We start from the raw sequence: 72,089 nt of genomic DNA, 5'->3' as shown, positions 1-72,089 counted from the left end.
TTTCCCTAATCAGTCGGGAAACTAGTTCCCACCGGGCTACAGAGCCACAGTCCGGTTGAGGGTATGTATGGCTCCCGTGTTTTACCCAAGGGCGTATCAGTGCCTCGTTTAGTCTCCTCATGTCCACATCTCGTTGTTATTATAGGGGGTGTCTCAGTACCCTGTTTAATCGATACTGGTTCCATGGTGTCGACCATTACAGAGAGCTGTTTTAGGTCACAGTTTGAACCATGGGGCCAGGATCGTCTGCAGTCATGTCGTTGGTTGCAGCTCAGAGCAGCCAATGGATTGGAAATCCCGTACATCGGGTACATAGAACTAGACGTTGAACTGTGTGGTCGCATGGTATCCGAGTGTGGAATACTGATGGTTCGTGATCCTCCTGGTGGTAGCCCTAGTACTCCTGGCATTCTGGGAATGAACGTTCTTAGTCGCTGCTACCGGGAGCTTTTCGGTCAGTATGGGTCCACCTTATTCGAGCTACCACTCGTGACGCAGGAGGCGGAATTGTCTCAGGCCTTTCAAACCTGTCAAAGGGTGAATGGTGTCCTTACGTGCGGAGGTAATGTAAGAGTCCGTGGGCGTCGAGCCCTTCGGGCTGTGCAATGCACCAGGCACCTTCCAACGTCTGATGGAGCGGCTCTTTGGCGACACCAGTCTGTCTTATTGTATCTGGACGACATTATTGTGTATTCCTCTTCGGTGCAACACCATCTCCAGAGACTGAGGATGGTGCTGGGTCGCCTACAAGCCGCTGGTCTCAAGGTGAAGTTGGAAAAGTGCACATTCTTTAGGGAGAAGGTGCAGTACCTGGAACACGTAATATCTTCCCAGGGGGTGGCTACAGACCCGGGTAAGGTCGAGACCGTAGCCCAGTGGCCATGTCCTAAGACTGTGTCGGAGCTGCGGACTTTCCTGGGCTTTGTTAGCTACTACAGGCGTTTTGTAGAAGGGTTTGCCCAGATAGCAGCTCCGTTACATCAGTTGGTGACCAAGGCAGGTGGTGGGAAAGTGAGCAGCCAGAGACAAGAATTGGCTGCGCTGTGGTCTGAACAGTGCGAACAAGCATTTCGTGTCCTGAAGCAGAAACTCACTACGGCGCCGGTCCTCGCATATGCTGACTGTAAGCTTCCATTTATCTTGGAAATCGATGCCAGCCATGTAGGGCTAGGGGCAGTGCTCTCCTAAGAGATTGATGGCAAAATGAGGCCAGTGGCTTATGCTAGCCGAGGTCTTCGGCCGGCGGAGCGTAATACTGCCACACATAATTCCATGCGGTTTGAGTTTTTAGCCTTAAAATGGGCCATGGCCGAAAAATTTCGCGAGTACCTGCTGGGACATCGCTGCATTGTACGCACAGATAATAATCCACTGAGTCATCTGGCTACTGCAAAATTGGGCGCCACGGAACAGCGTTGGGCTGCCGAATTAGCAACCTTTGACGTGCAGTATCGGTCCGGCAGGTCTAACCAGAATGCGGATGCATTGTCACGTTTGCCATCTGGGGGAAAGTCCAGGGAGGTGAATGGTCAGTCGGGAACAGTCGTCCCTGAGCTACTGAGGCGTGTGCCTGTGGGAGATCCGATGGGACCCACCACTGTGAGAGCAGTGCAGGCCATGCCAAGTCGCTCTGGGCCAGAACTGGTGGTGCTGCAGGAGGAATATCCCATTATTGGCGCAGCTCTTAAGTATTGGGGCCAAGAGCGAGGACCTGGGCCCCACGAGCGACGATTGTTACCTAAGCTGGTGTTGGTATTGCTCCGGCAGTGGTATCGTTTGGAGAAACAGAAGGGCCTGCTATATCGAAGGGTCTGTCATTCGGATGGCGGCAAAGAGGTGCTGAGGTACTGACCCAATTACATTAGTGCCATGGGCATCAAGGCACTGAACGCACCCTGGAGTTGGTACGACAACGATGCTACTGGCCAGGGATGTCGGCCAATGTAGCCCATTGGGTACAGCAATGTGAGCGGTGCCAGCAGGCTAAGGAGGCTGCACCAGTTGCTCGGAGTTATATGGCACACCTACTGGCCTCCCGCCCAAACGAGATAGTGGCCCTTGATTTCACAGTCTTGGAGCCCTCCCACTCTGGGCAAGAAAACGTCCTAGTAATGACGGACGTATTTAGTAAATTTACAGTGGCAATCCCTACTCAGGATCAGCGGGCGGAAACTGTGGCCCGTGTCTTAGTGGAAGAGTGGTTCTATAAGCTTGGGGTCAATATCGGAAGGCCAGATATAACCAACGGGTGAGGGAGAAGCCGCTGATTGAGGGCCAATTGGTCTATCTCCGAGACCATGCATTCTTGGGACGGCATAAGATCCAGGACCTATGGAGCTCGACAATATATCACGTAGTTCGGGCTCCATGAGATAGCGTGTCAGTGTACACAGTGGCACCAGTACACGACCTCAGTAAGGTCCGTCAGGTGCACCGGACGTCCTTGAAACCCCGTATTCCAGGTGACCCGATACCAACAGAGTTTCTTGGGTATCGGGCTGAATTATCAGCACCCCTGGTAATATAGGATGAATCCGAGGTAGAGGATTTTGCCTATGTGGTGGTAGAGGCCCCACTGGTCATTCAAGGGGGTACAGAGGCAAGGGTTAGTCCCGCTTCTGGAGTTGAGGGATCAGCCGGTGGGCCTCTAGTGAGAGTAAGTGCCCTAAAGACCTGCAGTGCCCTCTGGGCATCAGGGCTCATTCCACTAGAGGCATGGCCTCCTCGTGGGCTTGGTCCAGCGGGATTTCTATTCTATACTTCTATCAGTCTAAGTCTCGATTCGACTCTAAGTCTCGATTCCCTGGTTGAGCTGCACTATAAGGGTCGATAAAATCCAGTATAGACCGGCAGTGCCGCTCTTTATATCCCCTACTGTGTGCTTATGTACATGTGCAGGCCCACTCTGTTGGCAGCCTTTTTCCCACTTATCTGAACATTGGATAGAGCCATTTTTTATATATATATATATAAGACTCTTTTACAGAGGGGATTTTTGGCCAACAGCCAAAAATAAATAATTTTTCTAAAAATGTTTAGGAATATTTTTTTTTGTAAAATCAGGGAAATTATTTATATACACACCCCTCTATATATATATAAAAAAAACTTCAGAATATAGAAAAGAATAAATCTGTAAAGTTTGGTGAATGTAAGTGCTACTGAAGTGGAGATTTCTGGGTCAATGTAGGAGGAAAAACTCATTTTGAGAAAACGCGCTTCAAAGATATTATAAACTGTAATTTAAATCTACAGATGCAAATAGACAAAGTGCTCTAAAAGATACAGTTAAAAGTTTTTTTTTCTAGTTTTTTTCCCCACAAGTCTGAAAAAACACTTTATGAAAAGCCAAAAAGCCCAAAATATAAAAATTGACAGATGCCTCAAAAAAAAAAAAAAAAAAAAAAAAAAAAAATGTGCCTCTAGTGTCTCGCCTTAAGAAGTAGAAACAGATCATTTTACACTATCTTGGCTATTTTATAATAATTTGATGACTTTGATGACTAGTCTGCTGTTTTGGCAACTAGTTAAATGAGTTAAAAGCATAATGTCTTTAACAATCAGCATTTTTATGAGAACAGAAACGGAGGGATTTGCGTGGCTTTTTTCTGTTACATCATGTCTGAAGGGTTTTGTAACCACACTCTTCTGTGGTCGCATTTAAGCCCCGGTTCTAGACAAAATGCATTAGATTACATTTTTCTTTTGCTTTTGATCTATCTGGGCTATGGCTTTAGCAGGTGAGCGTTGACCCCAAAGCAGGCCATTCATTTCAAAATCTCCCCGCATTACATTTCACAACGCAGAGATGGCGATGAATCGATGATCTCAATAACTGTCCTTTATGACTCTCAGCTGCTCCTACACTAGACAGACAGACAGAGCTGAGGTCAGCACATTTCTCCCGCAGAAAATGAGGCAGACAAAAGAGGGAGATCAGAAGGAAAGCGCAAATGACGGCAGGATCAAAAGAGGATAAATGAGGGCAGACGGAGTGCTAAAAAAGAGACGTCAAAGGGAAGCTCGCCGTGATTGAGGCAACTTTTTTACACACATGGATGGACATTTATAGAGAACAACAAAGTGCCAGCAGAGACGGGCTCATGTGCCGCTTGTGAAAAAGAAGTGCACTTAGTGAATGTGTACTTCAGATCTTCAAAGAATAATTGAAAAACATTGAAGATTATTGAAAAAAGGCCATTTAAGTCTACCAAAAAATGCCCTTTGTAACAATGTCGAATTATAAGTTTTACTTTAAAGTACATTTAAAATCATTATGTTTTAATAATTTTGGTCGTGTTCTAAAGAAGTTCACTTATTTTGATGGGTTGACTAACATCCTAAAGTAGCCTACATGTGAAGCACTTGACTATAGTTTTAACTGTAATGTGTTGTGCATTTGTTAAATGTACTAACAAATGTTTAATCATAATATTTTCAAATACATGAAATACAAGTTTCAATAGTACAGAGCCCCTAAAGGGACATGATGAAGGAAAATATGAGATGGGAGGAAAAATATTTCAATGCTTTTGCATTAACTATGCAAATTATAAGTATAAATACAAAAAAAGTATTTAACTAGTAAACTATCAGATATAAGTTCACTTGTATATTTGCAGTTCAAACAAAAAAACTCAGTTTACCCGAGTAACACTTAAAGTATACTTTTATACACTAAAACATTGGCCCAATTTATTCCCAAGCAGTATTGAAATACACTTACACGTCTAGTTCATTGATATTAGTATACTTCCGACAAAGTATACTTAAAAAATATACTTGAACTTAAGTATTCTTAATTAAATGAACTTGTATTTTTTGCGCCTAGAAATTCTGTCCATAAATATTATGAACAGAATTTCAAGGCGCAGCCAGGGGCCGGAGGGTGTCGGGTTCGGGGACCACACGATTTCGTCTCTGCTCTTTGCGGATGATGTTGTCGTGTTGGCCCCTTCAGACCAGGACCTTCAGCATGCACTAGGACGGTTTGCAGCCGAGTGTGAAGCGGCTGGGATGAGAATCAGCACCTCCAAATCCGAGGCCATGGTCCTCAGTCGGAAAAGGGTGGCTTGCTCACTTCAGGTTGGTGGAGAGTTCCTGCCTCAAGTGGAGGAGTTCAAGTATCTTGGGGTCTTGTTCACGAGTGAGGGAAGGATGGAACGGGAGATTGACAGACGGATCGGTGCAGCTTCTGCAGTAATGCGGTCGATGTATGTTGTGGTTTCAATCTTTTTATGAAATCACTTCTCAGAGATCTTTGATGCCAGAAATGTTAGACTTTATTCACAAACAAAGCCGAGCTCCCTTCTGCAGAAAAAGTCGCTCCAGACATGTGGTCAGCTTCACATATATACCCACATCACTTCCAAAAATGGTAATACCTCCTATAGATATTTTTGGGCTGAAGTTTCACACCATGTGACACACTCAAATAGAATTATCTGCTGCACCAGCAGCTTGACCTTTCTTCAAGCCCCTAAAAGTGCATCCAAAGTCACACACTCACAAAGGAAATAAATAATAGTGTCTTAATATGTAGCTAAATTACTGATCTTCTAAATAATAAAATCTTCAACATGTACCGGTCTGTCGTGGTGAAGAAAGACCGGTCAATCTACGTTCCTACTCTCACCTATGGTCATGAGCTTTGGGTCATGACAGAAAGGACAAGATCCCGGATACAGGCGGCCGAAATGAGCTTTCTCCGCAGGGTGGCTGGGCGATCCCTTAGTGATAGGGTGAGGAGCTCGGTCACTCGGGAGGAGCTCAGAGTAGAGCCGCTGCTCCTCCACATTGAGAAGGGTCAGCTGAGGTGGCTCGGGCATCTGTTCCGGATGCCTCCTGAACCCCTTCCTGGGAAGGTGTTCCGGGCGCGTCCCACCGGGAGGAGACCCCGGAGAAGACCTAGGACACGCTGGAGGGACTATGTCTTCCGGCTGGCCTGGGAACGCCTCGGTGTCCCCTCGGAAGAGCTGGAGGAAGTGTCTAGGGAGAGGGAAGTCTGGGCATCTCTGCTTAGACTGCTGCCCCCGCGATTGGGCCCCGTATAAGCGGAAGAAGATGGATGGATGGATGGATGCATTGTATTTTTGTAAGGGTTTACAGGATGGGCGTAATATACCAGAATGGATTCGGCTGCTTGGAGACGAGGGGCTGAGATATGGGGCATAATATTTTAAAATACATGAAATACAAGTTTCAATAATAGTACGGGACATGATGAAGAAAAAATATTATGGAAGGAAAATATTTAAATGCTTTTGCATTAACTATGCAAATTATAAGTATGATGTTAAGTTCACTTGCAGTAAAAAAACAACAGTAGTTTACGGAGTATATACTTTAAAGTGTACTTTCATAAACACATTTTTATTTATTTAACTAAACTATCAGATGTAAGTTCACTTGTATAGTTGCAGTACAAAAAAAACTAGTTTACTACAGTAACACTTAAGTATACTTTTATACACATTAACTATGCAAATTATAAGTATGATGTTAAGTTCACTTGCAGTAAAAAAACAACAGTAGTTTACGGAGTATATACTTTAAAGTGTACTTTCATAAACACATTTTTATTTATTTAACCAAACTATCAGATGTAAGTTCACTTGTATAGTTGCAGTACAAAAAAAAAAAACTAGTTTACTACAGTAACACTTAAAAGTATACTTTTATACACTAAAAAATTGGCCCAATTTATTCCCAAGCAGTATTGAAATAGTACACTTACAAGTATAGTACATTAATATTAGTATACTTACGACAAAGTAGACTTAAAAATATACTTGAACTTGTATTTTTTGTAAGGGTTTACAGGATTAAGAGTGGACGTAATATACCAGAATGGATTCGGCTGGTTGGAGACGAGGGGCTGAGATTTGTCATATACTCTGAACGAGATTTTGATGAAAGATTGGTGAAGAATTTTTTTTTCTTTTCCCTTTAATGTGCACCATATGTAAGTCAGGAGTGTGCATTGAGGTGGCAAATATGGTCAGCTTGTAATGCATGTTGACTTTAATAAGTGCTAGTGTTCTCTGGCATTGTGTGATCTGTCAGCACACAACCTATAAAACATATACAAGATAAAAAAGTGTGATGAAGTGGAGAGAAGCGAGTGCACCTCCTTTTCCTAGAAACTTCCTTGTTGGCTCCCCAGCATTCAGCCTGTAAATCCCACGTCACAGACAGTGACGTGAAGAGGGGAGGCTTTTAGACCTGCACCTCTGAATTGGGATTACTCTGAATAAACACACACTCTTTTATCTGGCTGTGTGAAACCCAAACCTTCTCATCTCATCCGTCCACTCTATAGACACCAAAGAGAACTTACACTGAAGCAAAACGTTTAATAGTTTATAGTTTATAGTTCACCCAAAAATGAGAATTTGCTGTTCATTTACTCACCCTCAGGCCATCCGAGAGGTGTCTTTCTTTCTTTCTTTCTTTCTTTCTTTCTTTCTTTCTTTCTTTCTTTCTTTCTCTTTCATTCTTTCTTTCTTTCTTTCTTTCTTTTTCTTTCTTTCTTTCTTTCTTTCTTTCTTTCTTTCTTTCTTTCTTTCTTTCTTTCTTTCTTTCGGCCCACTACGTCACGTCCCGCCGAAACAGGCGTGGCTTGGGCCTATAAATACAGCTCGACAGGCTGATAGACTCTGATTTTTCATCGTCGAAGCGAACTAGAGTGTGTTGCAGGCACAGCAAAGATACGCAGTACTCGTTCCCTCTCTAGAGAGAACCGAGGTTACTTTAGTAACCGAGTACGTTCTCTTACGAGAGGTCTCTCGTACTGCATAATATCTTACGCTAGGGGAACACAGTGTAAAATGCCGTGCGTGCTGAGATCCAATACCAAAGTCCCAAGGGCAGGTGCCCGGGGCTCATATAGTGCATGATCACCAGGGACTCACAGAGAGTCCGGAAAGAGGGGCGCGAACAGCATCATTCCCGTAATAAGTAGCGTCCTATAAGGAGCAAATTATATCAATAGTGTTCCACACTGTCAGGGTGAATATTATGGGTCTTACACACTGCCCATAGAGTTATTTAATCGATCAGCGAGCGGCGCTCAAGCAGCTTCAGTATTCTGAGCCGATAACCTCTAGGTTATAAAACCTTATAAATGTAGATGGGGAGGCCCAGCCTGCCGCCGTACAGATATCCTGCAAGGCAATCCCACTAGACCAAGCCCACGACGAGGCCATGCCTCTTGTGGAGTGCGCTCTGACACCTAACGGGCACTGCAGGCCCTTAGAGGTGTAAGCCAGCGCTATAGCATCAACTATCCATCTGGATAGACTCTGTTTCGATGCAGCTAGTCCCTTAGAACTTCCGCTGAACGAAACAAAGAGCTGCTTCGTCTGTCTGAAGACAATCGAGCGAGACACATAAGTCCTTAATGCCCTGACCGGACAAAAGAAGCTTGCGTTCTTTTCCTCATTAGAGACCGGTAAGGCCGACAGGGAAATCACCTGTGCCCTAAACGGTGTGCAGAGGGATTTTAGGAACGTACCCGTGCCTTGGTTTGAGTATGACTTTCGAGTCATTCGACCCAAATTCCATACACGTCGCGCTCACTGAGAGCGCTTGCAAGTCCCCTATACGCTTTACCGAAGCGAGAGCCAGAAGAAACACTGTCTTGAAAGACAAGTGTTTGATATCTATTGATTGGATTGGCTCGAATGGGGCACCTTTCATGGCTTCCAAAACCGTAGAAAGGTCCCACATGGGGACTGAGGGAGGTCTGGGAGGATTCAGCCTCTTAGCTCCTCTAAGGAAGCGGATGACCAGATCGTTCCTTCCAAGTTACTGGCCAAGCGGGTCTGGGGGTGATATGCCACGAGCTGAGCACCAGCTAGAGATATACTTGCCCCGCTCGCTGGCCTTAGCTGACTGTATGTGCGTTGGTTTCGTTACAGAAACCGTGAGACATGCAGTGTGTAGTGTTTGTGGGCACTGGGTCGTGGGCACATTCACTACATTTAATGCACAATCGACATGAGTCGATTTTATGTGTGCGAGCCCTGCAATGTGGCGGGCTGTGCTTGTGTGTAGGAATGAGCAATGGGCTGTGGTAATGTTTACTACACTCAAAGCCGTGGCCGGAATACCAGAAAATACACTCTTTATGAGATGTATCTGGGTCGCCGTAAAAACGGCGTTTGTGTGCAGGCAAACGGTCTGTCGTACCGGCTTGTTTTCTGCAAAATACACTGTCGCATTTTCTGGAACTGAACTAGCGAGAAGTTTTGGTGGAAGTCTGGCCGCAGCGGGACTTGAACACTGTCGTTTGAACACGCTTGAACAGGCCTCTCTCGATAGGCTGCTGCAGTTGCCGCAGGGCAGCCAATAGGCGCACAAGCCGTCTTGCCTATGTCTGCAACCGCGTTTTACATTATTTCAAAATTAAGGATCATTTTTGGTTTCAATATCTTGTGGAAAAGAGATTTTCCCCTAGCGTAATATATTACTCAGTACGAGAGACCTCTCGTAAGAGAACACGAGCTCCCTGATGCACGCAAATTAGGCTACATACAATAGACTGGAAAGGAGTTGAATTAGGTCGTCACACACACAGCCTCAATCAGAAGATCTGAAAGCTTATAAATCATGTACAGTAAGATCTGAAGAGACTCGTGTGAAATCATACTGGAGAAAAGCCAGTCTGTTGAGTTTGTGGCAAAACCTTTTACACTGCTTATATGCATTTGATTATTCATAAACTATTATTCAAAGTAGAAGTCAAGTCACCTACATTTATGCAGCGCTTTTAACAGAGTAACAGAGATAGTTTTGGCTTTACAGCAGCTCTAGAATCAAGTTATTCTCCAGCTAAAGTTCGTTTCGATTGATTCACTTCCGTTGCAATGATCATTAGTTATTAACGTAGGAGCCGCTAACACGACACCGTTCTAACCGTTAACGTGCTCCGGCCGCTCATTTGCACTTAACAACAGTGCCTAGCGGCTCGAGAGCGCAAACTTTGAAATAAGTTCCAAGATGCAAGCCGCGAAAACTTTATCACCTCCGTGAACTCAAATGACATTCATTACAAGCATATTAGTTAAAACATTTCAAAATGCACCGGCAGACTATTTTTACAGTGATTAATTTAGTCAATAAGGATTTCTAAAAAATATTGTGCAAACATCTCATTCTCTCCTGAACCCAATCTCGTCACATCGTTTAATAGCCTGCTGCTTCCCTTCGTGTTTTATCATCACTGAAGCCTCTTATCAGTCACAATTACTGTAAAAGCATCTTCTCATGGAAGAGAGATAAATATGTCATAACTGCAGCATTTAGGCAGTGTTTCTGCTCAGCACTTGGTGAGGCCGGTTTAAGACAGATACTCAGCAACTTCTGTGTAAATGCAAATGTGTTCCTGCACATGTCAGCTTTTTTTGTTTTATTTCTCACATCTTCTAAGATAACTGGTAAGAATCTCAGACAGGTTGAAGCAGTTTGCCGGGTCTTAAATGGAAAAACCTGCTTCAAGAGATTGTTCCTCGTTATCACAAGTCAGAGTTCTCATGAAACACGGAGAGGAAGAAAGATCTTTCTGAAATATCACATTTCCAAATACCCGTTTGCTGCTCAACAGTGGCTTTTTTTACAGTAGCCCTTTTAATCAAATGAATTTGACAGAAACTTTCCTCAATAAGCCTTTATCTGGCCGAGTTCTCTTGTGCTATAAAATAAATCACTCACAAATCGCACAGTTTGATAATTTCTATTCAGTTTTCACACATTTAGTTGTCTTCATGCCTTTTGCATAACATTGCACCATTTCATGCTTTTCTCTTTAGAGATCTTTCTTCCTCGCCATGTTTCATGAGAACTGTGACTTGCTGAATAATACGGAACAACCTCTTTAAGGGGCCGTCGTCGAAACCAGCGACCAGCTAGCTTAGGAAAGCGCCTGAGGAAGCCGGCCGTCTTCGCCACCTTCAGCCATCCGTGCCTGCTACGCTATCCGGCGTCAATATCCTTTCTATATCTTTGATATAATGTATTATCCTCTCAGTGCGTTCGCCGCTGCAGCGCACGTGTCTAAAAGACCACGAGGTGTTTGTTTCAAAATGCCTTGTTTTTCCCGGTCAGCGACGGAGACCACCATCTTCTGCGCTCTCCGCCTGGGACAAGACCACCCAGCCCTCGCTCTGTCTTCGGGAGGCTGCGTCCACTGCGAAGAACTGCCAATGTCGACCCTGCGGGCTCGACTTGCCGTGTTCGACGCTGAAGCCGTCACTCCGCCTGTCATCGGCGGGCCGCGCAACAAGAAGTGCCGCTCCCAGAGACTTCAGGAGTCCGATGTCGCCAGCGAATGCTCGCCGGAACCCTTCCCTCGAGCTTCACTCTCCCCGTCTCAGCCGCCCCACCCACCCCCTCTCGACACGCAGCTGCCGGCCTCGGCCCTCACTGCTGTCGCCTCAGGGGATGAGGTGGAGGGAGAACCATCGATGCCGGCTGTTTTGGGATACCAAATTCCCCCAGTGAAGAAGCGGTCGCAGCGCACTTCTGCCCACCATCCGCGAGATGGCGCTCAAAGTCTGCCCTCCCGCCTAAGGCCTGCAACGGACCTTCTTCGCAGCGACGACAAGGCGGCCGCCCTAGATCGCGCTCTAACAGCCGCCACAAGCCGCCTCCCCCCCGGGGACCCCGGCCCAAGATCGTGTTGAAACCAGAGCCGCGAAGTCCTCCTAGCAGCCGCACGGAGGAGAAGATGCGCGAGTCCCGCCGCAGCCGGACCGCCATCAAAGCGACCCGCTCTGCCAGTCCCCTTAGCAAAGGCTACTGCAGTAGTGTATACCGCAGCCAACGAGCCAGTTGCTCAACCCGCTCGCCTGCACACAGACGCCGTTTCCACGGCGACCCAGATAAATCTCATAAAGAGTGTAATTTCTGTTTTTCCGGCTCACGCCGACGGTGTTTTCGAGTGTAGAAGATGTGCCCACGCCACTGTGTTCCCCCCTATACACAAGCACGATCCCCCCCGGTGTCCCTCAGTCACAGAGCCCACTCACATAAGCGGGCCCACGTTACAGTGCCCAAACCTACTCACTGCCCGCTCTGTTACACAGTTATTCCAGGGGACGAAAGCTTTAAAGTATAACAGCCGTGTTGTGAACGTAAGCCCTGTGACCGCTGTCAGCGAGCCACCCTATTTAGACATCGAGAGCGTGCGCGCCTCGCTGATACTTCCGCTACAGTTTCTCGACCCCGCGCAGTGCGGCGATCGGAACGCGGAGACCATTGTATAACCAGCTGTGTTGTGAACGTAAGCCCTGTGACTGCTCACGAGCACTCACGCTTACTAACAAACGCTGTAACCCCAATGCCGCTCACGCGCCCCGCTGTTCGCGCCACAAACTGTTCTCCGTCCAAAGCGACCAAGTCATTGAATGTGAAACAGCCGGCCGCCACTGTCAGCGAGCCGCCCTATCCAAACAACGAGAGCGCGCGTGAACAGAAGCCAGAGACCATTCTGCCCCTAGCTATGCGTGCGAAAGCATGGGAAGCGATTCCGGGCGTGTCAGAATGGGTGCTGAACGTTGTAAAGCAGGGCTATGCGCTGCAGTTCGCTCTCCGCCTCCCGCGTTTCGAGCCCGGACCGTGACGAGCATGAACTCAGAAGTAGCACACCTACTTCGCGCAGAAATAGCAAAAATGCTGTGCAAAGGGGCGATAGAGCTCATCCTTCTATGAGCGAGTCAGGCTTTTACAGCCATTATTTTCTCGTACCCAAGAAGGACGGGGCTCTCAGACCCTTACTAGATCTAAGACGTTTGAACAAAGCTCTCATGAGGAGACCGTTCAAAATGCTCACGACCAGACAAATGCTCGCGCAAATTCGCCCGAGGGACTGGTTTATTTCTCTCGATCTGAAAGACGCATACTTTCAGATCCAGATCATACCCCGTCATAGGCCATTCTTGAAATTCGCCTTCGACGGTCAGGTATATCAGTACACTGTCCTACCGTTCGGCCTGTCATTAGCACCCCGTACATTTACGAAGTGCATGGACGCAGCTCTCGCTCCCCTGAGACACCAGGGTATGCGAATTTTGAACTATTTGGACGATTGGCTGATTTTAGCACAATCAGAGGCGGAATTCATGTCTCACAGAACTGTGCTACTCAGTCATCTGGAAAGCTTGGGTCTCACGGTCAATTGGGCCAAGAGCTCACTGCTGCCCCGTCAGTCAACCTCTTTTCTGGGAATAGAACTCGAACTTTTTGGCGATAACAAAAAGTTATCTCAACGGACGCCTCCAACCTAGATTGGGGCGGTCTTTTCGAGGGCAGACCGGTCTTTGGCCTCTGGTCAGACCCGGAGAAGCGCCTCCATATAAACTGTCTGGAGATGATAGCGGTCGAGAACACCTTGAAATACTTCCTCCCATTTCTGCGGGGCCACCACATACTGGTTAGCACGGACAACATGTCTGCACTGGCGGAACGCCTGCTCGTTTGGGCTAAGCACTCATTGCGCTCGCATGTGCCAGGACGCCTGAACGATAGCCCGGACAAACTGTCCAGGGACAACGTACCCCCGGGGGAATGGTCCCTGCACCCACAGTCAGTCCAATTATTGTGGCGCCGTTTCGGCAGGGCGAAAGTCGACCTATTATCGGCGAAAGACAACGCCCACTGCCCAAGGTTCTTTTCGAAGAACGAGGACGCTCTGGCACAGACATGGCCCAGATGCCCGTTATACGAGTTCCCTCTGGTCTCAATGTTACCACAGGTAATCAGGAGAATCAGGGAAACGCGTCATTTGGTGCTCCTCATAGCCCCCAATGGGAGAACCAGACATGGTTCTTTGAGTTGGTGCGGCTGTCAGACTCAGCCCCATGGCCGATCCCGGTGAGGAAGGATCTCCTTTCTCAAGCCGGCGGGTTGATTTGGCATCCTCATCCAGAGTGCTGTCTCTGCATGCATGGATAATCAACGGATACCCGTTGCTCTGCCAGAAGGGGTCGTGAACACGATCACGCAGTCTTGAGCCCCCTCTACCAGGCGGCTTTATGCGTCTAAATGGTCTGTGTTTACTAAATGGTGCACTGACAAAGGCTTATAACCACAAACTTGTGGGGTTTCGTGGGTGCTTTGCTTCCTTCAAGAGCTATTGGACATGGGCAGGTTCCCTTCCATGCTCAAAGTTGTCCCGGCCATCGCAGCGTTCGCCGAGTCAACGCGCGGCCAGGCGATAGGAAGGAACGAGCTCATCATCCGCTTCCTTAGAGGAGCCAGGAGGATGAATCCCCCCGCGGCCCCCATCGGTTCCTATTTGGGATCTTTCCTTGGTCCTAGAGGCCCTGAAAGCACATCCATTTGAACCGTTACACTCTGTGGATCTGAGGTACCTCACGCTCAAAACTGCGTTTCTGATCGCCCTAGCGTGTTAAACGTGTGGGTGACTTGCACGCGTTATCAGTTAACGCCGCGTGTCTCGAGTTCGGACCTAATGACTCTAAAGTCATCCTTAAACCGAGACATGGTTATGTCTCCAAAGCGATCGGCACCCCCTTCAGAGCGCAGATAATTTCACTCTCAGCTTTGCCGACATCAGGCAGCGAGGTCGACGCGAACCTCCTTTGCCCTGTCAGAGCGCTGAGAATTTACATCATGCGCTCTGCCGCCTTCAGGCGATCGGAGCAGCTTTTTGTTTCGTTTAGGTGGGCGCACCAAGGGTCTCGCCGCCTCGAAACACAACCTATCCAGATGGATAGTGGACACGATTGCTGCGGCTTATGCGTCTAAAGACCTGCAATGCCCTCTAGGGGTCAGGGCTCATTCCACCAGAGTCATGGCCTCTTCGTGGGCTTGGTCCAGTGGGATTTCTATTCATGATATTTGTACGGCGGCAGGCTGGGCCTCCCCCTCTACATTTGTTAGGTTCTATAACCTGGAAGTTCCCACCCTGCAGGCTAGACTTCTTTCAGTCTAAAGTCTCTTATGACTGCCCTGGTTGAGCTGCGCTATAAGGGTCGATGAGTTCAGTATAGACCGGCGGTGCCCACAGTGGGCGTGACGTCACGCCCGGCTCAGTGGTAGGCTGCTGCAGTTGCCGCGAGGCAGCCAATGAGCGCTCAAGACAGCCCGCTCTCGGTCTGCCTACTGCTGCACTGCGTTGACAATATATACAAATTTAAAGGATACATTTTTGGCCTCATATCTCAAGCAAAGATGACTTTACCCGGTGCGTAATTTCATTACACAGTACTCGTTCCCTCTTCTAGAGAGAACCGAGGTTACATTAGGTAACCGAGTACGTTTTTACTGAGAGTGCTAGTTTTTTAAAAGTGAGGTTAGTTAAGAGGATGGAGCGTATATCCGTTTGGACAGTTATATGTTTGTAAGTTTGTGAAGCTCTGTGTCATGAATGTCTGTGTCCTGATTTGTATCTTAAATAGTGAGAAATATTAGAACTGAGTCTCCAAAATCATAGTACGTTTGCAAAAATATAACAGGTGGACACACCATTTCTGATGGATTTTCAAAGTATGCATATTTTTTGGGCTTATATTGTGCATGACCCCTTGCACATCCCAATTTTGTTACAAATTATTTTTAAAGAAGAAAAGTGGAGGAATATGAGGCCACGTCAGCATTTAAAAAAATGCATGAAGAACTTCCCTTCCCTTCTAAGGACAAAACACATCTGAAAAATATTGGAGGACACAGAGCGAGTTGTTGTGGTAAAAGTGCACAAACCAAGTGGACCTAAACAGAATACTTCATATTAAGCATGTTAAACCAACTTGTAGGCATAGGCTTGCCCTTTCAGCCGCTCAGGAGATGAATATGTGTTTTCTTATAACTTACATTTTACGGTTATATCCTGTAAATGTCAGAAAATATTTCCTTGCACAAAGGTTCGTCCTGACAGCAAAAGTTTAACAGACTTCATTGAACGAGCATGTGCGCATCAAATAAACGTTTTGCAATCATTCTGACTAAATAAATTTCGCTAAATTGTATTCATGTCAGATTAATTGACTAAATAATAAACAGATTAATGTCATAACAACCATTAGTTGCAACCCGAATATAATAGAATGCCAGAAACGATTGACTAGAGTCAACGAGTATAAAAGACCAAATCCCATGATAAAGTGCACATATTTAGTACACACTACACAGTAGAAGCATGTGAAACAGCACGTTCAGTGTCTCACTATGGGAAACGCCCCCTTCCGCGAATTCCACAGAATTCCTGAAAGTTCGTCTCACTTCACACCAGAAGCCTACAAAGTTTTCAACGAACTACTGGCCAGTGGCCACCACGCCGTTTTTCGCCTGGCTCCTTCGATTCGGGCCAGGATCCTCTCATGACACCTAGCCCCGCGCTACCTGCTACTCCACAGGTCTCCATTCCTGTAGAGCTATGTGTGCGTACCTCTGCCCAGTCTGCTCAGCACGGACGAGGAAGAGGACATGCTTGATTTCGAGGAATAGAGGCAATCGGACTTTCTTCTCGATGAAGAAGAGGAAGACTTCGAGGACTCCCCATTCCTCCCCTCTGCGTACCTGGCACAACTCCTCGCTGTGACGGGATCCACAGAAGAGGCGGGCTGGGCAAAATCCTCCCCGCTTCTCAGTATTGATCTGCAAGATGTGTGCAAACGCGCTGCAGAGAAGCTAAATATCCAGTGGCTGACCGTGGTAGCAGAGACTGCAAAGTCTCGCTATGAGGGTAAGAGGCTTCTCAGCTCGACAGCTCCTTCCTGTTTTTCCAGACCTCCTGGATGAGCTCGTGGTTGCCTGAAAGGACAAGCTGTTTACCAGCAAGATGTCCGTGCAGAGAGGTTCTCGATGTGGAGGGGATGGAGAAGGAAGGCCTTTCTCCGAATACCCCCCATGGAACCCCACGGAGGGGTTACACGTTTTTACACCATATATTGTAGAATTAAAACACTTTATACCCAAATGTCAAAAAAATTACTTGAATCAATGAACAGCATTAATCTGTCTTACAGATCATTAACTAAAAAAAGTTGTTTTAGGGTTTAGTTACACTTTAAGCACATGCAGTATTGAGCGTAGTAGTTTGAGTCATGACTCGTCCAGCCCTGGAAGCGGTGCTTGTGGTTGGCAGGAGACTTCGAGGCATGCTATCTGGCAATACAAAAGTTAGGATATCCCTTAGTGAGACACCGAAACATATGCTTGAAAGAGAACAATAGGTTACTTGCGCAACCCCGGCTCTCTGATAGCATTAAAGGAGAACTCCGGTCAATTTTAACATTGAGCTCAATTTTTAGTAAATTTTGAGGGCTGTCAATACAGAGAACAACGACAAAAATCGGTGTTGCCTACACCGTGTTATCCTCTTTTTAAAAATTGCACCCTATTGACTTGAATGGGGTCTAATTTTGATCATAGGTTTAGTTATTTATGATCACGCGCGTGAACTCGACAATCGACTACTTTGGACTTCGACCGAAAACAGGAACTAAATAAATACAGGTATGTGCGCTGGCTGATATAACATCATTTTTCTTAATATCTTTCACATCTACTGCAGTCAGATTCACTCGTGTTCACTCTGAAGGAATCACTCAACATGGCTGGGCACTTGTAATGACACATCAAGGATGATAAGAGAAATAAAAGCAGGTTTAAAATTAGACCCCATTCAAGTCAATAGGGTGCACATTTTAAAAAGAGGATAACACGGTGTAGGCAACACCGATTTTTGTCGTTGTTCTCTGTATTGACAGCACTCCAAATTTACTAAAAATTGAGCTCAATGTTAAAATTGACCGGAGTTCTCCTTTAAGTGAGGTGTCTCACCAGATCACCCGCCTTGCTGTGTGAAGCGAGGAAGAGGTGAGCTTGTTTTGAATGTCATGATGATGTTGTGTGGCTCGTCTTACACTGAAGGGTGGGGTAGCCTCTCCAAGACACTACGTCATGTCGGTCAGCCAATTGGGGCTGGCGTAATGTAATAGGGCTTCTGAAGAATTCGTGGAAGGGGTTCCGATAGCAAGATTCCCATAGTGAGAGACAGAAACGTATGCTATCAGAGAACCGGGGTTACGCAAGTAACTTATTGTTTTGGTCTGCCTCTCTGTGTGTTGGTTAATAATAGTAATGCATTTTATTTTTAATGCGCTTTTCTTTAACCTAAAGCACTACAGTGAAATAAAAACTAACACAACAAGTAAAGAACAAAACAATAAATTAAAAACAACCTTAAATAAATGCATCTTAACTTGTTCCAAAGTAGACGCATTTCTGATATTGAAGGGGAAGCGCATTCCATAACTTGGGGGCTGTAAATGAAAAAGCTCTTTCCCCCATGGTCTTAAGTTTACATGAAGGCTGATGAAGTAAAAGAGTGTTAGCGGAACGGAGAAAACGTGAAGGAGTGTATGGACTAATAAGATAACAATGATACACTGGTGCTGTTCCATGTAATGCTTTATCCGTTAAAATTAGCCTTTTGAAATCTATTCTAGCATTAATGGGAAGCCAGTGCCACTGTGAAAGCACAGCTGTAATTGTGTTCCAGAGGAGAGATACACGAGAGTTAACACGAGCAACAGAATTGTAAATACACTGTATTAAAGCCTGCTTAAAGATTTACTGGAAGGCCAGAGATCAAGGCATTACAGTAATCTAACCTGGATGTAATGAAGGCATGTATGAGCCTTTTTGCATCTCAAAAGTGAGAAAAGGTCAAAGACATGCAATGTTCCTAAGATGACAAAAGGCGATTTCTGAGATGCGTTTTATATGTGCATCAAATGTTAGTTGAGGATCAAAAAGAACACCAAGATTGCACACCTGTGAAGTGGGAAGCACCATATTAGAGTCAACAACCAAGTTAATATGATTAGCCTTACGAGTAGCCGCCTTCGTACCAAGAAGCATCAGCTTAGTTTGAGTCGTTCAATTTCAGGAAGTTATTCTGGATTCAGGTTCTGATCTCTTCTAGACACTTAAAATAGTTAACGTATGGTGGACATTAGGGCTAGTAGTGATGTAGATTTGAGTATCATCCTCATAGCAGTGATATCCAAGGCCATGCTTCCTGATAATCTACCCAAGTGGAAGCATGTATATACTAAATAAAGTTGGGCCCAACACTGAACCCTGAGGAACTCCCTGTCGAACAGGTACGGTATCAGATTTGTGATTTCCCAGGCTTACAAACTAGGCACAAGATAAAATAAGATTTAAAACGGTCCCAGAGAGCCTATCCAACAAAACAGAACGGCATAAGGTGTCAAAAGCAGCACTGAGGTCTAGCAAAACCAAGATACCACATACACCAGTCAGCTGCAATAAGGAGATCATTTACGACCCTCACTAGAGCGGTCTCAGTACTATGTCCTTTTTCTGAAACCAGATCGAAAAGGTTCAAGGAGACTGTTAAGTGCTAAGTGATTATTTAAGTGAGTAACCACATCACGCTCCAGGACCTTAGCCAGAAATGGGAGGTTTGAAATAGGCCTATAGTTAGACAAGTCAGAAACATCACACACAGGCTTCTCAAGGACTGTTGTAATGACAGTTGTTTATAACTCTGTAGGAACAGATCCAGAACCCGATGAATTCACAATTGAAGTTATAGGAGGACAAATTGATGCAAGTTAACTAGTTTTGTAGAGTAAAACCATGACTTAGTTGTAAACTAGTATAAAGATTCAAACGCATTAAAAAAATTATCAGCAGTAACAGTGAATTGATGCTGAATGGGAATTAATTTGTGTGTGTAAATGTAAGAGAACAGAACAAAACAGAACAGATGTTGATAAAAATGTTTTATGGTTCTTCACAAAACACAAGGTTCTGTTTCCTGTAATGAGAGACATTGTGAAAAAAAAGAGATCAGATTCACACACACACACGGATATACAGTCTCTTAATGTGAATCAGTGACGGCACCTGTACTGGAAAGGTCACTTGAAGACAAAAGTGATTCCAGCAGATGTCTGATCAGACACATTTTAAGGCAGTATTAAAAGTCCTGTGTCAATGCCTAGTGACCACGATCAGTCCTGAGTTTAAAAGGGTCTCCTTCCTCTTCCTCTCCCGCCGCCTCTTCCTCTTCCTCTCGAACCGCCTCTTCCTCTTCCTCCCCTGTCAGAGTGTAAGTGTCCAGCCGCCCGTCTGATCTTCCTCCTCTCATCATGATGGTTACGTTCAGCCTTCTGTTGAAATCGCTGCTTCTCCGTCTGTGCAAGTATAAGATGGAGTTAGTGGCGAACCCAAAATGGTCCACAACTCATCAAAAGGGATTTTTTTTTATAATTGGTAACAAAACTACTACTCTGATTAATCTTAGCAGTGTTGGGATGTGATGAACTAAAAGCAGCGACACAATAGACGTATCTCCACTGTTCAGTAGCACAATACCTCAGTGTTTTAAAAATAGTCTCTTTTCCACTAACATGAGACCTTTTCAAAAAAAGATCAGATTAGCGTGACAAAACTCACTCTGGCTATAATCAGATGCATTTTTTTGTGCTTTCTCTCCTAAGAGGCACTGGGAAACTTGATTCATTTTAGTGATTCATCAGCTTTCTTTAGTCATTCATTGGTTTGTTCAGACAGTTCATGGAAAGAAACAGTTCAAAGAAATGTCCCAGCATGGCATTTATAGTAAAATACAGTCTTTAAATAAGTGCTGTGGTCCATCAGTATATTCAGAGTCTTTTCTAGTTTTGTAAGTTGTATTTAGTGTTTAGTATTTAGTTCAAGTTTAAAGCGGTAAACCTAATTTAAATGGATTGGAAAACAACTACTGCTTAAACTTGTCATAGAGGTCCAAAACAAATCTACTATCAGTCTAGTGTTTTAACTCTCCCTTACTGTCGTTTGGTTGAGACGGTCAAGAACAAATTATGTTTTATAGACCATCATGCTAAATTTTGTAAGATTTTTTTGTAAGGTTTCTGAGAAGTCTCTTCTGCTCACCAAGGCTGTATTTATATTTATTTGATCAAAAACACAGTAAAACAGGTATTGTGCTGTATTATTACATTTTAAAATAACCGTTTTCTAAAATACATTTTAAAATGTAATTTATTCCTGTGATCAAAGCTGAATTTTCAGCATCATTACTCCAGTCTTCAGTGTCACATGATCCTTCAGAAATCACTCTAATATGATGATTTGATGCTCAAGAAAATTTTCTGATTATTATCAATGTAGAACAGTTTTTACAGAAACCATGATATATTTTTCTCAAGATTCTCAGAAGAATAGAAAGTTTAAAATAAATTATTTCTAACATGTTTTTATTGTCACATTTAATGCATCCTTGCTGAATAAAAGTATTAATCTCTTTAAAAAAATCTTTCTGACCTCAAACTTTGAACGATAACTGTGTCATATTAATATGAGAGCAACAGCAGGTGAAGATAATCACTGAACAATTACAGAAAGTTTAAACATGACTTTAGTAGAGCTGGATTATAGTGCATGAGTCATTTTAATTGGCGCTTGACAGTTTGTTGTCGGTCTATGGAAAAGATCAGTGTGAAGATACTTTTGTTTGGTGTTCCATTGGAAAATCTATAAGCATGTCAGTGAACAGTTGAAAAATAATTTATTTATTAATTCTAGGGAAGCACCGATATGAAAATTTTGGCCGATATCGTTAATTCTTTATATTTGAAGGCCGATAACCGATATTGGCCGATAAATCTAAATCCACATTTTTATATAATTTTTGAGGGTCACAAAAACAAAAGTCTCATCATTAAAATCCACGTCCCAAGCACACAATTTTAATGTTGTCATTATAATTTTATGAAGCCTGTATGACAAGACTTGCGCTGCACATGCTGCACTTTACTGTATTTTCCTTTTTTGAAGCGATTTTCAATCATATTTCAAGCTATTCAAACAGTGCGCATCTGAAGGAAATAATCCATTATTTATCGGCTTTAATATATCGTCCAAATAAGAAAATTTGAAAAAGCAGATAAATACATTAAACCTGAACATATATCGGCCGATACCGATATGATGACCGATATATCGTGCATCCCTAATTCATTCCTTTAATGCAAAGAACATTCATGTATGTTTAGATTTTGTAAGGATCAGATGACCTCAGACGATCCGATTACTAAAATATGACCATGAACATCAAACAAAAGCAGCAGAGTGACTTGACTGGGTGATGTGTACAACTAGGGGTGTGCGATATTACGATTTTTGATCGTGGACGATTAAAATGTCTCCACGATCTGCTTTTTAAGAAATATCGTAGGATCGTGCATTTTATCAGTTTGCAGCTCTGGCGCCTCCGTCTCAACATACTGTACAGCGCGACGTATATCCACATGAAATGCAGAGGAACGGGACACTGTAGTTCATAAAAATTAATTATTTGCATGTGCTTTAAAGCCTTGCTGGTTAAACATGTCATTCGCTGCTGATGCGCTGTTCTAACGAGCGCTTCTCTGAGCGCAAACAGCCGACGCGCGCATGCACTAACTGCTGCTACACACCGGACGCGAATAGCGCGTCAGGCGCGAGTGATTTCAATGTTAAGTCAATGCAAAGACGCGTTACGCGCGTAACGCGTCTTTGCATTGACTTAACATTGAAATCACTCGCGCCTGACGCGCTATTCGCGTCCGGTGTGAACGCACCATAAAAGCCTGTCTAACAGCATCTGATTACTGAAGTTATCTTTCGAGTCTTATTGCGCTAATACTGTCAAATACACACAAGGTTTACATAAACAAAGTTGGTTATGTCTAAAGTGAAAGAACAATAGAAAAAATTAAGAAAAAATCTGCTTGTCAAATGCGTGTATATTAGACTTGTTGCGCGCAGCAGATCTTAAAGAGACAGTAGCCCTAATAGTAAACATACTGCCGCTTGTCCTTAAAGGGACAGTTACCCAAAAATAAAAATTCTGTAATTATTTACTCACTCTCTAATGTTGTTCCAAACCTGTATTAATTTCTTTCTTGTGCTGAACACAAAAGAATATATTTTGAGGAGTGTGGCTAACCGGGCGGTTGCTGGTCCCCGTTGACTACCATAGTAGGAAAAAACTATTATTAAGTCACTGGGGTACATCAACTGTTTGGTTACCCACATTCCTCCAAATAACTTTTATTTTCAACAGAAGAGGGACTTATTCGGGTTTAAAACGGCTTGAGAGAATTACAATTTTTGGGAGAACTATCCCTTAATAAAACAACAAAATACAAAGAGCATCTCACTCACTCTTGACTGAGAACTTTAATAGTAGCTTTAATAAGAATCAATGTAAAATGTATACAGTGAAGTCGATGTTGTGTTTTATTTTCATATTTGTTCATTTAATTACTTTCTTCAATGCTGTTAAATTCACCAGCTGAAAAAATAAAGCACTGTTTATTTAATTTGTATATTAAGTTGTGTATGTGTATCTTTGTTCTTAATTTTTAATAACAAAGAAAATGACAAAGATTTTTTATCTTCGCCACTTTGGCCTAAATATCTGCCATTCTTTTTTATTTTACATTTTGTTACCTAAGGCTTTGTTTTTAAAATAGGGACATTAGTTTGGCTGTGATGCTCAGTCACTTGCAAAATAGTAAAACCAACATGAAAAGGAATCGTGATAAAATCGTGAATCGTGATTTTCCTGAAAAAAATCGTGATATCATATTTTTGCCATATCGCCCACCCCTATGTACAACCGACAGGAGGAGAATGGGAATTAAATGGGCGTGCGGGCGGTCAAAGGACAGAGAACAACGGTGAGATTTTCAGGGCATACTGAAGCCATTCTTCAGTCTCTGGTGTGAGTCAGACGAAATCTGAGCTGGGAATGTGTCTGACCCAATTTTACCACACCGTCATCTTCATTTAACCAAAGAGGGAGGAAGAGCTAGAAACAAACATATGCAGACCTGCCAACCTTGAAGACATTTTATGAGTACTAGCCCCTCCCCCCACCCATTTGTACAGGAGGCATAGCCCATGGAAACTTCTTTCACCTGAAAATCTTGTCAGAAATAAAAGTAAACTGAGGACATTCTTTGTAAATAAATAAATCAAAACATTAAATAAATGTGCAAAACCAGCAGTTATCAATATCAAAATTAGTTATTATGAACACTATAAGTCCAAGTTATCTTTTTTATTTGATAGAATAAAAACAGAACAAATTATGATACACCACACACACACACGCACACAAGCAAAATTCATTCAAAGGATACATGCAATTTACATTAAAATACATTGTTTGGCTCATCACTAGTACCTACTAGATTACAAAAAAATAGTATTACTGTGTAGAGGAATGGAGTGGATGAATGGCAGTACATGTATTGAAACAAATGTCTTATATCCTGTCCAATATTTTGTGCCCATATTTTTGTTAGTCTAACCAATAGGAGGCGGAGTGAGCTAATACATAGGCCTAAGTAGTAATGTTAAAGATGAGAGTCAGACCAGGTTACACTTAGCCTTCTGAATTACACTGCGCAAACCAAAAGTAATACTAACCCACTGGAGGAAGAAGGGTTGGTTCTCCACAAAACAAAATATTCATTTTTTCGTGTTCGCATTTATGAGGAAAAAACAATGTTAGGGGCGTGACAGTTCTCCGTTACGGACATGACCGCTCTGAAAGCGGCACTAACTGCACAAACAGAAAGCACAAAGCCTTTCTTTAAAGTGAATTTAGTTTTGTATACATTTTATCTTACTTTTAATCCATGTTTCATCAAGCAATTGTCTGGATTGAATAAATAAGAAGTAAACAAGAAAACAAGAGATAATCACGACACGGAGGCGCCGGCGTCAACTAACGTTAGAGCTCGCCTCATAAAGCAACCGAAACTCAGCGTCTGCTTGACTCGCATACCTGTCTAGCTGCTACTTTTAAACAGAACAATTCAAAACGAAAGAAAACAGACTGCTCTCTGCTTATGTAATCCGTATAAAATGTGCATTTCTCTCTGGCGCCTTCACTACTGCAAAGATCGCGAGACAGCATCTTCAACTTCATCTTTTCAGCCGACACGACACTGATACTGGAAACACTTGTTTATTAATAAACAATTAAAATGTCTCCTTTCTATATTTGACATTATTTGTAATAATCATTACTTTTGCCGGTTCTTTGCGACAGCTTTTAGGTGCGTTATTGGCTAGGTATCTTATCCGGCTAGTTTGGCTTGCTTGAGGCACTGAATTGAGCGCTGATCGCGAAGCATGTAAACAAGAGGGGTAGGTGGGCGGCGGGGTTAACATGCAGCGCTCTGATTGGCCGAAAGCTTTTCACTCCACTTAAACACTGTGGCTCAGCGGCAGAATCAGCATCATAGATTGCATAGAAACTGAAATCGGCGAAATGCGAGAAGCAACAAAATGCGTACCCAGAGAGCAGCCAATCGTACAAGCGTACTTATGGGTCAAAATGCGTGCCGAGTACGAAAAATGCGTACATGTTGGCAGGTATGCATATGACTAGGTCCGGGTTAAATTAAAAGGTTTTCCGCAAACCTGTAAGTAATGGCTTATGTAATTGTTTGAATAAATCAGTTTTTACTCGTTCAGAAATGTCTAGGATTACAACATCACAACTGATCATTAAAGAAAATTCCCCCGTATCAACACACATTCAGTGCTCTGCAACTCAGCTGATCTGGATGACACATCAGTAGAGCTCAAACAAGTGTTATAAAGCATTAGTCTGCACAGGTGGCAGCTGGGATAGCCATCATCATGCTTACCTTCTTGAGCGTGAAAGTGAGCTGTTTGCTTCCAACTGCTGCGTCGCTGACGTTTAGCATCCCTGATCTCTCCTCCCTCTGCAGTCGCTCCTCCAGAGATGTCCTGTGTGACGGCAAACAGTGTTCAACTTTCAGCTAACAGCGACAGCAAAAGACATAAAAATCACCAACAAACAAAGAGCGTCTCTAGTAACGAGACACAACGGCACAAAAACTCACCGCAGCGCAGCAACACAAGTTGATTCTGCACCAATTTGATCTTATTTCTTATATTTAATGTAGGGCTGTCACTAACGGTTATGTTGGTAATCGAGTAATCAATATTTTGAGGATTAAAAGAGTAATCGGATATTTTTTGTGGTAATAAAATGGACCTAAGCAAAGACATAAGTGCGAGTGTGTGTTTATGTGTGAGTGTTATTGTAACACTACTTGACAGTTTCATGCGCTTTAAGTATTTACTGGTGTTTATTAGTTATAAATGCTTCTGTTGTCTGCTGTGTTCACACTTAAGTTTTGTTAGACTACATTCAGGAAGTGTCCTGAGCCACTTCCGGTGTTTTGCCGGTTCCTCGACACGGGTTAATTGCAATTGAAGATGGTTTTAAATCGAGTACTCAAATTTAATCAAAGAATTGTGACAGCCATAATTTGTTTATTTTGGTACAATATCCAAATATAGTTTGAATCAAAGGTCTTAATGATTTACATATGTGTTCAATGTAATTAAATCAGCATTTTTTCAATAACTGAAGAAAGTGTGAAAGTATTAACGTTAGCATGAGCTTAAGCGGCCTAGGTGACGTCATCTAGTCTTTTTCTTTATAATAATGTACATTTCAGAATCATTCACAATAAAACTATGAATATGTATAATGCAAATAGATATAATTCTGATCTCATGTTGACTTTAATATGTCAAAACCGTGCTAGGTTAGGTGCAAATGGTTAATCATGTAAAACCAAGTCTGGGAGCATCAGACAATTGTCTAGCACTTTTAAAAGCCATTAGGAGGTTCAGAAGGACATGCTCTCTATATTTGGCACGCTGCTTTATATGTGGCCCTGAGTCAACATGTGTTACCTGTCAATACACCACCCACTGAGTGTCAAGCGAGGGTAGCACAGGAGTGCTAGTATAGTTGTTTAGATGTACACATTTATCCTGTCTTAGAAGTAATAATAAAAAAAGCACCACTTTAACTCTATTTTGGCTTTTTTAGAAGAATTGTGAATCGAACCAAATTGGGACATTAGCATATTGTTATACCCCCAATAAATACAGGTGAAACTCGAAAAATATCGAGGGCCGACATTTCTGCATTTAAAAAAAATTTATTTCATGTAATATTCAAATTTTTCGAGTTTCACCTTTAAAAGAGTTTCAAATATTCACAATCGATATGCATCAAACCGATATTTTTGACAACACTAGTCCCTTCCCTTTAAGCAATCCATCTTTAAAGACGACCTATTATGTCCTTTTTTAAAGTCTTGTTTTTGTGTAAGTGGTCTACTATAGCAGGTTTTAATGCTTGAATATTAAAAAAACATATTTTCCTATATTGTAGCAGCTCCTCTCTTCCCGGTCTGTTAGTAACTCTGTTTAGTTCCTGTCTCTATGAAGCTCCTCCTTCTGAATAGCACAGTGTGCTCTGATTGGTCGGCTGGATGAGTGTGTTGTGTGATTGGTTATGTGCTTCAAGTGTGACTAACACACTACTAACTAACTCAACCAGGCCCGCCCCTTTATTCTGCGTATTAATTATTTAAATGAGGAATATTGTGACGTGTTTGTTCCTGGAAGAAACTCAAGACTGCAATGGAGGCGTTTCAGGAGTTCAGAAACTCCCGCTGGAGGGACTTTGTGCTTTGAAACTATGCAGAGATTTTTCATGCTCAAACAACAACATTAAACGCACTAAAGAAAGATAAACATGTGAAAAAAGCTTCTATAAGCTCAAGGTGGACTTCATTTTCTAAAATGTGGTGCTATAAATGGTTTTAAAACGCATCTATGAGAAGAGGTAACTTACTTCTGCATCTTCTGCTTGTGGGAAACGTCTCTGAAGCTGCGAAACTCCTCTCCTGCTTTGATCTGGTAGAATCGAGGCTGGCTCTGGTTCTGATCTGAACTCTGTAAGTTGGTGTCTCGGTCCTGTTGCCTCTTCTCTTTCCTCTGGATGAAGCTGCGCTCTCGCTCCTCGGCCCGTAAGAGACGCCGCTGAACCCTCACCTCCTCCACCCAACTCTTATCGTCATCATCAGAGCTCTCCTCTTCCTCTGAGCCACGGCCTTCCACCTCCTCCTCCTCGCCGTCCTGCAAGCGAGACCACGAGATTCAGAGAAATGATGCTCTACTTGTTATATTATTATCTCCCACAAATCATGATTAGCTCTGTTCCTTGTGACCTGCACTTTCGTCAACACCAGTGTTATTTTTAGTATCACTGAGATACTACTGTAGTTTTTATTCATATTTTTTATAATTTTTATTTAGTATTTTGTTTCCTTTTACATTTTTAGCTTTAACGCTAAGTTGGGGCGTAACCCTGTTGTGTTTTTCAGGGTTATTATGACTAACTAATAAATAAAAAATTATGTTATGTTAATTGAAATTTAACAAAATAATGAAAAAAAATTTGGTTGACGGCCTAATGTAATAAATGTCAGTAACCAAACATCAACTTCCATAGTATTTTTTTTTTTCCTACTATGGAAGAACGGCTACCTTCAACTGTTTGGTTACCGACATTCTTCAAGATATTTTCTTTTGTGTTCAGCAGAAGACAGAAACTCACACAGGTTTGGATCAACATGAGGGTGAGTAAATGATGACAGAATCTTAATTTTTGGGTGAACTATCCCTTTAAGTGCATAAATGCAATGATAAATCAGAGGTCATAAGCCTTTGTGTGTCTACGAAACAGTCACAGTGAGGAAAGTTTAAGCAGTCTGATACAAATATGCATGTTTTACTAGATAAATAAGAAACGCCAGTGTTTTGTTCAGCGCCAGCTCACCCACTGACTGTCGTGGAGCAGCATTATAATCAATGCAGGTCTAAATCAGAGGTTTATTGTGCAGCGCTGACAGCTTCCCTCATCACAACGAGAGAGTTTGTGAGGATGCAGTGACAGTCAGAGAGCTCGCGCTGAACCATTCAATCAATCTGATCATTCACAACAATACAGCCAGAGCTTCAGTGTGCTGCCGCTCAGCGCTCATCTTCTTTTGCATGGATATCCTACATAAACAATATGGCCCGCAACAATACACTACCGTTCAAAGGTTTGCAGTCATTACAATTTATAAAGAAAATAAATTAATACATTTACTCTGCAAGAATGCATTGAATTAAATAAGAAGTGACACTAAAGACTTTTACATTGTTACCAACAAATGTCAAATAAAAGCTGTTCGTTTGAAAAAAAAAAGAATCATAAAATTTAGTTTCCACTAAAATATTCAGCAGAAATTATTATAAATCAGCATTGATTTCTGAAGGATCATGACTGAAGACTGGAGTAATGATGCTGAAAATTCAGCTTCGATCACAGGAATAAATTACATTTTAAAATGTATTTTAGAAAACGGTTATTTTAAAATGTAATAATACAGCACATATAATAACAATATATTCACATAGAAAACCATTACTTTAAATTCTAATAATATTTTACGCCATATTGTGTTTTTTAATGTATTTTGGATTAAATAAATGCAACCTTGCGGAGCAAAAGAGAAACCGTAGTGCATGACGGTAGTACACTTAATCGTAGTTATATTTATCATCATTGACAATTAATTGCATTATATTAAATGGGAAATAATCGTGCTGCTCTACATTGCTACTAGGGCTGCACGATTAATCGCAATGTACATGGAATCGCACTTAAACGATTTGGCTTATTGCGATTATGAAATTGCAAAGGCTGCGTTTGTTTTTTTAATGCGCAGCTTGTCAGTGATGATCGGCTGTAAACGCTGCTCACTCTGAAAGCACTGTGAGTTTGAGTCACTTATAACATGCATTTGAAAAAGCAACACGCGTCAAACATCTTTCCAAACACAAGAAGCATTTATGAACCTCGTGTCCAACAAGACAACATTTAATAACATGTTTTTACTCCAAACTCACTTCATAAAGACAGCTGAGCTCCTCCTTCTGTGAGATGATGTGCTTCTTACACAATAGGGCAGTCGTGTGTTTATTAGTCGTGTTTAATCAAAGCGTTTCAATCGTCTGTTTATTCAGCAACAGCGATTTCCTGGGATGATGTGTGTTATCGTACTACTTCTGTGGCGGGGTATAATTGGTGTGTGTGTGTGTGTGTGTGTGTGAGACGCCCCCTAGTGTTCAGATGGAGGAGCATTTACTACCGATCAGCTGCTGCACCGTCAAGCTGCGCATAAAATAATAGCAGCCTTTGCCAAATCACGTGCGGTTTCATTGCGATCGCGCAGCCCTAATTACTACATACTAAATAATCATTTTACGTAACTTATCGTGAGTCATTTGCAGATAACCAGCTCTATCAGTCAGTGTGAGTTTGCTTCTTGTGAAAGACTAGGCGTGTAACGGTTCTCAGTAAAAAAAATCCAAACCGCACTGTTCTCCAGCCACGCTTTCGGCACGCACTTGCACCGCTGTTCATCTCAAATCTGATGATAATAATAATTTGTTACATTTATATAGCGCTTTTTCTGAGACCTCAAAGCGCTTTACATTGAAGCGGGGGGGGGGGGGGGGGGGGGGGAATCTCCTCAACCACCACCAATGTGCAGCATCACCTGGATGATGCGACGGCAGCCATATTGCACCAGAATGCCCACCACACACCAGCTTACTGGTGGAGAGAAGACAGTGATGAAGCCAATCAGTGTATGGGGATGGGGAGGTCATGATGGACAGAGGCCACTGGGCATTGTTTGGCCAGGATGCCGGGATTACACCCCAACTCTTTTTCGAAGGACATCCTGGGATTTTTAATGACCACAGAGAGTCAGTTTAACGTCCTCGTCCTCGACCACAGACCTCGGTTTAATCCGAAGGACGGTGCTCTTTATCAGTATAGTGTCCCCGTCACTACACTGGGGCGTTAGGACCCACACAGACCACAGGGTGAGCGCCCCCTGCTGGCCTCACTAACACCTCTTCCAGCAGCAACCTGGCTTTCCCAGGAGTCTCCCATCCAGGTACTGACCAGACTCAGCCCTGCTTAGCTTCAGTGGGCAACCAGTCTTGGGCTACAGGGTGATATGGCTGCTGGTCAATGTATCTACAATATAGGTTTGTTGAAAATAACGCATAAAACAGACAGACCGTTCCGCTAATGTATGTTTCTGTCGATGGATACGCATTCTGGCTTCCCAATATGTTACAATAAAAAAAATGTGTACAAAACAGTCACTCTTTGTAAACTCTGTTAGTGAGTGTCATATGCTCTATATGAGCAGTCGTTTACCCGTCATCACCCGGGTGTTCATAGTGCACGAGCGCAGGCGAGACCTGAACAGCACACGTTGCTGTCTGTTTAAACTAAACTACTTTAAGCCTTACCCATTTAAGCATGAAAAGATGTGTGTGTGAAAACAGAAAAAACTGAGCCCTGATATATTGAAGGGCAGGAAAATGTGACATTTATTATAATGGGTTTATGTGCAGATTATTTTAAGTTCACGAATTAAAAGTATTGTATTTTGTAAAGCCTACATTTAAAAAAAAAAAAATCGATAGCTTTCAAATATACTGCAATGCTGAATGGCTAAAATTGAGAAAAAAATATTCATAGAGACATAGCAGCATCGGTGACCATTGATACAAAAAGATGGCATTTAAAATTTTAAATATACTGTCTTTATGTTGTTTCTACATTAATTTAGAGATTCAATGTGAAATTATTACAATAATATATTTAACACTTTAACGTTAGGTGCAGTTAATCGGGATTAATTACAGAAAAATGTGCGATTAATTAGTTAATTTTTTAAAAAAATCAATTGACCGCACTAATTTATAATTGTGAACTTTTATTTAAATATTATTCATGTATTTTTTCCCCACTGTAATTATCTTCTCTAAGCTGGATACATGCGATACTGCCCAAGAATTTGGCCAAAATGATCTTATATCTTATTAGGCAGCATTATGACGCCTATCTTTTCAAACGGACTTTGGGACACATTAAAATAGTCATTAGGTTGTGGAACAGAGCTGTAAAAAGTGCCGGATTGAAGTGACGATGTTGTGTACCTGCTCCTCTCGCTGGACAAGCTGGCTGAGTTTCTTCCTCCGCTTCTCTCCCAATTTTGACACGATGGGGTTCAGCAGACGAAACTCCTCGCTCCGCTCATCCACCTGGTACTCCGGGTTCTCGAACATCACCTTGAAACGGTCGTCCATCAGGAGATTGTCTACGGCCTTGGAAAGACAAAAGCAAAATTTTGAAAAAAGAGACAAAAAGATTTAAAAGATGACTAAAATATTTCAAAGTAAATCAGTGTGAAAGAAACATTGCCCACATTGGCCTTTTTCTTCCTCTTCTTGCTTGGAAGCTCACTTTCCTCCATGAGTTTCAAGGCCAGTTCCTTATTGACCTTGGGCAGCTTCTGTTCAGAGATAGGAGAGAGAGAATAACAGTCAAAGCATTGACGATAACAGACTCTGAGGAATTAGAAACATTACATTCACTCAACATAGGGCTCTATCCTTTCAGGAATCCAGTCATAAGAATTTGGATAATTTTGGATGAATAAATAAAAAGTAAGGCTGCACACAATCAAATCGTGATATGGACGAGTGTCCGTATGTATAAAAATGCAAAAAGAATATTGATATTGAAATATGAAATCTGCACATCTCTGTGAATGAGCGGCAGTTTCGTCAACTACATATCCTCAAGCTAGACTGTAATACTGGCTCAGATATAATTTTAGAACACATTAAAGTTAATAATTCTTCTTGGGAAGTTTTATATACATAAAGCTAAAGTAATGTCTATAACACCCTCCTTCAATTTTTTTTTGTAAAGATCTTAAAATAGTCCATGACTCATTGAATTAAATCACTAGAAATGCAAAACATCTCTTTTGTTGAAAAAAATCATTTGTAGAATGTAATGCTTTACTCTGTATTAGGTAAGATCTGTTATACGTTTCCCACAATCTCTGTTTGTCTTATGTTTGATGTTAAATGTCATTGTAAACTTTCAAAGTTGAATAAAAAAAAACATTAAAAAAAAACATATCCTCAAGCTTGTTAAAAGAATAATCACACAAATTTTGATGGAAAAGTTAAATTTTCGTTTGATTATAAAACAAATCAGTACTTTTGTTAATGCTGCCTAAATTTGATCACAACCGGTTTTGCTAATAAATTGGTATTAAATCATAAATGTAGAAAAAGACAACAACAGATTTTCTGAAAATACAAAACATTTTATATGGCTCTATTATTGTAAAAATTTTAGTGAAATCTTAAATTGTAAAATGTGTAATTATTCAAATGTAATTAAACCATTAAACCGGTATTTTAAAAATTAAATGTATTGTATAGGGTCCTAAAAATGGATTTTTTTTCTTCCAGTTTTGATAAATTGTTAAATTGTTTAAGTTTCATGTTTTCAATTAATTTGGTAAGCTTTTTGATTACTAAAATGATTTTAAGCATTCAAATGGAATTCAGAATTATCATAATTTTTTTTATTTATATATATACAGGAAAATGGCATATTATACACTCACGAGAATACTTTATTACTTGAACGAAGTAAATATACATTAATGAGCACATATATTTTTGAAAGAACTAAGTGTTTTTAGCTAAGAATAAACTAAAAAAGTTACACAGTGTAGCTTTAAGTTTCATGTTTAATTAATTAGGCAAGCTTTATGATTACTACAATTATTTTAAGCATTCAAATGGAATTCAGATAAATAAAAATAAATAAAAAATTTAAATACAGGAAAATGAAGGAAATGGGGTCGGATTTTGCAAAAAAAAATATGAAATTCTTAACCACAGCTAACTAAAACATTTCTGAAAATGTTATTCTGGATTACACTATTTTACAGTGTCCTTGTTACATATATTACATGTACTTACCATAGTAATAACAGCATATTTAAATGCAACGATCCCTCAAACAAACACTAATCATACCCTCACTCTGTAGTAAGTACATGTAATTAATATTACTCAGTACTTAAATATATAATCACACTGTAACAAGGACACTAAAATAAAGCGTTAACTTTTTTGTAACGAGCTTTCTTTCCACCAATCCTTCTGCCATATTGACTCAAAGCAGAGATAAGCATACAGTCAAACATGCAGACAGCGTTACCTTGAGCTGGACTCTCTGAGCTCTCGACTCATCGATCTTCTGTCGGATTCGGTCCTTACGGTACTCTTCATAGGCGAACGGGTTCGCCATGGTCTTTACCTGCAGAAAAGCACAGCAATCAAACATGTGTCATCATTTAACCATTTAAAAGATGAGTTTTAGAGAACATGCACAAATGCCCTGACACAAATCTGCACCTTGTGGTAGAGCCTGATGTCCATGAAGAAGCCGTGCATGTAGGCCCTCAGAAGAGCCGAACCAATCAGATGCGTCAGACCTTAGAGAGGAAAACAAGATACATGACAGGAATTCATCCAATTACACAGAACACTATGGTGGACATCTTGCACAAATAACATAACCAGTTCAGTTGGTCCCAATCGACTATTTATTTTCTTGGTATGGACACTTTTAAAGCACAGATTTAAAGCACTAATATCAAAGTAATATAAACTATAAAGATACTCTTAAAAATTAAAAGTCAAGTCACCTTTATTTATACAGCGCTTTTAACAATGTAGATTGTTTCAAACAGAGATCATAGGAGATTAAAGGGGTGGTTGAGTATGATTTCACTTTTCTAACTTTAGTTAGTGTGTAATGTTGCTGTTTGATCATAAACAACATCTGCAAAGTTACAACGGTCAAAGCAAAGGAAGATATTTGCTTTTAAAGAAAATGGCTACAACAAACGGCTGGTAGGGACTACACGACATTCCCACGGCATTTTACCACCCCTTTAAAGTAACAGCGATAGTTTTGGCTTTACAGCAGCTCTAGAATAAAGTTATTGTCCAGCTAAAGTTAGTTTGATTGATTCACTTCCATTGCAACGATCATTAGTTATTAACTTAGGGTCCGCTAACACGACACCGTTCCAACAGAAAACCCTTAATGCGATCAAGCCGCTCATCCGCACGAGAACAGTGTTCGGCGGCTCGAGAACGCAAACCTTGAAATAGGTTCTAAATTTATGATGAATGATGATTCATTCATTAAAAAATGATGTTCTAAATCTCTGCGTAAACTTTAAAATCGCGAATCTGTGAAAACACTGATGGCGTGCACTTGCGTATTAAGTGTTCAGTCTATTATGTATGCGTGTTTAAATATATATGTGCGCAGGCGTGTAATCTTTCTTTACAAATTGACCTCAAGAAATTACTTGTCTGGCCTTAAAAATTTCTTATACAGAATGTTTTTGTCGCTTCGGCGTATAAATGTGAACTGGAATCAAAAAAGACTATTATTGTGCCGCTTTGCGTTTGTTTGTGTTTAGTGGAACATTAATAGTTAATGTGATGATGAACTCCAGTTGTGGTTCCTCTGCTTTCTGTGTAAAGTTCAGCAGACCTGACTTACGTCCACTAGAAATCACCTAGACATCAGTTAATTAAAGGTCATTTAGCAAAAATTAGGTAAAAGTATAAAAAGTATTATAGTTATGATAAAAATATGAGCAAAATTGGTTTAATACTTTAATGCAGTGACATTCAGACAAGTTACATAGTGCTTTGAACAATACAGATCGTTTCGAAAATCTGTTAATTTTCGAAAATGTATCGACACTTCCAGTGTTAAAGTTATCAATTATGTAACAAATTAAATTTGATCTGTAAAGCAGCTGTACAGAAGACAAGTGCATTATTCAGCTCGTTGATTGAATTCAGTTCAACAAGTGTCAACGCTAACTTTGCTACGCCATCTAAATTAAGTTCAAATTTTGTTCTCATCCGATAGTGTCAGTGCAGTATTATAAAGGCTTACAAAGCTCTCATAAGATATAATTCAATATTGATATTTAACAACAATAAGGAAATGCATTCCACGTGTTTGTAAGACCTCAAGAATGACTGCAAATGCAACGTAAACTCCTCAGAGAAAGCTACTTCTTTTACACATGAAAACCTTTTTATTTTTTTTGCCGGATTCAGTTCTACATTTTATTATTTTTGGATGTGTTTTGGGATTTAATAAAAAATGTATCTAAAAACTGGTGTCTAATGAAATAAATGCATAAAACTTTAACAATTTAAATAGCTGCATTTTTATTTTTTGTCGATAAGGTGCTGCACAACAGAACTTGTATAATGAGTTAAACCATCTTGGTTTTTTGATATTCCTAATAATAATAAATCAATCTAATGTTTTTATACGTTGTTATTATTACTTTGAGAAGTACATTATACTGTATAATGATACATATGAGATAATATATATCTTTGAAACCCCAACTCAGCAAAGCTAAAGACGACAGTGGTAAGAAACCCGAACTCATCAGGGGACGGAAGCGGTGATTTAAGGCGACACACTACAGGTGAATAGGGTAAAAATGTTAACTAGCAGATGTCACCATGAAACTTTCCCAGTTGATTATGTACATTAAGATGAGAAAAAAATGTATTACAAGTTTTCTGTAATTGAATGTTTAAATATGCAAATTAGGCAATGTCTAATTAAATATGCGCTAATTTGCATATATTAAAAAATAAATAAATCTGAGTATTGGATAAAGCCAGGTTCAAAATATTTTTTTCAGTGTGTTCACATATTAGATGGGGGAAAAATTACAGGGGGATTTATGGAGATCTACTTGTGTTATCCTCTAAATCAGAATATACTGTAAATAGCCTTAAAATGATTTTCGCCATGTTTTTTTGGAATAAAATGTTATATAAATCAGGCTAGGAATAATATATTTACAAATACCTCTGTAAATGTGTTCATAATGTAACTAGGTACAAGACTGAAAAGTTTGGTGTATATCGGTGCAACTGAAGTGGAGATTTCAGACTTGTAGAATGAGAGAAAAGTAATTTTGAGAAAACGGGCTTTAAAGATTTATCATCAGCCAATGAGATTGTGCATTCAGCGCTTTTACTTTCACGATTGGTTGCTGATATAAAGGAAATGACCATATTTGGATCCGACAGCATTGTACAGGCGAGAGAGAGCTTGCATGTGATGACAGGGAGCAGACAGAGATCGCGGATCATGATGATTTATAACGCCAACTTTTGTTGAATTTATGAGAAATATACAAACACAAACAGACAAAAGTGTAGTAAAATAAAGACCTAAATGTGTATTTCAGACTTTTTTCACCACAAGCCTGAAAGAAAAAACATGCCGTGTCTCTCCTTAAGTGTGCGAATACATTTGAGCCACTGCAGTCCGTAAGGCCGGTGACACACTGGATGCGTGGCGTGAGCGTGGCGTTTCTGTCGCGTTTTCTCTGTCTTTACACACCAGAACCGTGCTTCACGCGGCGCTGGCGTGCTGCTGCGGCTGCTGTACTTGACAGAGGGACAGAGTAGGTGACAGAGTTTCTCCACCTCTTCAATTAACCTGCCGTCGTCCATCGTTGCAAACTCGAAGTGTAGCCTACTTGAAAGTGTCAAGTCACGTGATTTGGATCAACCTTGTTCACATATGGGGAGAGAGTTGTGGAAGGCTATACTTCATGTTAAGCATAGGCTACATATAAAGCCTACTGATAAAGGACACCGTCAACAGTAATGACGGCAAAACAGACTATGTTTGACAGGTGCAATAGGCCTATTTGAAAATCGATAATTATTTATTTTTTCGTTTTTTAAATTACATTTATATCTGAATTTATGTCAACCTATAGACTTTCAAACATCAAAATGTCATTAATTAATATGTATTTGTGTACAAAATGACATGTAAACATATTTTCCTATTATATTTGGCATGGAAACGCTTCCAACACGCTTGCGTGTCGCGTGAAAAATAGGCGTCGGTTCTATTTCTAGCATGCACGCGTTTTCCGCCTGAGACGCGCGTCACGCAAGCAGTGTGCAAGCTCTAACCTGTTAACATGGGAGCCGAAATAAAAACGGACACGCCACGCAGCTGAGACGCTTACGCCACGCATCCAGTGTGTCACCGGCCTAAGCATGCACAAGCCTCTACGTTTCTATAACCCCCTGCACCATGATCACCACCTAAACACACTCTTGAAGTTTGAGCTCCCCGCAGGACAACATTTTTCCTGCTTAAATGGCATTTTCATTGTTTCCATTGATTTAAAATGACAAGGTTGAAAGAAGACACTCAAAGCATTTGAAGAATTCAGCTGAGCTTTGTCTGTATTGAGCAGGGATGAGCTTTTCTATAGATTACATTCACTGATATCAGCAAAGAGGCTGAAGCTCAGCAATTACACAACTGATCAAACACACATCAGTGGATCACAAAACACACAAATAGATCCAGACGCACAGCAAACATGTCTCTGACGCACTCTAACCAGAATGCAACGTTTTCATCATGGTCTATTTTTATTTCCACTTCACACTAAAACCCTTCCAAGTCCACTCTCTTTTGATTTTACTTCTAAGCAACTCAAAGGGAAACATTTAGCATTTAAGAGATTCCTCTGAAGCCAGAGAATAGCTTTGAGTGAGAAACAAACCGAAATTCAAGACCATTTCCCAATAAAAGTTTTGCTTTCAATCCGATCAAATCATGATGCAGATGCACCCAATAAATTAACAGCAACACTTCACATTACATCAAATATCCTGTATATTATCATACTTTTCATGCATTAGGCACCTTGAACTCAATAAAATTTAAACCTAAACTAATCTTGACAAAATATATATCATCTGAAAGCTTACAATCTCTAGTTTACATTTTACATATCTCTAGTGACTGATTTTCAATCAGAAGAGCCATAATTTATCAATTTGCAAGGAGAATATGTTCATACTCCTAAGGCGTGTTCAGACCTTTATTTTGAAATAGTGATGAACATGAAAAATCATGAAAGAATGGTAGAAACCTCAGTTTGTTTTCATGCCAAGAGTTCCAAAGATAGCATCCATTCAATTCTTTTAGAAAAAAAGGTCTGAAAATGTTTTAAATATAACGAAAATAATAATAGATTAAGCATCTGTGATGTGGCAGCGAGCTATTATGCACATACGTGATCTTTCTGTGTTTCTTAGAGGTTGAATTCATTTTAAAATCTGCCAAACTTTCAATGCTACTTCTGAATTGGATGTCTACTTCATAAATTGTATGAAAATTGTAAAAATAATGGTTCAGATCACTCAAACAACATATGGAAATGGAGGCGCCCTTATATGGGCAGTAATGTCAACTAGTGGAAAAGTTTGGTACTGCGGAAAAATTTGAAATGCAACTTGTTCAGATTTTTGGCTTTGGTTTTTTGCATTTTTAGGTCCACCAGGTTTTGAAAATATATATTTTATATAAAATATTAATAATTAAATTTTTTACGTTGTACATTTTCATAAAGTCAAACTTCTATAACTTTGTTTCTGTTTAACTTCCCTAATTTATTTACACTTCTACATGTCTATGTCTTCTTTAAAACAAGACCAATCTTACATCTATATTCCAAAGTATTCTTGAATTACAACCATTTAAGTTCGGAATGTGAATTTTCATGTATATTTAAAAAAAAAGGGGGTGCCGGTTTAAGGGGTTAAAAGCATTTTCTTTTTATTTAGAATTTATTCATCTAAATGATAATTTCAACATTTACTAATTCTTAATTAAACCCAAAAGCTGTATCTGTTAATATTATTAAAAGGACCTGAACTGACATGAACTAACAATAACCAGTTGTATTTTGAAGATTGATAAATGATAAATACTGTATGCATTGCCCGTTGTTAGTGAACATTAACTAGACGGGACTTCTATTGTACATTGTTCCCTAAAATAAATGCTGCTCATACTTTGCATTAACTAATGCTGATTTATACAGCCTAATTGATTTACCATCTTATTTGTTCAGGAGGAGGCGCAAGCAACTTTATCGGATCTCATGTGCATCTCAATGTGTTAGATTCATGTATTTTATCGGTCAAAATGATAAACAGCATTTGACTTGCTTCATCAATGTTTTCAAAATTTTGGTAAATGAGGGAGGTTCAGTTCCCACAACTTTTGCCAATAATAGTGCACGAGAAATACGCTCACTAGACTTTCTCTCCTGTTACATAATCCAGCCATTGCACCTGGCCCTCCACATCTCTCTCTCTCACACACACACACACACACACACACACACACACACACACACACACACACACGATTCGATCCGCTTTCTGCTGACGGCAGCATTCCTGAGTGGTTTTCCCATCTCCGAGCCGCTGAACAGGATCTTATCACCGCGGTAGGTCTGACTCCATCCAGTGTGGCGAATAACATCTCTGTGATATTGGTCTGTGTTTGAAGTTTAGCAGCGTGACGTTTGGAGCTGGTAATCACAGCTCTGCCTGTCTTTCACAATTACTGGAATGTTCTCATAGTAAATACTTTGTATGCAGACACACCTCACACACCGCATATGGCGAGTCATAACGCGCTCCTCAATGATAAAACTAGAAATATGTCGGGACTGAATCTGCAGATTTCCTCTTCATCTGAACACACACAGGCTACCACTCACTCACTTCCATTAAATAGTGCAAAACACTAAAAAGAAAAAACAGAGCTGGGGGAATTAAGATTAAAGGCATAATTACTTTTTTGCCCATTCTTCTTTGAATTTTTGGTCTACTTTATTGCTTTCTGTGCATCAGAATAATTCCTCGTGTCATCGGGTTCATGATCAGACTGTATCCGTGTCCTTATTTGCACATATACATTTCATTTGTTGAAGACGTGATGAAATATGTGCGCAAATACGGTGCTGGTTCATGTTTGGAGTAGGAGAGTATGTGAAATATGGCTTTATTCTCATGTATAATAACTTAGAAACAATCTCCAGCCACAGCTGCCAATCACCACTCCGAATTACCGTATATATTCCTCACTTTGGAATATATACGTCGCTTTCATGCAAGTACCTTGTTGGTGATCTTAGGACAGATTCTCCAACTTACCCAGGTTCTCCAGGTCTTTACGGGTGACAAACTTGTAGTCGTCATAGATGGTGCTCTCCGGGTTCTCCTCAAGCTCCTCGGTGAGGTTATCCAGGAAGGAGCACCAGCGTGGAGCCGGACCGAGAGCCTGAAACACAGCGACACACACACAACAGAAGAAACTGAGTCAATGGCATCCTTTTCATGTAGATCAGGATTAGATTTCACAGCAAAATCAAAAGAAGTTGCTTAAATAAAGGCTATTTTATGCATCAGTTTGCATTGTGCTGAACTGTCGTGACAACCACATTTCCTTCCAAAATTCCCAGTGAAGTGGAAAAAAGGGTACATTATGGCAATATTTGTTGTAACTGCCCATAATTTATGCTAAAAAAAAAAACTGATCTTTACTACAAACCAGCAGATAAAATTGTGGTTCACTTGAATAAATTATGACAGAAGTCTATCAATATTGTACACAGTATAATGTACTTCTCAAAGTAATAATAACAACGTATAAAAACATTAGATTGATTTTTTTTATTACAACCGGTATTAGGAATATCAAAAAAAACAAGATAGTTTAAAAGATGTTTTAACTCATACATCATACAGCACCTTATTTGACAAAAAAAAAAATGCAGTTATTCAAATTGTTAAAGTTTTATGAATTTTACAAATACAAAACCATTTTGTAGATAAAATTTGTATTACATCCCAAAACACATCCAAAAATAATAAAATGGAGAAAACAGATTTCGACAAAATATAAAAAGGTTTTCATGTGTAAAAGAAGTAGCTTTCTCTGAGGAGTTTACGTTGCATTTTCACGTTAGAGAAAACTTGAGGTTTAACAATCACGTGGAATGCATTTCCTTTTTTTTTTTTTTATTTCAATATCGCCAAAAATATTATCATACGGTCCAACACTAATTGTGTGTTTGGATGAAATGTGATCTGTAATTGTGTGTGTGGCAGACTGTCATGTCTCTGTTTAATGTTTCTTTGTTTGTCTTGTATCTGACCACATGGCTCTGTCTTTGTTTGTGTTGGTCATGTGCTCCTCTAGTCCCGCCTCCTTGTCTAGTCCTCATTTGCTTGATTGTGTTCACCTGATCCTCATGTGCTCTGCTCTCTTTATATTATACTCCTTTCCTTCTAGTCTTTGCAAGTTCATTGCATTTGCTGTGTGCGTGCGTTTCTCACAGATCTTGTCAATGCTAGATTGTTTTCTTTGTCAGTTCTAGCTTTGTATTTTAATATTTTCTGTTTTTTTTTCTTTGTTCCTGACTTTTATTCCCGTCAAGTTCCAGTATTTATTTTGCTCTAGTTCTCCCAAGCTTTGTTTTTGGTTTCTCTCTTGTTTTTGATTTGATTGTTAAAGTCCCTCTGTAGACAATTATTTTAACCCTTAAAACTCATCTTTGATCCAAAATGACACCCTTGCCTTTTTTAGTATACGCGGTTTTATGAATACGCAAATGAGCCCCGCCTCCCCTCACTCACTCAGCTCAGAGATCCACTGGTTGATGATCACACGTTGATCTGATTGGTTACAAGGTAGTTTGTGACGTCAGAAACACCAGAGATTTCAAACCGTGTTTTTGAGACGATGTTTGGTTCACTGCAGTTTTAAAGGTACAATATGTAAGAATTTTGTATCAAAATATCCAAAAAACACTTGCACAGTGTTATATATTTCCAAGAATTTGTACATTCAGAGAAATTCACAATTTTAAATAGTGCCTGTCCCTTGTCTCCTGTCAATGACGTAATATCCGCGTTATCCCTGGTTTCCGCTCGTACTGCCATAGTAACCATGGCGACAGACGTGGACAACTGCGTAATGTTTAGCTGCACGCTCACGCTGTTGTTGTTTCGCTCAAACATTATGGACCATGGCAAGCAGACTTTGGAACAAAAGGAGAACTAAAACGAGGATCAATATCAGCGTGGCGTTTCTGAGATGCCAAGAGCTAGCGTCCGCGACAAACTTTGACTTGACAGAGACGCCACTCTTGCATGTACTTTATTAGACAGGTGAGCAAATGTACATAAAACTAATCAATGTTATATAGCTCAACATGATGAATTGTTAGAATATCAGCGGTACTTCCGCCTGTCCCGCGCCCAGTTTGATGACCGGTTGTCCCGCATCGGAGCGAGGATCACCCTTACCCACCTAATCTATAATTTATTATAATTAATCTTATACAAAGTATGTTGGTTGTCTTCATTAGAATAATAATGTTTCATATAATCTAGTTTTAGAAATGGAATAAATAGCATTCAATACAAAATTAATATGTCTCATATTGAAATCAAGTTTTTTATGTGATAAAAGATTTGCTTTGTTGTACATTAGAACCACACCAGGCATTTAGTCATATTACAAAATAATTAATAGAAGGACAAACTTATAAAATAACATTATAAACTGAGAAGCGGGCCTGCCCCCGTTTATCACGTCACTTCACCACGTGACAGCAGCAAGCAGGCTCCTGATTGGTTAACACAGCGCAAATTGACGCCAAAGTTCAGATTTTTCAACTCGGGCGTCAGATGCGAATTCGCGTCAATTACCGGGATCTACCGCGCCGCGCTAAACGCCTCATTCATTTGTTCACATTAAGTAGGTGAAAAAAATGACATGTTGTAGCTTTTTCATCGACTCTGCCATGATTCACTTCTGAAATGCGTGCTAGTGTCTTCGGTTGCATTTACACTTGGCATTAACTTTGCAATCACCATGTTCAAGCAGATCGGATCATTAGCCAATCAGGACATCGTGCGTTTACATTTGTTCATATTAAGTAGCCTCTGTATCTGGATAACCGATCGGATTTCTGTTTCCTGCATAATATTTAAATTAGGTCTGTAGCACGACACCAATAAGAGCAAAGATTATACAAATTAAGCAATTTCCCAAATGCTTTCACTCTCACTCACTCACTTTACTTTCTTGTGCAATCTCCAGTCTTAAATCAAATGACGTTTTTTTGAATGAAGGAATATTTCCAGAGTTGATCATACAAAAATAACCATGGTTATGTCACATCATCGATCATCAGGGTTTAAGGTTATAGCGTGCAATGACTATATTAACAGAAATGGGAGATTAATAAACATGCTGAAACAATAAAAACATTCAACATTTAAAACTATTATTCCTCTGGCACAGCAGCGCACGCTCTTCATTAAGATCTCATGATCACAGCTGTGATTGTACAGGCGATCGCCTCGTTCAGATAATGTTGCACAATTAAAATGAAAAATGACACACACAGTATCATGTAAGTCTAAATAAACTGCTTCTGGCCATTATTTTCTGACAGCCACATGGGAGACTGGGCGGGGATTTATATGACGTCCACCTGTGAATGCAGACACACACACGACGGCTGGATTGCGTTTACATTACACTGAGATTTTTTTTTCACAATGCGTCCTCGACTACCTCCGAACCAGCTGATCAGATAACATTCCCATCAGAAACGCGTTTACACTTGTCTTTTCAATGTGTATGTGGACAACATCCGGATACAGGGCGCATGATGATGCCAAGTGTAAACGCAGCCTTCCATAGAGGCTGCTTCATATGTTGTTGATGTGTGTGACGTCGACGTCGTGCCGTAAAGCAAGTCGTGACTCTCGCGAGATTTGTCGGGGCGCCACCTCTCAAACTTGCATTGCTGGTTATTCCAGCGGCGTCCCCCCCAGGCTTTGCTTTCAGGATGATTCGCCCTACTACGAGTTTGTTTACCATCAAAATGACTTTGAAGATGTTATATTAAGGTACAATTCTTGCAGTGTGCCTTTAACTAATCGTTTATTTCTTTTCTCTCTAGTTATGTGCAAGGTTGCAGTCTTGTTTTATTTATTTTTTGCAACTTTCCAGTTATTTATTTCTAGACTTTTTTTTCTTTTCTTTTGTTTATTTATTTATTTAGATCCTGCTATTACAGAATTTAGTTTATTTGGCCGTCACATCTTTGCGGTCTCATCCCCCAACAACTGAGCTGTGTGCCCTGTATTTCCACCTCACCTATCTTGTGTTGTTACTTTGTCAATAAATAACAACCCTTGGCTATTCTGCATCTGGGTCCTCCCTCTCAGAATTCCTGACACAGAAAGAATAAACGCTCTCTTATTGCCAAACACACAAAGCTATATAATGTGCAGGTCTGGATCAGAAGGCAGTTTCTCAGAAAGGTTTCGGTTGCCCTTAACTACCACTGCTCTGTTAACTATAAACACTATAAAAGCACAGGGAGGGAGGGTTGCTTTTACTTAGAAAGACATGAAAAGGTGTCATTGGAAGAAGGCGTTCACGGATGTGCCGTGACTAATTAAGGTACAAAGACAAAAATGTGCTCAAAGCATCTGCTCATTTTCACGTCATACTTCATATCACGCCATCTGGTACTTACAGGAATGTAAAAGGTGTTCATTTTGGGATCTTCATTGGCAGTGAAGAGCATACCTGTAAATTGAGTCATATAGAAGCAATTAGAAAACAGCAACACCACACAAAACCCCTATATACACGAGTCACCTTCAACAGCACATGTCAGATGATGGTCACAGGGGAAAAAAAAACAGTAAAGTGTCACATTTTGAAATATTACAATTATTATAATGAAATATTGTATATAATAGTTACTGTATTGTTGTGAGATGTTTATTTGTACACTTTATATGCATAAATTGATACATTTTATATGTATTTGTACTGTCATATATATTATTATTTTGCCATATATAAAACGGCAATTGAATTTGCACCACTGTTCAAAAGTCTCTTCTGCTCACCAATGCTGCATTTATTTGATATCAACAACAACAATTAAAAATATTAATAACATTTTAATATATTTTAAAATTAAATTTATTCCTGTGATCAAAGCTGAATTTTCAGCATAATTTAATAAACATTTATTATTATTATCATCAATTTTAAAAACATTTGTGCAGTTACATATTTATGTTCTGGAAACTGTCTATTGATATTTTTGAATAGACAATTTAAAAGAGCAGCATTTTTTTTTTATAGAAATAATTGTGATATTATAAATGTCTTTACTGTCACTTTTGATCATTTTAATGCATTCTAGATTAATAAAAGTATTAATTTAGTTAAAAAAAAACATTAATGTCAGTGTGCTAGTTTTGTGCACAGTCTTTCTTCTAACATTCAAAAAATAATGAATTAAAACTGAAAACCCAAATCAGCACTACACACATCTATTTATAGATAAATAAATCCTTCAGGATAATACAGGATCCTCTTTAGGTCCAGATCACCCAGCAGTGATAATGACTGGCAGATTGCCTTTTAAAAGGGGTGGGATACATTAAAAGCTCTTTATGGTGTTTTAAATATCTTACAGTCTTTCGTTTAAGACAAACAGAGACATTCTCATTCTAGAGAGCATCTGATTTTTTTGGACCAAAAAATAAATGTTTGTACACACCCCATGTGAGCAAGTTGAGATCAATCATTTTGCTCTGCTTTCCAGTAAGAGAAAAACTGTAACTTTTAAATATATATTTCTTCTACAAAGTGTATGTTGGCAAGCTCCTGCAGTGTATAAATGACCTTAAAGCTCATGCCACAAAATTCAAATGTAGGTTTCATGGGGTCAGATAGAAATGAACTAGTATCTTATTGTGGTAAAACTTCAGTTCTATTTGTGTGAACTAACCAGAGCCGGGGTAGAGACACACATCGTTGATGTTGGCCTGCGGTTCGATGGAGGAAAATACTCTTCCCTGAAATCAAGACAAAAAAACAAAAAGTAGTTACGCTTTTGATGTTTTTCCAATAAAGGATCCGGACGGATAAAGCCGGTCTTACGTTGTCTTTGTGCCACATCTTGATGATTTTGGAGTCGGCGGACAGGACCAGGTCCAGCGGCTCGTGGAAGCGAAGGGACTTGATGGGAAGACCATAGTAATGATCTTTAACTAGCAGAGGATGTGAAGAACGAAGATCATAGACGAGAATCTGAGAAGGCATCACAACTCCAAGTCAAATCAAGCACTGATGGTTTACGTTTGCTCTCTTTTGAGCTGAGCCGTCTCTATTTTACCAGGACTTTACACTCTAAGGTCTCGTTTACACTGCAGGTCTCGATGCCCAATTCTGATTGGTTGCCTATATACATTTTTTTTGGCCGTCCGTTTACATGTTCTATCAATTGTGACCCATATCCGATTCATGGGTTTACACTTGCCATCTGATCTGAAGCGTCACGCATGCTTAAAAGGGGTTCTTGCACAGATAGACGAACGCGAAATATGCTAGATGCTAGCTTTACGATATATGCGAAGTTCGCCAAACTTCATCATGATTTTGAGGCGGAGGAGGGCGAAAAGAAGCATCATTGAAAAAGGCCATCATTGCACATGTGCTTGAGTTATTGTGTGCGAGAGAGATCTCAGGACTGCTGGGAACATAAAACCCGATCTCATGAAAGTGCGTATCTCTAAACCACTAATTTGATTTCTCGTGCCATTTATACACCAAAAAGTAGTTTTTGCGTGCATGATACACACTGTGAACCCCTTGGGTAGGATTAGGGGTGTGGAGTGTGTGCGTATTACATGCCATAAAGTGCAAATATGCACGCAAAAACTATTTTTAGCGTAAATGGCACGAGAAATAAAATGTGTGCTATAGATACACACTTTCATGAGATCGTGGCGGGCTTTAAAGAGGAAGCAGTGGGTCTGAAATTTCAGGATGAGCAAGCCAACCTTTGATATGTTGTGTTAATGTGTGTCCACATTCCTCTCCCGGGCCATCCGTCCCTTTGCAGATGCGGTTTCTCTCGTCATTAAACCGCGGAGACGTAGCCTCAGAAAATCCGATCTGCCCGTTTACATGACAGTCGCATTGGCACATATCTGATTTGTATCTGATTTATTTCCACATATGAATGAGGCCTGAAACCGATCTCGAAATAACCGAATGCATGCGTTTTTATTCCTGTTGTGTTTACGCGGTCATAGATCACATCCGATCTGTGTCACATATGAGCAAAAAAACGTAATTGAGTCTCATTTCACTGACAGTGTAAACGAGGCCTAAATGTGAGGGTTAAATCAGTAGTGACCTGTCCAGTGCTGGTGCCCACCGCCATTCCCAGAGAGCCGTTGAACTTCAGAGCGCTGACGGACGGCAGGCCTTCCACCCTTTAGACACAGAACATCAGACGGTTATCACTCAAGTCAGTATTAGACTGCTGAAAAATCAGCTTTGCATCACAGAAACAAATTGCATCTTAAAATCTATTACAATAGAAAACCTTGATGAGCAGAAATTCAAAAATATTAAAATATAAGACAATTATTTAAATGTTTATAATACATATATTATAAGCCTGGATATTTTACAAGAAGTTATTCTCACACCACTGGTGAAACGTTTTTATTTCATATTTTTGAAAAAAGTCTATTATGCTAACCAAGGCTGCATGCATTAATTACCGGTTACTGCATTAGTTAACATGAACTAACAAATGTGCAATACTTCTACAGCATTTACAGCAATCTTAATTCAATATTTACTAATACATGATTAAAATCAAAAGTTGTATCTGTTAACACTAGTTAATGCACTGTGAACTAACATGAACATTCAACATTTCATCAAGCTTTTTTATTAACATTTACACTTCGGTTAATAAATGCTGCGAGAATATTGCTAATTTTAATTTATGTTAGCTAATGCATTAATACTAACAGATGACACTATCGTAAAGTGTATGATCAAAATTACAGAAAAAAACAGTAATGTTGTGAAATACTATTACAAATTTAAAATGTGTCAATATTTTGTAAAGTGTCATTTATTCCTGTGATCAAAGCTGAATTTTCAGCACTCCAGTCTTCAGTGTCACATGATCCTTTAGAAATTATTCTAATATGCCACTTAATATTTTTGAAGAAAACATGATCATTTTCAGGAATCTTTGTTAAATATAGAAAGCTCAAAAGAACAAATTTCTATTTTAACAGAAATTTTAAATAGAAATATTTTGTAACATTATAAATGTCTTTACAATCACAATTGCTGAAGAAATGTTTTTTTTTTTTTTATCTTACTCAACTTTTAGTATCTGACAGTTTCCACAAAAATATGAAGCAGCACAACTTTTTCCAACATTGAGAATAATAATAATAAATATTGTTTGAGTACTTTATAATGTTTTCTGAAATATCATGTGACACTGAAGACTGGAGTAATGATACTTAAAATTCAGCTTTGATCACAGGAATACATTTTTTACATATATAGAAATCAGTTCTTTAAATTGTAATAGCATTTCAAAATATTACAGATTTTCTGGTATTTTTGATCAAATAAATGCAGCCTAGGTGAGCAGGAGAGACATCTTTCAAAAACACTGTAATTTTTCCAAACCAGCCGAATATATATATAATGTGATATCTCAGGTCTTCTGAAGCCGTATGATAAACAGACTGAACCTTATTCACAGAACATCTTGTTTAACAGTCTGACATTTTCATTGCACAACACTTCTTATGAGTCGCCAGAAAAACATAATCACACGAGTATTGATAGACGAGATGGAGAGTAAACAATGGCAATGTTCATTCTTGGCTGAACACTGAACTATTTCTGTCCATGAATAACAGAGATGAATGAAACTTACTCAGTGGCGTCAGTGATGCTGCTGAGAGCGCAGTCCAAAACACCCACTCGACCCCGGACACGAGGATCCCAGCAGTCCACTCGGCCCTTCACAAACACACACGCTCATTGATACACAGCGGCACAAACACCAGTCAGTCTGCTGGCATCAACACATACCTCTAATGTTCCCGCAGCAAACAAGTTGTGAACGGGGTTGATGTCGCACACATTGATTTCCCTGCGAAAATATGAGAAATAATGTTTGGCAGTTTATCATAATTTATTGTAAAGCGACCTTGAGTTGAGAAAGGCACTATATAAAATAAACATTATTATTATTAGTGAGACATCTCAAACTATCATAAGCAATATTTATATTCCATATATCTTATTGTAGCAGTCGCTCTTTAATGTAGAGAATATACGTGTCATTTTAAATATGTCATACATCTAGACTACGCATTAAAAACGTAAAGAAATAGTGATTATTTACTAAAAATATACATTTCTTATTAGGGGTGTAACGATACCCTCATGTCACGATTCGATACTGAACTCACAATACGATATTATTGCGATACTCAAAGACATTTGATAAAAGGTTGACAAATAATGTATTGATTAAAATGCTAAATTTGATATTACATTGTGTGTGTAAATGAATAGGCTTGGACTTAGTGCTGGAAACCCAAAGCACAGGACAATAGAGACAACAATATTCATGATTCTGAAGCTGAAAATACAGCATACATGCACTCTTTCACTGACTAGACATATTTAAAATAATGTACACTGCAAAAAAAGCTTTTCTTTCTTAGTATTTTTCTCGTTTCCAGTCCAAATAGCAAAAAATTCTTAAATCAAGATGCATTTACTAAAGAAGTAAAATACCATACAATATTATGTCTTGTTTTCTGGGAAAATTAATCAAAATTAAGTGATTTGTTGCTTTAAAAAAAAGAAGCTAAATGATCTGCCAATGTGGTGAGAAAAATAATCTTGTTTCTGTTTGAATTAAGATTATTTTTCTTACCCCATTGGCAGATCATTTTGCTTGATTTAAGCAAAAACTCAATTAATTTGTATTTATATCCCCAGAAAACAAGACATAATATCGTATGGTATTTTACTTCTTTAGTAAATGCATCTTGTTTTTTTGTTTTTTTTTATATTTGGCTGGAAACAGTGTATTTGTTTTTTTCTTTTCTTTCCTTTTTTTTTGCAGTGTAGGCCACTCTTTACTGGTAACATCAGACATTTGGCATCATCAGGAGCCACAAATAATCCCCCTATTGCTTTATTAAGCATTATATAAAGTAGTTTAATCTAGTACTGACACTAAAACTCTGAAAACTTTATTTTTTTCTCACACAGAAATTTTAATTTTGGATGAACTATACACAATACGTATAGCAACTTTTATTGTGACACCCCATTCCTTATAGGATCGATTAATTCGAGATGAACCTGAAGTGCTGGTGTTCAGGAGTGTATAATGGCGCCCTCTGGTGGAGAGGTACTTACGCAGCATCTGTCTGTAAGGAGTTCAGGAATCTGCCCTGTTCAAGATTCAGCCTGAAGATCTCGGAGCTACACATGCGTTTTATTCAGAAAAACAAAACAGAGGACACCAAGTTAGGAGTTAACAGGGATTTGCACAGAGTCCCGTGTATGTCTATAGTTTGTAATGGTTCTAAAGGTCGCTTAATAACAAAAATTGCAATAAAAAAAAGAAGATAAAAGGTCCATTCACATGGAGAGTGAACTGAACAAGCACACCGGGTGTTCATGTCAGATGGACAGACAACAACAGACGTCAGTCGTTCTAGCAAATCAGCCCACATTTTACAACCATCATCTGATTATAAATATTTCACTTGCTTTAATGCATTTATATACTGATAGCATCATAGCTTACGACACAGATACGCAGATAAATGGATATAAATTATTACACTACTGGTCAAAAGCTTGGGATCAGTAAGTATGTTTTCGAGAGAAGTCTCTTCTGCTCACCAAGGCAGCATTTATTTGATCAAAAATACAATAAAAACAGTAATATTGTGAAAAACAGCATCAAAAGAACAGCATTTATTTAAAATCGAAATTGTTTGTAACATTATAAATGTCTGTCACTTTTGATCAATTTAATAAAAAGCATCCTTGCTCAATAAAAGTGGTCTTAAAAAAAATAGGTAACACTTTACAATAAGGTTTCATTTGTTGGTTAACATGATCTAACACTGATCTACAGCATTTATTAATCTTAGTTAATGTTAATTTCAGCATTTACCTATATAAATAAAAAGTTGTGTTAACATTAGTTAATGCACTGTGAACTAAGATTCATAAATACTGTAACTAATGTATTACTCATGTTACACTTCATGTTAGTTAGTACATTAATAATGTTAGCAAGAGAAATGTTAGCAAGAGTATTACCAATAATCTCACTGATCCCTTATTCCCTTACTAACAGGAGAACAAAGAAAAGAAAAAGCGAGAAATTAAACTGCTAGTTTTTTATTTCAAATTTTATATTTTAAGGATGATTATACAAATACAAGCCTGCAGAATGCCACGTTTGACCAATCATATATTCCAGACAACCATAAAAGGAATATATTCAGTATAATGACAATAATATATGCGACCCTGGACCACAAAACCAGTCACATGGGTACATTTTTTTAAATTGAGATTTATACATCATCTAAAAGCGAAATAAATAGGCTTTCCATTAGGGATGGGCAACGATTAATCGCATCCAAAATAAAAGTTTGTGTTTAAATAATATATGTATGTGTACTGTGTATAATTATTTTGTGTATATATATATAAATACACACATGTAAAGAAAAATATATATGCATATATATATTTAAGAACTATTTGCATGTATATATTTATCCATAATTTATATTATATATACATACAAATATTTTATATATAAATACTTTTTTTTCTTAAATATATACATGCATGTGTGTGTAAATATATACAAAATAATTATACACAGTACACATACATATATTATTTAAACACAAACTTTTATTTTTGATACGATTAATCGTTTCCCATCCCTATTTTCCACTGATGTGTGGTTTGTTATGATATGACAATATTTGGTCGAGATACAACTATTGAAAATCTGGAATCTGAGGATGCAAAAAAAATCTAAACTTTGAGAAAATCTCCTTTAAAGGTGTCCATTTATGTTCACGATTGTGCTGCATTCACTCACAAAAATACATGTTTTATATATTTACGGAAGGACATTTACAAAATATCTTCATGGAACATGATCTTTACTTAAAGGGGTGGTTCAGGATTTTGGACATCGGACCTCATTTTCAAGTTAGCCTGGTTGTTATTCATCAGTGGAGACAGTTTTCAAAAAATTTCATCCAGTCCTTCCAGTTGCATAGTTCGCCGATGCTAGGCTAGCGCGAGTCAACGGTATAAGCTAGCCTGCCATTAAAAACAGTTTTACCCACTCCAAAGTACACCAAAAGCAAATAAATTATAACGGCAGACTGTCGATGTAAATGTCTGTTGAGAGAATAATGGTCGAAATCAAACTACCCTTTCATTGCATTGCAATAGTTACACTTTGTTCCCTGTATTTATTAGCACAGTCTACAGCAGCGGCGGAGTGATATTAAGTTACCTAGGCAACCGAGAGAGTCTCCACATGACGCAAGTGTATTTACCTGCCGCTGACACTCATCACTACAGAAGCAGAGTATATTTCACTAAGAAATCAACATAGGACTATGGCCACGTTTGAAAGCCATGCCAATGTTTCAGACTTTGGAGACGAGGAATGTGTTTTATTCAACGAACCGTACATGTATGAGCCGGAATACACAGACGAAGAACTAATCGAGATAGATACTAAAAGGGCAGAAATTGAACTGTAACGTTATCTCCACTAACGCTGTCATTGTCATTCTATAAGTTATGAGAAGGGGCTAGCTTAATAGATAGCTATAGTAGCCTAACAAAAGTTATTACCTGTTCATCTGCTGTTGGTGCTTATGGAAAGACGGCTGGAACTGCATTCCTTGTCAGTGACTTATGAACGTTTCGATTATGGGGTTTTTCAAAGTCGTCTGGTCTAAAATAATCACTACAAATTCGCAACTTTAATAGTCTCTGCCGGTGTCTCGTTGTCCAAGCCAGCAGAAAGAAGCCACAGTTGGTTCCTTTCTGGATCTCTCAATGGAAATTTGTGGAAACTTTTTGCATGACCATCTATTTGGTTTATTTTTACAATTTCGAAATGCACAACGAATCACCATGTTGCCAATTCCTTAGTTTATAATCGAATGTTTTTCAATATCGTTGTTCAAGGCTACTAACGTTACTAGCTAGCTAGACGTCCCGTCTGTAGTGCGCGCGCTTCTGTTCTGTGTTTACTTTTCGGCGCAGTACTACTAACCGGAGCAAAGTAAAATTCCGCCGCTGCTGAGAAACTAGTTCCTGTAAATGTAATGCGATCATTGAGATGTAAGAGTACCGGACCGGTACTTTGATTTCTAACATTATTCTCTCAATAGACATTTACATCGACAGTCTGGCGTTATAATTTATTTGCTTTTGGTGTACTTTGGAGTGGGTAAAACTGCTTTTAATGGCAAGCTAGCACAGATACCGTTGACTCGCGCTAGCCTAGCATCGGCAAACTATGCAACTGGAAGGACTGGATGATTTTTTTTGAAAACTGTCTCCACTGATGAATAACAACCAGGCTAACTTGAAAATGAGGTCCGATGTCCAAAATCCTGAACCACCCCTTTAATATTCTAAGGATTTTTGGCATAAAAGTAAAATCGATAATTTTGACCCATGCAATGTATTGTTGGCTATTGCCACAAATATACAAAAAGACTGGGTTTGTGGTCCAGGGTCATATTTTTGCTCTTGGTGTGACCGGTCTCTGTTTTTACCTGGCACCAACAAAGTAGAGATCACAGGAAGGGTAGTGGTAGGAGAAGTCCCGGCCAAACTTCGGGATGCGGGTCTTATAGTAGTGGCCGTGCTGAGAGTGGAACGCCACACTGCGGTCGATGTGCAGAAACACCAGCTGGGACACACAAAAACACACTTAGTGTATACTTCTGAAATCACATCACATGTGTTTTTCTATTCAAGTCAACGTTTGTCAGATATCACAGCATTAACTCTCAAACATCACGATGACAGGGTCTCTGCATAGTTTTAAAAATACATTTTAAAGTCGGCATGAAAGGACAATTTAAAGTCCCCCTGTGGTGAAAATCCAGTTTTTAATGTTGTTTACATGTCTATGCTGTTTTTTTAACCCTTTCGCACATACGATCACACCGGTGTGATCAGTCTTGGCTGAGTCTTAGACATTTAAAATTTAAATGACATTTAAAAATCCCATAAGTCCTAAAAAACAATGAATTTGAGTTTGTAAAATACACACTGATGTCTATGGAAGCGGCAATAATAATCCTTTATATTATAAAAAGACGACATGTTTTATTCATATCAGATACACATTGTGTAAGTAGCTTTAAATTTTACCCTATTCTTCTCCCAGTTCACCAGCCACTTACTTTCATGTGTTTCGGGAGAAGTGGAGGAATTGATTTACGTGTTGTAAATCCAAACATCGCGCATACAGCTCAACTAACGCGATCGTTATAAAGGTGTTTATACAACAAAACACATCCACATGCACATATTTGACATTTGGAATATCAGTTTCATGCTATAGGTAATAAATGTGTGAATATTTTGAATAAAAAAGGAAAAATTACATATTCAGCGCTGTGTTGTGGTTGCGCTGTGTCACGTGACAAGCAATGACACGTCACTGTGGAAACAATAAAGTGACAGATTCGAAATAACGGTCGCCTTGAAAAACTCACGCTGGGGTGTCAGTTAGAATATTTTAAACTTACGTGTGAAAGGGTTAATATGCTTTAAGACAAACCATGTACAAATTCATAAGTCGACAGCATTGCTGAGTATTTTCTCCTTAAAACTGCAGTGAACCAAAGACCGTCTCAAAAACACGGTTTGAAATCGCTGGTGTTTCTGACGTCATTAACTACCTTCATGTAGTTACAGTGGATCTCTGAGTGAGTGAGTGGAGGCGGGGCTCATTTACATATTCATAGAACCACGTATACTAAATGAGGCAAGGGTGTCGAGTTACATTCAAGATATTTTAAGGCATGAAGGCATTTTTTTCAAGGAAAAAAACATTAAAATGTGTCATTTTGGGGATTACATATGAGTTTTAAATAAAGATGCTCCGATCAGCATTTTTGGGGCTGATTACCGATCACCAAAATCATGATCTGCCGATTGCCGATCACAGAATGGCAGGGGAATGGGAATCTTTTATCTATAATCTAGCAGAGTTTGCACCATTTGTAGAAATGAAACTAACTATGAGGTGGCAAGAACGATTTCTTTCTGGAACAACCAATTATGCAAAACATCCCAAAACCAGTAGGTTGTTTATCAGACAGAAATTCATGAAGACCTTTTACAAGTCAAATTTAAGACCGTTTTAAGACATTTTAAGACCATAAAGATTGACATTTAAGACCTACACGACGCATTAACCAGCAAATAACAAATAAAATTAGCATCAATATGCACTTTTTGTTTACATAAGCATTAAAATGCTTATCTGTCGTTGCTACAGATGGTTACGGGAACCATGCACTGCGCTCTCCACAACGACAAAGACGTTTTAGTCGCTTTTGCGGAATTCTGAAGTTGATATTTTTTCATCTCGCTGCACGTGGAAAAAACGGCCGCATCACTTCTATAATGAGCGAAAATTACGAACTTGAGCACGCATAAGACGCGATATGTGAACGGTTCCTTGGCGAGCTACCTCCAGTCAGGCCACGAGCTACTGCTGGCAGCTCGCGAGCGCCGTGTTGGAGACCCCTTATCTACAGCTCCGCTTTGTAGGCTACGACTAGTTTTTTGCTACTTTGTAGTGACTTTCTGCGGCCAGCGTTTCTGGAAATGAACGAGGATAAAACCTTTTTTAGACCTGACTAAATTCAATTTAAGACCTCGGATGAAAATCCGTTCGAAGATGCCTAATCATGTTAGTGGTGTTAAAAAGCCATTGATGGCTTCCACCTCGAGGGATTTCAGCACGACATACATTGCAAATGGCAAATTTTTGTCAGACACGGGAGAAGGAGAACTCATGTTGCCACTGGCAAGCTCCGGTCTGCTGTTGTGTGCCCGTGCGCCGCGCATGCAGGTGGAAAAAAGTGTCACGCGATCAGCTTTTTTGATCGGCGCTTTTGGGGTTCGCCGATCAAGCTATTTTTAGCCAATATCGGCCGATCAATCGGAGCATCACTAGTTTTAAAGGATAAATGAATGGCTACAGGGTGATTTTAAGACTTCTAAAGAATTCTGCTGGTCTCTGAACAAGTCACATACAACAATAAAATAAAGCAGACAACAGAAAGAGACACAGGCATATAAAGGCCGTCTGGGTTTTACCTTAGAGTAGTCGTCTGATAGGATGTCAAACGCCACCACTGTGAGGGGAATAAAACCAGTGTCAGCTTTAACCATCATCTGTTGTGTTATTCGTAATCAGAGGCACATTAACGAGAGCTCAGGTTGTTTTTGTGTGGACAGTCTCATTAAATATTCAGTGCATTGAGCTTTTATTACAGAGACCATCACAGCAGTCAAAACCTTAGACCACTAGCACATATAACATGAGACGTTCAGGCCCTGGATGCTGATTGGCCGCCTCATATTTGCATGCATTATACAGTCATAATAACACTTACCATCAGAGTCCAGGCACCTCTCAAACTTCAGAGACAACTGGTAAGTGTCATAGCATCGGACTCGAGGTTTGTACGTGCCTGAAAGCATTAATAAAAATGTCAATGTTCCCACTCTATATTCAGCATGTAAAAAGCACAGGTAAAAGTGTTAAAGACACAGACCTGCCGCTAAAACGAACTGGCCATCTCGTGACACTTTGATGGAGGTGCAGACTGTGGGCATCTCAAAATCCTGGATGAGCTCGATCCTCCTCTGGATGTCTATTACAGACACGAAGACACACATAAATAACCTTTTAAAGCTCTACATGAGCAAGTATGAGAGAGAGTGTGTGGAAAGCTGTGCCAATTTTTAGCAAGACAAAGAAAGGGGACAGAGGTATAATAACTAATACATCAAATTATGATTTAAGAAGTCTACTTTTAGCTGTGATTAAAAGAAAATGATCATTTACAGGTGAAACTCAAAAAAAAATTATATCGTGCAAAAGTTAATTTAATTCAGTAATTCAAATTACTAGGTGAAACTAATATATCATACAGACGTGAGATATTTCAAGCCTTTATTTGTTATAATTTTGATGATTATGGCGTACAGCTTATGAAAACCTTTTCACAATACTCTAATTTTGAATTTGGGGTTTTCATAAGCTGTAAGCCATAATAATCAAAATTATAACAAATAAAGTCTTGAAATGTCTCACTTTGCATGTAAGGAGTCTATATAATATATTAGTTTCACCATTTAAGTTGAATTACTGAAATAAATGAACTTTTGCACCATATGCAAATTTTTCGAGTTCCACCTGTATATAGGCCATTGAAATATGCAAATATTATTATTAATAATGGTAATATTGGCAAGGTATAAACTGAATCACTGGGGTACACACACACACAAGTTTCAAATTAGGCCTAAATAAAATGTACTAATACACATTCATATTACAGGGATATATATACTGTATGACGGGTCCTTTTAAAATATAGCCTATGCATTTCACCAAATTAAAGGGTGCCATACATTTTAATCACATTCAAGTCAGTTTTAACATTTCACAAAGATGATTATAGCAATATTAAACATAAAATGTATCTCACCAACATCCTTATTCTGTAAAACTCTCTTCTTTCGATCAGACAGCCACTGAAATAAACATGTACAATTAGGGCTGCAACTAATGACTGTTTTAATAATTGATTAACCATACAAGATTGTATGATTAAATATATATACACACACACATATACATATATATATATGATTTGATGTTATCAATGTTGAAAACAGTTTTTGCTGCTTAATATTTTTTTTTAACCTGTGATGCTTTTTTCAGGAATAATTGATTAATAAAAAGTTAATTTGATCAAAATAGAAGTCTTTTCTAACAATAAAATCTTTACTATATATTTTTTATCAACTTAACACATCCTTGCTGAATAAAATAATTAATTTCTTACAAAAAAAAGAAAGTAAACAATTACTGAGTCCAAACTTTTTAACGGTAGTGTATATTGTTAGAAAATATTTTTTATTTTGAATAAATACAGCTCTTTTTAACTTTTTATTCAAAGTATCAAAGGTTATAAATATAAAGCAGCAGCACAACTGTTTCCAACATTGATAATAAATCATCATATTATAATGATTTCTGAAGGATCATGTGACACTGAAGACTGGATTAATGATGCTGACAATTCAGCTTTGATCACAGGAATGAATTACATTTTAAAATATATACAAATAGAAAACCATTATTTTAAATTGTAATAATATTTCACAATATTACTGTTTTTCTGTATTTTCATTCAAATAAATTCAGCCTTCTTTCAAAAACATTAAACAATATTTTTTGTAATAATAGTAACAAACTTTTGTATGTATATGTATGTATATAAACACACACACAATATATATATATATAGAGAGAGAGAGAGAGAGAGAGAGAGAGAGAGAGAGAGAGAGAGAGAGAGAGAGAGAGAGAGAGAGAGAGAGAGAGAGAGAGAGAGAGAGAGAGATTTACATTAAATTTTAAATTATAAAAAAGCACAGATGTGTTCAAGTTATACAAGTAAACATTACATGAGGTGCATTCATAATTGTTAAAGACTAGAGTTGAATTTAAACATAAACATGCATATTAACATCATCTTCACATCATAAAAAACTGTTACACAAAACAGTTACATAAAATCACTGACACACCATAATGTAAAACATTAATGTAGTAGTATTTAAGTCCAAAGCATTAGTATTTATACTAATTTATTAAGAGTCTGGAATATAAACTCAGACTAGCTGTGTACATACAAATAACGTGGAAACAATATCATTATTTTACATTGAAATCAGGCTTATTTTGTACATAATTACTGAAACACATTTGTTGAAGAGGGGTCAAAAAACTAACTGTAATTGACAGGTAAAATGAGTAAAATTACTAAGCTATGCAGGTTAGACGTTTGATGTCTGATTTACAGGTAAATTATGATGTTTTACACTACAATGTTTACTGTCAATGTATTTAACGTTACCCGGCTAACTACCAACACGCTTCAGACTAACACAAACAGAAGAAGAGTTTTACCTCCGGAAGAGATTTCCCGTGACTCAGATTATATATCTTCACGTTATTTACACTAGACACCTGCATCTCTAAAGCGCTCAGACAGAGCTTTCAAACATATCACATAAAGTCATATAAAATCTGAAGACCTAATGTTAGCTGGCATGAACATCAGCACAAAACCCACGTGGATACACAACAGGAAGTAAAGAGAAAATGGATGAAGTTCGTGTGGAAACACATCCGGCGACAATAGTTCCTAGCGTTCAGCGATCGCAGAGAATAGAGGCATTGTTTTTTTTCCCTTTAAATTTTTTTAGCATTTTATTGTTTTACATATTAACATTAACATTTGATAATAATAAAAAAATATAGCCACAATTAGCCACTACTAATTACTCGGTGCTCTACTTAGAAATGAATGTACCTGTTATGGCAAAGCCCCATTTTTAGAACAAAATAATCCAGCAACATTTTAATCTGCCATTAAGATTATTTTGGTAAGAGATGTTAACTGTTAATGATAGATGTTAAGATATGCTTACGCAGAACGTAAGCCCGTAACATAGTTACATATATGTATGTAGTTGACTGGAAACATTGTCAACTGTGATGTTAAATTATGATAATAAAAAAAAAAAACTATGGCAAACAATTCATTTTCATCAGTGGACACAGTCACACATGACCATGATAACTGTTATCCAAGAACTGTCTCTAGGCCTACAGGGTAACTTAGTCGGCAGGAACATTTTATTGTAAATTTCACCATTTTGATTCATAATTTCAATGGGTGGCCTTACTTGTCCAACAGGATTACCTCACATATAAATATATATTTTAATTGAAATCATAAAAATAACATAAATGCATCAAATAACAGTAAAATAAAAATCGATACAAACTATAATTTTTATGTTCTGCGGTGACCACTAGACTTGCCATGGCCGGAGAATTAAAAAATATATTACAGTGGGGAATATAATTATTTGATCACTTGATTTTGTAAGTTACCCACTTACAAAGAAATTAAGGGTCTATCATTTTTATGGTAGGTATTTTAACGGATAGAGACAGAATATAAACCAAAAAATCCAGAAAAGCACATTATTTAAAGGTTGTAAATTGATTAGCATTTGATTGAGTGAAAGAAGTATTTGATCCCCAACCAGCAAGAATTCTGCCTCCCACTGTTTGGTTGTGTTTACTTACTGTAAAGGAACACGCTGACTTTTTGGGACCATATCCCCTAGAGTAGACCATATCCCCCAGAGTTAGATAAGTCCATACATACCCTTTTCATCACTGTGCGTGCCGTAACTCTGTCTGTCTGATGCATCCACCGCTAGCTTATAGCTTAGCACAAAGACTCAAGGTAAATGGCTCCAGCTAGCATACTGCGCCCAATAAGTGACAAAATAATGCCAACATTTTCCTATTTACATGTTTTGATTTGTATAGTCACAGCGTGTACAAATAACAAGGTCACATGAGACACAGCCATCTAATAACCGTATACATACTGGGAACTATATTCTCAGAAGGCGAAGCACTGCTACTTCTGTGGATTGATTTGCTCGCAGCGCCTGAGAAGCCCTGTGGTGAGGAGCAGAGAGTTCTACCAGAAAGACTCGGGAGAATAAATACTGTGACAAGTAACATTTATTAAGAGCTCAGCAAGCAGTCAAGTTCTTTGGCGTAGGCCCCGTCCGTAGCTTGCAATCCTAGGGTTCGGACTCTGCATATCCTGCCTGAAGACGAAGGCAGGGGCGCAGCCGAACCCCTGCGAAGTAAAGGAAGGGGCCATCTGGTGGTGTTGGAGAGGATGGAGGGAAGGACCCGTCTTGGAGGTGGTGGGGAGGATGGAGGGGAATGGAGCGACAGCATCTGCGAACTCAGACAAGTGTAAGTACCAACCTTTTATACCAAAAGTATTAGGATATGAATGGATAGATGAGAAGGTAACAAGTTACGTAGCAATTGAGTCTTCCCGGCAGAACTAACGCTAGAGCTTAATTTCACTCAGAGTGTTGTGCTAATCACTCCGCCCAAGTAGCAGTGCTTAAAAGTCCCAAAAAGTCTGTGTGTTCCTTTAAGAAAGTACTCCTAATATCAGCTTGTTATGTGTATAAAAGACACCTGTCCACAGAATCTGTATCTTCCATTCCAGATACTCTCCACCACAGCTAGACCAAAGAGCTGTCAAAGGACATCAGGGACCTGCACAAAGATTGTAGACATGCACAAGGCTGGAATGGACTACAAGACCATCAGCAAGAAGCTTGGTGAGAAGGAGACTTGGTGTGATTATTCGGAAATGGAAGAAATACAAAATAACCATCAATCGCCTTTTGGTCTGGAGCTCCATGCAAGATCTCACCTCATGGGGTACGGACGATCATGAGAAAGGTGAGGGATCAGCCCAGAACTACACGGGAGGAGCTTGTTAATGATCTCAAGGCAAGGTTGGGACCACAGCCACCAAGCAAACCATTGGTAACACACTACGCCGCAATGGATTGAAATCCTGCAGCGCCCGCAATGCCAATGTCACTTTTATTTGTATAGTACTATTAAAACAACACATGTTGACCAATGTGCTTTACATCATCTCAGTAAGATAGACAAAATAGTACAATATAATAGAATAAAAAGAATAAAAATTATCATCAAAAGGATGAATAGGCCATAGCAAACAAATGTGTCTTAAGTTGTACTGTAAAGACATGTACAGAGTCAGCGTCTACCCCAAAGTTCTACTACCCCAAATGCATGATCCCCTTTCTGGCTTACCTTGGTCCCAAATTTTGAGTTGATGATCTCAAAGTTCTTCCTGTCTGATACTCCATTAACAGATCTAAAAATAAGTCGGTGCAAGGCCATGAAGAGATTTATACACCAATAAAATAAGTTTAAAATCAATCCTATATTTTACAGGGAGCCAATGTAAATAGACCAAGGACGAAAGTGATGTTAACGTTTTTTTTTATATTCGTTAATAATCTTGCTGCAGCCTTTTAAACCTTTTGCAGCCGTAAAATAGATGCTTGACTAATACATTACATTTATGCATTTGGTAGCCCTTTTATCCAAAGCAACTTACATTGCATTCAAGGTACACATTTTACATTTTGTCAGTTCTTGCTTTCTCTGGGTATCAAACCCATGACCTTGGCGTTGCTAGCGCCAACGCTCTACTGTTTGAGCTACAGGAAAGCCTAGTACCCTTATATAAGAGAGCATGGATTGCAATTTCAAGGCTTATATGTCAGACATGATTTCATCTTAGCCAGATTTCTCAGATGAAAACAACTTGACTTTACCACATGATTTATCTGTGCATTCAACTTCAAGGAGCTATCAATATAAACACCCAAGTTTTTAACACGTTCTTTAACATATAATGGCAGTGAGCTGAAACTCTGCTGCGCCCCTGGTTCCTCTGGGGCCGAACACGCAAGGTCCTCCTGCTCAAGAAGGCACATGTACAGGCATGTCTGACAATGAAGATCTAATGATTCAGAGAAGGCTTGGGAGAAAGTGCTGTGGTCAGATGAGAACAAAACTAATTCTCCAAAAAAAAAAAAAATGACCCCAAGAACACCATCCCTACAGTCAAGCACTGAGATGAAAACATTACGCTCTGTGGCCGTTTCTCTGCTAAGAGTCCAGGTCAACTTCACTGTGTAGAGGGGCCGATAGACCGGGCCATGTACCGTCAAATCTTGGATCTTGAATCTCTTCCCTCAGCCAGAACACTGAAGATGGGTCGTGGATGGGTCTTCTAGCATGACAATGACCCGAAACATACCGCCCAGGCAACAAAGTAGTGGCTCAAGAAGAAGCACATTAAGGTGTTGGAGTGACCTAGCACTCCTAGCACTCCTATAGAAAATCTGTGGAGGGAGCTGAAAGTTCGAATTGCCAAGCGACAGCCAAGAAACCTGTGCACTGTGTAGGAATTTCTCCCATCTAGCGGTGAAATTGTATTTTGCATTCAGACAAATAGTGCTCTTTGGCGCTTCGCTTTTTCAAATGCGTGTTGCAACTACGGTAGCCGTTATGTACCAAGAAGCTATGACAACATGTCTTCCTTCATCAAGTTTTCTTTTGGGTGATGAGGTTTGTTATTTCAAACAAACTGCAACTTGACACACAACGAACAAACGAAGGTTACAGTATGAATCACACTCTGTAAAAACAACCAAGGAAAGAAAAAAAAAAAAACTTGTAATTTAGACCGTAACATTGACTTGCCTGTCAAGAAGAAAGCGAGCAACTTCAGAGTCCCTTTCAAAGTCTTTCTCCTTCATTAGCTCTTTCCACCTGGGAAAAGCTATCCCGATATTTACCCTCGGTTTTTGAATTCGCCGATCACGAAAATGCGTTGAGGTAGGCTAGTGCTTTTTGTTTCTCTCTGCTATTAGTTTTTCAAGATGGCGGAACGACATGAAAAGACTTACCCGTTCAATGTAAATAAAGATAAGGAATTATTCGCTTATGATGATAAGTCAGATCATTGGCAGAGGTCATTTTACACCAATGAGGAAATATTTATGAAGAAAGACTGAAAAAATACTTTAGCTAAAAAAACTACATAGTCTACCTTTAAGGATTTAGAGAACATCTGTAAAGAGGAGTGGACCAAAATCCCTCCTGAGATGTGTGCAAACCTGGTGACCAACTACAAGAAACGTCTTACCTCTGTGCTTGCTAACAAGGGTTTCTCCACCGAGGACCAAATAATGTTTTGCTAGGGGATCAAATACTTATTTCACTCACTAAAATGCTAATTAATTTATGGTGTTTTTTTTGGTTGTTAATCTGTCTTTATCTGTTAATATAAACCTACCATAAACATGATAGACTCTTCATTTCTTTGTAAGTGGGTGAATTTACAAAATCAGCAGGGGATCAATTAATTATTTCCCCCACTATACCTGTCCAACAGGATAACCTGACATTTTAATATATATTTCAATTGAAATCACATAACAGTCCAATAAAAGTTTTTTTTAGGGCCCAAGCCTTGAAAAGGCGAAGGCCCTATTGTTTTCCAAAGGATTATTATTTATTAGGGCCCAAGCCTTGAAAAGGCGAAGGCCCTATTGTTTTCCATGGGATTATTATTCTTCTTCTTTATTATTATTATATTACTACCTTTTGGGCACTTTTGGGGGCCTTAAAGTGCTCAAAAACTCTTGAAACTTTGCACAAATGTCAGAACCCGCGGCCAGTAGCGGAGATAGCGTGGGTGCATGGGTGCGGCCGCCCCAGGGCCCCGTGCCAATTAGGGGCCCCCTCAAACGCCGCCGATCTTGCGTCACTGGACAGGAACGCGCCCTCGCTAAGTGACACATTACACGGGGCCCTGGCAAAGTAAAATATAGATATATTATATATACTTTTAATATATGAGCAAAAATTGGCCACTTAATATTAAATATTAAATTATTTTAATGATCACAATTAAAGTATTCATTTTATTAAATTGAACAAGCCCAACATTCGGCATTCAATCAAATATTATTACAGATTTATTATAATTAATAATGTTTTTTCAACACAATATCTCGTTATTTCGACATAATATGTGTGTGTGCCGAGTGTGCGTGCAACAAGCAAGATGTGCATTTGTAAATCCGGTGACACGCGTGCATTGATTTTTATTAATAAACTAGTCTTATGTCCGTGTCGCTGATGAAGTTGACGATCGCCATCTCCGTAGTGAACGCACCTATATAGCCTAGAGACTGAGAAATGCACATCTTGGATTACATAATCAGAGAGTAGCCTGTTTCTTTTCATTTTGAATTGTTTCGTTTAAAGACATTTAAAGCTTTCTTTAGATATTTCTCATGTTTCGGTTAATTATGATGAGATGCGCTCCTGTTCACATTCTTATTCAGGCTATTAAATACATGAAATTGGTTGATGAAAAATTTATTAAAATTAAGATACAATTTATACAAAACGAAATTCACTTTAAATAAAGGCTTTCTACAAAACTTAATGAAGAAAATTAAGTTTAATCTTGTCTGACCCATTAACAAAATCATGTCTGACCGACTCCATGTCTCCCGATGCGTCCTATCATGGTGTTCACTTTTCATAATCAACATAGATGGAAAAAATAACATTATAATATTTTACCACTATATAAACATACCACTTAAATATATATAGCCTAGGCTAGTTGTAGCCTACTGCAGAAAGGGGACTGAGAGACCGTCAACAGCTCAAAGTATCCAGTGTTGTCATGGCAACGCCGCCAAAACAAGACTCGCAGGAAAGTTGTGAATAGTTACGAAAATGGAGAGAAAATATAAATCGGGCGCATTAAAAAGAAAAGAACGAGATAGTAGGAAAAGTGTGGTAGCATCGTGTGCTCGTCTTACATCATACTTCTCATCATCATCATCCACAACTCAACACTGTCAAAATTGATAATAATACCGTTAACGATGATATGTATATAGTTTTGTTAGATTTATTTGTTCTGGAGGATTGTTAAAAACAAAATGGTAAGAAAAAACGTCTTTAAAAATGTATATTTTAGTTATGAATAAGTCTGTGTTATAATGTTATAAATCAGTTGTTTTTCTCAAAGTTTTCATGCTGCTGTCCGTGGTGCTAAAAACTTTTTTACTTGACTGGCAAACTGTTTTCTTTGTTCGTCAATACAAATTTGTCAAAAAATGTGGCTTTTCTTTGTGTTTTATTTAACATATAAGCTTACTTGGCTCAACAAGTGCCACATTATTACATATGCATTCATCAGATATTTTACGTTTTTTTAACGGTTTTAATTTTAAAATGACTTGGTAGCAGAGGGCCCCATGATGAAGCTCCGCCCCCACTGTACTGAGAGTCTAGCTCCGCCCCTGCCCGCGGCCATTAGGGCCCGACTGAAGCTGGGACCCGGGCGTGGCAGGGGGGCTCGCCAGCGCCCCCTGGAATGGGATTCAAAAACATGTCCATATCTCAAACACGCTTGCATGTAATAATATGAAACTCGGTACACGTATAGATCTCATCGGGCCGAACAACTTTCGTGCTCTAAGTTTTACGCCAGTCCAACAGGAAGTCGGTTATTATGGGCTGTATGGAAACGCATGTTCTGGCATTTGAAACACTTGTCCTAGAGAATTCATCGGATGACCACGAAACTCGGTGTGCATGAAGTCAAGACATGGAGGATGATAAATTGCGAGGGGATTTTTGATATCTCGAACGGTTTGGCCGTGGTGAGGAAACGAATTTATGGCGAATATTGGAAACAGGAAGTGTGTTATAACATCCTCATACATTAACTGATCTTGATGAAACTTCAGCAGTGTGTTCGCTGTAAGAGGCCCATCACATGGATGTGACTATTGTGAGTCAAAGTTATAGCGCCACCAACTGGCAGCAGGAAGTGTGTCACTTTCAAAATGCTTTGAATTCACCCTCTTATTTTTACCCGATTTGCTTCAAACTTCATCTGTATAATGTAAACACACGACAGATGTAGACCTGGGAAAGGATTATTGATATCTTTAATACTGTCGCCATGGCAACGCTTTAAACTTTTATATTCTTTTTGGATGCATTTGAGGCTCTTAACATGCTTCAAATTGCATGAAACTCAACATGCATTTGACATTTATTGTGTAATAGACATGTGCGAAGTTTCAGAAATGGGCGTGGTAAGGGGCTCAGTAGCGCCACCTTTAGTCAAAAATGGGGTATTAGTTTTACCTACAGTAACCAAACTCGGTACGTATATTCTTCTCTTCGATCCGGACAACTTTCTAATTTACAGTCATTAGCTCCGACCAACAGGAAGTCAGATATTTTGGTTTGAATGTGTACTTTTCGGAGCATTTTCCCTCTGCCCCTCTGCGTCTCTGTGTGTGTGTGTGAGAGGAGGGGGGCTAGTTTAGTTTAACCCTTTCTCTGCTGTGTGCAAAATCTCGGGCACTTTTGAGGGCCTTAACATGCTCGAAAACTCTTGAAATTTTGCACACAGGTCAGAACCCGCGGCCATCAGGGCCAGGCTGAAGCTGGTACCCGGGCGTGGCAGGGGGGCTCGACAGCGCCCCCTGGAATGGGATTCGAACACTTGTCCGTATATCAAAAACGCTTGCATGTAATAATATGAAACTCGGTACACATATAGATCTCATCGGGCCGAACAACTTTCGTGCTCTAAGTTTTACGCCAGTCCAACAGGAAGTCGGCTATTATGGGTTGTATGAAAACGCATGTCCCTGGAATTTTATATACTCCTCCTAGAAAAATGATCCTATCGCCACCAAACTCGGTCAGCATGAAGTCAAGACATTGAGGATACTAAATTGTGGACGGATTTTTGATATCTCGAACGGTTTGGCCGTGGCGAGGAAACGAAATTATGGTGAGAAAAGAGAAACACGATGTGTTATAACGTCTTCATACATTAATTGATCTTGATGAAACTTCAGTAGCGTGTTTGTTGTAAGAGGCCGATCACATGGATATAACTAATGTGAGTCAAAGTTATAGCGCCACCAACTGGCAGCAGGAAGTTTATTACTTTTGACAAAAGTGGGGGGGTTAGTTTTACCTACAGTCACAAAACTTGGTATGCATATTGTGCACATCGAGCCGGACAACTTTCTAATTTACAGTCATTAGCTCCGACCAACAGGAAGTCAGATATTTTGGTTTGAATGTGGTTTTGTCTCTCTCTGCCAGAGTTCCTCCTGCCATTCTCTGTGTGTGTGTGTGTGTGTGTGTGTCTCTGTGTGGGGAGGGGAGGCAGGGCACACACACAGACAGCTCCCCCTGTCTGTGTGTGTGGGGAGGGGGGCATAAAGACTCTATTAAAAATAGGTATATTGTGCCATCTAGTGTTTTATACTATGTATACATGTGTTTTTTTTCTTTTAAACAAGTGTTTTAAAGTACAGTAATTTCAATGAATATATATACCACACTTCATAGGAATTTTCGGTGTTGTGTACTTACAATGGCTGCTGATTTCATGTGTCCGTTAAGTCCATGAGACTGTAGGGTGTCTAATTTTTCATTTTAGGTTTCAGACGGGTGCTCACGCATACTTTGTGGTTGATATGTGCCCTCGATGTGCACTTTTGCAGAACCCACACTGATGCAAGCTCTAAAGCAGACTTCTTCTCGACAGTCAAAGCGGAGTTACGTTATTGCCCGTCGTGCACAGGAACCCTAAAGGCACCGGGGTGGCGGTTTTTATATATATATATATATATATATATATATATATATATATATATATATATATATATATATATATAAATATAGCTGCAAGCAGCGATGGAGGGCCCAAGCCGGTGGCACCGCCACCTCGGTGCCTTTAGTGCAACTAAAGGCACCGGGGTGGCGGTGCCACCGGCTTGGGCCCGTAATCGCTGCTTGCAGCTATATTTATTATTATTATTATTATTGTTCTTCAAGGGTTTGGGGGCTTTTGGGCCCCTTAACATACTCAAAAACTCTTGAAACTTTGCACACGGGTCAGAACCCGCGGCCATTAGAGCCGGACTGAAGCTGGTACCCGGGCGTGGCAGGGGGGCTCGACAGCGCCCCCTGGAACGGGGTCCGAAAACTTGGTCCATAAATCAAACACGCTTGCATGAAATAATATGAAACTCGGTACACTTATAGATCTCATCGGTTCATATATCCTTCGTGCTCTGACTTTTTACCCCAGCCCAGCAGGAAGTCGGCTATTTGGCGTAGTTAGAAAAACGCATTCAATGGAATTTAAAATACTCCTCCTAGACGATTCAACCAATCGCCACGAAACTCGGTGTGCATGAAGTCAAGACATTGAGGATGAAAACTTGCGAGGGGATTTTTGATATCTCGAACGGTTTGGCCGTGGCGAGGAAACGAATTTATGGCGAATATTGGAAACAGGAAGTGTGTTTTAACATCCTCATACATTAACTGATCTTGATGAAACTTCAGCAGTGTGTTCGTTGTAAGAGGCCGATCACATGGATGTGACTATTGTGAGTCAAAGTTATAGCGCCACCAACTGGCAGCAGGAAGTGTGTCACTTTCAAAATGCTTTGATTTTTACCCGATTTGCTTCAAACTTCATCTGTATAATGTAAACACACGACAGATGTAGACCTGTGAAAGGATTATTGATATCTGTAATACTGTCGCCATGGCAACGCTTTAAACTTTTATATTCTTTTTGGATGCATTTGAGGCTCTTAACATGCTTCAAATTGCATGAAACTCAACATGCATATCACATTTATTGCCTAGTACACTTGTGCGAAGTTTCAGAAACGGGCGTGGTAAGGGGCTCAGTAGCGCCACCTTTAGTCAAAAATGGGGTATTAGTTTTACCTACAGAACAAAAATCGGTATTTATATTTATCTCCCCGAGCCGGACAACTTTCTAATTTACACTCATTAGCTCCGACCAACAGCAAGTCAGATATTTTGGTTTGAATGTGATTTGATGGGAATTTTGCCAGTCTCTCTCAGTGTCTGTGTGTGTGAGAGAGGAGGGGGGCTTTATTTTAACCCTTTCTCTGCTGTGTGCAAAATCTCGGGCACTTTTGGGGCCCTTAACGTGCTCGAAAACTCTTGAAACTTTGCACACAGGTCAGAACCTGCGGCCATCAGGGCCGGGCTGAAGCTGGTACCCGGGCGTGGCAGGGGGGCTCAACAGCGCCCCCTTTAACGGGGTCCGAAAACTTGGTCCATATATCAAACTGAATATTGCATGAATTAGTATGAAACTCGGTACACATATAGATCTCATCGGGCCGAACAACTTTCGTGCTCTAAGTTTTACGCCAGCCCAACAGGAAGTCGGCTATTATGGGTTGTATGAAAACGCACGCCCCTGGAATTTTATATACTCCTCCAAGAAATTTAATTTGATCTTCACCAAACTCGGTCAGCATGAAGTCAAGACATTGAGGATGCTAAATTGCGGATGGCTTTTTGATATCTCGAACGGTTTGGCCGTGGCGAGGAAACAAATTTATGGCGAGAAAAGAGAAACACGATGTTTTATAACGTCTTCATACATTAATTGATCTTGATGAAACTTCAGCATTGTGCTCGCTGTAAGAGGCCCATCACATGGATGTAACTAATGTGAGTCAAAGTTATAGCGCCACCAACTGGCAGCAAGAAGTGTGTTACTTTCAAGATGCTTTTGACAAAAGTGGGGGGTTAGTTTTACCTACAGTGACAAAACTTGGTATGTATATTGTGCACATCGAGCCGAACAACTTTCTAATTTACAGTCATTAGCTCTGACCAACAGGAAGTCAGATATTTTGGTTTGAATGTGGTTTTGTCTCTCTCTGCCAGAGTTCCCCCTGCCATTCTGTGTGTGTGAGTGAGTGTGTGTGTGTGTGTGTGGAGAGGGGAGGGCACACACACAGACAGCCCCCCCCCCCCCCCCATTGTGTGTGTCTGTGTGGGGAGGGGAGGGAGGGCACACACACAGACAGCCCCCCCTGTCTGTGTGTGTGGGGAGGGGGGCAGAAAGACTCTATTAAAAATAGTGTTTTTTTTCTTTTAAACAAGTGTTTTAAAGTACAGTAATTTCAATGAATATATATACCACACTTCATATGAATTTTTGGTGTTGTGTACTTACAATGGCTGCTGATTTCATGTGTCCGTTAAGTCCATGAGACTGTAGGGTGTCTAATTTTTCATTTTAGGTTTCAGAAGGGTGCTTTATATATAAATATAGCTGCAAGCAGCGATGGAGGGCCCAAGCCGGTGGCACCGCCACCTCGGTGCCTTTAGTGCAACTAAAGGCACCGGGGTGGCGGTGCCACCGGCTTGGGCCCGTAATCGCTGCTTGCAGCTATATTTATTTATATATATATAGATTTTTTTTTTTGGTTCCGCTTTGACCACTAGACTTGCCATGGCCGGAGAAATTATATATTTTTTAATATATTAAAAATATTTTTAATTAAAGTCCAGATGAAATTAAAATGTGCTATTTTTATTTAATCTTTAATATTTTAATTGTATTTAATATTATTTAATATTTATAATAAATTATTTATCGGTGCACATCATTATTGTTTTAAATTCATGTGGCTAGTAATCATGAAT

General features: G+C 39.6%; 1 protein-coding gene across 2 annotated transcripts; it reads right to left on the bottom strand.

The window, feature by feature from the left end:
* Positions 1–19,768: 19,768 nt before the first annotated feature.
* Positions 19,769–60,239, bottom strand: nol10 (nucleolar protein 10). 2 transcript variants are annotated; one of them, XM_079632252.1, is made up of 21 exons: positions 60,000–60,239; positions 58,513–58,558; positions 57,574–57,672; positions 57,412–57,489; positions 57,113–57,150; positions 54,547–54,683; positions 51,119–51,184; positions 49,772–49,832; positions 49,614–49,699; positions 48,051–48,129; positions 46,790–46,939; positions 46,638–46,704; positions 45,363–45,415; positions 40,954–41,080; positions 34,261–34,340; positions 34,064–34,162; positions 32,241–32,327; positions 31,972–32,139; positions 27,752–28,035; positions 25,716–25,818; positions 19,769–20,195 (listed from the first exon to the last, which is right to left on the bottom strand). In XM_079632252.1, the coding sequence occupies exons 1-21, from the start codon at positions 60,063–60,065 to the stop codon at positions 20,025–20,027; spliced, it is 2,145 nt and encodes a 714-aa protein (XP_079488378.1). In that variant the 5' UTR covers positions 60,066–60,239; the 3' UTR covers positions 19,769–20,024. The 2 variants fall into 2 exon arrangements, with proteins under 2 accessions (XP_079488378.1, XP_079488379.1); XM_079632253.1 differs by lacking the exon at positions 25,716–25,818.
* Between the last annotated feature and the right edge of the window lie 11,850 nt (positions 60,240–72,089).

This window comes from Phoxinus phoxinus, assembly GCF_949152265.1.
Source record: "Phoxinus phoxinus genome assembly, chromosome: 13".
NCBI classification, from domain to species: domain Eukaryota; kingdom Metazoa; phylum Chordata; class Actinopteri; order Cypriniformes; family Leuciscidae; genus Phoxinus; species Phoxinus phoxinus.
The sequence above is the reverse complement of the archived record's forward strand: the minus strand, read 5'-3'. Positions and strand labels throughout refer to the sequence as shown.

Excerpts from the sequence above, each read along its gene's own strand:
- nol10 (XM_079632252.1), bottom strand. The coding sequence starts at position 60,065 with ATGCAGGTGTCTAGTGTAAATAACGTGAAGATATATAATCTGAGTCAC. Across the intron at positions 46,705-46,789 it reads AGATGTGGCACAAAGACAAC|GGAAGAGTATTTTCCTCCAT; the intron begins GTAAGACCGGCT and ends TCTTGATTTCAG. Across the intron at positions 41,081-45,362 it reads TGAACACCTTTTACATTCCT|GCTCTCGGTCCGGCTCCACG; the intron begins GTAAGTACCAGA and ends GCTGTGTTTCAG.